Source organism: Centroberyx affinis, unplaced genomic scaffold (assembly GCF_046629955.1).
Source record: "Centroberyx affinis isolate AG114_WGS23_722 - 3 ecotype Tasmania unplaced genomic scaffold, CSIRO-AGI_Caff_v1 ptg002219l_1, whole genome shotgun sequence".
NCBI classification, from domain to species: Eukaryota; Metazoa; Chordata; class Actinopteri; order Beryciformes; family Berycidae; genus Centroberyx; species Centroberyx affinis.
The window spans coordinates 141,720-212,956 of record NW_027280519.1 but is presented as its reverse complement, the minus strand read 5'-3'; the positions used below and the strand labels follow the sequence as shown (position 1 = coordinate 212,956).

The following is a 71,237-nucleotide window of genomic DNA, read 5'->3' as shown; positions in this document are numbered from 1 at the left end:
TCTCACCACAGCCTCCCATGTATTTTCACAACATGCTAACTTGATAATATCCAAGGGAAGCATCAGGTTGCAGGATTTCTGGTCTTTTTAAGCGCAACACTGCTGCTGTGCCGCTGTGTATTGGAGCCTGGAAGTCCATAACCTGCCTGTGTGAGCCTCGGATGCTTTTTGGCATCAACTGAGGGTCATCTGGTTGGCTAGATTTCGAAAATATGCATGTCAGTAGGTGGATTTGTTTATTCAAAGCACCTTATAGCACGGGTGCATCAATTTTTACCAGCTGTCGCCCATACTCTCTGCTCCATTTCAGCTCATGTCTCATCCGCGCCAGTGATGTGATACTAATGAAGTCCATCCCAGGCCAGCAGGTTTTGCGTTTCCTTTCAAGTCATTCAGCTGGCGCCATCTCCTGGACGGACCAGCCAGCTATTCTAACAGGTATGATTATAACCCAGTCATTACAATGGAGAGAGAGATCGAGTCTGACAAAGTCCTGCCTGCTCTATTGCTCTACCAAATCCATCCATATGACACCATACAAGTGCATCGTGGTAACCATTACACTCTTTATCTATTCTTTGCAGAACCGCTCATCACTCACTACTTTTTCTTCATCCTCTCCCTCATCACTTCCACTTACAGCCTTACAGCCCTATTGTCAGTTTAGGTTAAGATGGTCTACATATTCTATTCTATTCTGTGCTGTGCTATGCTGTGCTGTGCTGTGCTGTTCTGTTCTGTTCCATGGAGCACAAGAGGTTCCTGTGTTTCTCTGTAACAAGTGGTCCTCATTTGAAACAGTATAGGGCTGCGTTTTCCAATAACGATCGTTCTTAGTAGTTACGAAGGTTTCCTACGAGCAATTTTAAGAAGGATCTAGATTTTTACACGCGTTGCCCAAAACAGCACTTAAGCTAAGAGCGTCTAACCTTAAGTGCGTCTTTGGTCGTGTGCCATTACTTTACGCTTCACCCTGCGTTGTGCAGCTGATAACCAATCATAGCACAGAGAAGGAAGGTCTTTTGGAGGATTTGAATGACGGAGAGAGCGCACACTGGGCTCTGGAAACTGCTACTTTTGACAGGTAAATGTAGGCTACAGTTAGTCGCGCTGTCCAGTTTTGAAATGCATAGTTGTTTATGGTTGATTGTAGGCTTACTGCATTAATTTCCACACAAATAGGCCTTTTGTCAAAACCTTGAAAATACACAAAACATTTTGTGCTGCTTAGGATACGTTACATTTAAAAAATAAAGGCAATGGCACAGAAACAGAAGAGATGGTGATGTGACAATATTGTACCAGGTAAAACACAAGTAGTAAGCCTGGGACTGTGAAGTGTTGTCACTGTATTGTTTTTATTAAGTGCCAAGTGTCGCCAAGTTATTCAACGTTTCTTTTAAACAGCCCCCAACACACACACACACACACACACATAGCCACAAATCACCCATTTTGTATTTTATTTAACTTTTTCCCCACTTCCCCCAATTGCTGAAGTTCATTAAATCAACAATGAAAATCCTGAGTATACCCTGAAAGCCTGTATTTCACGTAGCCTAGTTTTTAAATAATTGCAGTTGGTGTTTTTCACTCTACTAAATATTTTATCGTGGTTATAAACATTGTGTGCATATTCTACTGTAGACTGCAATCATCATTGGCAGTCAAAATAAGCTGCCTCATGATATTTCCTTCCTTAGCGTTCTACGAGTGGTCAGACGCACACGAGTTTTTAAGAGCATCGTTAGTTAAGAAGCTTTTGGGAAACCCACCGTAACCTTAAGATGCTTCTTACGATGTACTTTACCAACATGTTAGGCTTACGATGCTTTTGGGAAACGCAGCCCAGAATGATTAAGGTTGACGGGCTGTAAGTGATCAGTATGATCCCATAGTGTTTCCCTATGCAGCACGTGTAATTGAAATTTGAGAGGCACATTGGTGTCTAACACACACCGGCTGGCTCGTGGCCTTGGTGACGGCGACTTGTCATCCATCCTCCATCCATCCTTAAGCTGTGACATAATTGGATGCTTACTCTGCTTGAGAGGCCATGCAGGAAAAAGAAGGAAGGAGAGAAACAGTGCGTGTGTGTGTGTGTGTGTGTGTGTGTGTGCGCTTTGGGGAGGGAGGGGGGGGGATTTTAAGGCGCGCGTAAGCAAAGTTAATTAGCGGTTATTAACAGCCCGCATAATGAGAGCGCGAGGGAGTCAATTTAATGACTTTGTTAGCGCGAGTTCAGAACGACAGGCGATGATCGGAACAACAAAGGCAATCGCGCACGCAGCCATCATCCGTAATTTCCAGCGGTAATGCGGTCTGATCAGAAACAAAGGGTTCTAATTTCGTTCAACTGACTCGATAATTTGGCCTTATGTAAGGAAAATAATTAATGACTTAATGCTTCAACCGAAGTAGCTTTCTTTGGGGAGGATTTCGGGGGGCCTCGTTTGCTCGAGAAGGTCGCAAGGAAAGCAATTTCCAGGCCTATAATTATTTACATCATGAATTTAAAACGTGGACATTTGCCTTTGCACCCAGTTGTGAAAGAGTAACATTCACGCAAAGTGCGCAGACAACTGAGATATTAGGAAAAGAGAGCAGGAGTCGTTGTCTCCAAATATTCTCTCAAACAAATAGGACGACTAATAGGCTGGTATAAATGGACATGAGCACTCACTTTAGCCTAAGCGAGTCCAAATTCAATCTGCAAAGATAATGCAAAAGTCGCCAGAAATCTACTTGAAAGCCATATCTAAAATTTAAAAAAAAATCACATCAAAGGACCAATGTTATGTCCAAGCTTTGTGCATTTGGTGACGTCTAATAATTGATCATATTGACCAAATGATAATATCTTGTTGTCGGTCATCATTCAGTCTTCCACTTGTCCTCAATTCATGTAGCAGATATACGCGGTTCTGGAAGTTTTGGTGGCAAATGACTCTAGATGCAGGGACTTGGGCATAGGCTTTACTGAACTGACGCCCCTGATGCCTATCTGTTCCTGAGAGTGTACTGGGTTATAGCGGCTATTGCGTTGGGAAATTATCCGAGGCGTGCGCGTATTTACGCATGATTTCACCATTCCACAGATGGGTTGAGTTGGAGGAAAGATGTGAGCGCTATTATCGATTGGGGGAACATGAGCCGCCTGTGAGGCCACTCTTAGATTCATTGCAGGTGGATAGGTCACCAAGCCGAGAGCGGCAATTTCACGGCCCCCATTGTCTCCCCTGATTACTGCTTTGATCACATGAATCAAGAGCTGGAGACTCTCGTAAGCCTACTGCCGAGTCCCAGAGCGCGTGTGGTGAAGAGGTACATCATCCTCATCATCACCATCAACAGCAGCATCACCATCATCGGCAGCATCATCACCATCACTATCATCGCATGCATAACCATCATCACCACTCCTCCTCCTCCTCTTCTTCCTCATCATCATCGTCATAACCATCATCATCATCATCATCTTCTTCTTCTTCGCTGGTTGACCATATAAGCCTGGGGTGCCTTGTGTTTTCATAGCCGCGTTGCCCTTTTATTGATTGCGTGCCTTCATTTTAATTCGATTGCGCGAGTGTCATAAATTCCGCAAGAATCATCCTGGTAATGAGATAATCAAAGTAATATATGCAAATCAGTTATCTTGCCAGCTTATCAAAACCGGAGTGCCCCCCCTTGAGTCTGAAGAAGTCCATTTATTCAGTTAGTGGCAATACCTTGCGCAAATGGCGCGATGCAAATGACAGTTGATTAGACTAAATTAAGAACCTCGTTTCTCCCTGACCTTGTCTGAGTTTTATGTAAATTCTTTTTTTTCTTGCTTTAATGTGATAAAAATGCATTTTAGACCTTGGCCTTTATTAATCAGAACAATATTTTCCATGAGAGCAACAGTGGTCATCCTCAAATAACAACTTACTCTGTTTCTGTGTCTCTCTCTGCCCCACTCTCTCTCTCTGCCCCACTCTCTCTCTCTCTCTCTCTCTCTCTCTCTCTCTCACTCTCTCTCTCACTCTCTCTCTCTCTCTCTCTCTCTCTCTCTCTCTCTCTCTCTCTCTCTCTCTCACTCTCTCTCTCACTCTCTCTCTCTCTCTCTCTCTCTTTCTATCTCTCTCTCTTTACCCCTTGCTCTCTCAGTCTAAATCCCAGTATATCTTGACCCTGGTGCAACCCCCACAGGGACAGAAAGTGTGCTGTTATAACTTCCTTGCTGTGGGGGAGTGTGCCCTGAAGATAGACTAGGTGTGTGTGTGTGTGTGTGTGTGCGTGTGTGTGTGTGTGTGTGTGCCTGTGCGTGTGCATGTGTGTGTGTGTTCAGTGTGTGGTCGCTGCATGTGTGTGCCCGTGTGAGTTTACACGATTATGTGTACTCATGTGTGTACCATAACATATTGTCTTAGGGGACAGAGAGAGTGCAGTTGAGACTTCCTCTCTGTGGGGTGTGTGGGGCCTGTAGATGGGAAAGGAATAAATCCAATATAGATTGCAGGGCTGCGCTGCCCCCCGCTGGGGACCCTCAGACTTGCAGGCCAGGATCGAAGTGCTTTTCTCCCCCTAAATTGGCCTGAGAGGCCGCGGGAGCAGCCGAGCTACACCCCCAACACTGGGACTGCCTACGACCTAATGACGGTGCTGGGGACAGACACACACATACACACACATACACTGAGACTCACGAGATATGTGTGCGCGCACACGCACACACAAACTCACACACAATCACTCACAGATTGATATAACATTAGTCACACACAATTGCAGTCACACACTTGTGCGGAGCGCGGTCAAACACACAGACATAAACACACCCTCTTCGTTCTCTGGTGCTGAACACACTCATTCCTTGTCCAAAGACCATTCACCTCAAGTTTCCCTCTTCACATCTCGCACCACCCCTCCAAACTACCTACCTAAACTACAGATTTAGAGGCATCCTCTCCATCGGTCTTCTCGCTCTAGTGGGAGGGGGGAATAGAATAACTGGCACCACACTAAGTTTCTGGACTGATACACAACCCTGCCCCTCGGTTCCCCTACGAGGAAAACACTACTAGCACCGATGCCATTACGCTTCCCTCCAAAACACCCAGCCACCGTCATTTTGGTCCTGACCGGGGAGCTAATTCTATTTGTGATGAGGTGTCTGATGAGTTGCTGGGTAGGATCCAGAGCCAGCGTGAGAGTATATCCTATAGGCGGACATTTTGGCTCGACTTGCCTCATACCAGCTCACAGGGCCAGTTCAGCTCGTCTCCAGAGGGTAACAGGTTGCAGAGGTGAATACGAAGATATATTAGACAGCCATGCGAACATATATACAAGCTGTTCCTTTGTCAAATTGACAGCTTGAAAATGGTTTTCAGGTGCTTACATGGTTTGAGTGGTATATTATTTTAACAGTGCTAGTGATACAGCTGCTATAGCTTTGCAACGCTACTACCATCCAATAGCCTATATCTCCTCCTATGTTTACATACATACATACATATAAATACAGTTACATAAACTACTTTTGAAAACCATTCTAGAGCAATTTTCTCCCTCCAGGAGGAGGGAGCGTCTCCCTTCGAAGCAGATTCTATTATTTTCAATATTAGCGAGGAAATTGAGTGACCTACAGCACTCCAAACATCCTTTCTGTTCACATCTGTGTCCTCTGTTACAGGTGTCCTCCTGCTCTCTCCAGCCTGCAGAGCCACGTCTCATCACGCAGTATTGTTGTTGTACATCTGCAGCTCTTCTCAGGCACTCATCGCCCTCTATACTTCCTGCTCCTTCCTTGTCTGCTGAGACTTCACTTACCTTCGCTGCGCCATCTCACTCACATCCCCGGTCTCCTTCTTTCTGTCTTCTCTACTATTTTCCACTTTGCCTTTTCTCCCTTTCATCTTTGTCACGCCTCTCCTGTCTCTTGAGGCTGATACACCCTTCACCTTGTTGTCTTCAGTCCTGCTCCTCCATCTGTGCTACAGTGTATCTCTTATGTTTTCCTTACATCATCTAGACTGTTGATAGCTGTTTTCATGTCTTGTTTTGCTTAATATCTTATCTGTGGCTGCACATAAAGCTCACTCACTCTCATTTGGAGATGGTAATATACCTGTTGCTATTCATGTGCATATGCTCCACCATTATTCAACACATACAAACAACAGCAGAGAAATACATAGTAATTATCAAAGACAAACACATACATACACATAGGCCGCAAACAGACACACAATAAAATCCCTTTTGACATCAATAATTGGTAAATCCTCTGATTAACTTGTGAGAATTGTCCTTAGAGTGCTTAAGTAATTGTGTTTGTGTGTGTCCTTTTTTTATTGCATGCACCCCCCTCTCTTTAAAGCACATCTTTATAACCAAGCAATTCCAAAGCAATTTTCTCTGTGGGAGGAGAGTGTAATTTTCTATTCTGTGACACTGTGATGTGTAAGAAACTGGGAGCCGGCGCTAAAAGGCGTCTGCAGTGTGTGTCTTGGTGTGGGTGTGAACCGCTTTAATGGCCAACGCGGGGCGGGTGGCGGCGGTGGTGAGCGGGTGCATGTCAGGAAGGCCATCATTTAACGACTCCCAAATAGTGCCCTCCTCGTTAGAGCTATCGTCGTGGAAACGCGAGGCTGTGAACCAGGAGAGCACCACACGCTGCAACAGTCTTTTATCTTCATATTAAACCATTTGCATAACATTACCACGATAGATAGGATTCAGGAGATACTCAACTTACTCAGGGGGAGAGAGAGAGAGAGAGAGAAAGAGAGCGAGAGAGAGTCACAGCAGACACAGAGAGGGTATACTACATGTCCTTGCAAATCTAATCAGCGTTAAATGGAGCTGTCAAATGTGTGTGTGTGTGTGCTTCTGTGTGTGTGTGTAACTGTGTGTGTGGTACTGGATAGCTTATGTCAGGAGTCATTTAACATTAAACTGCAACAGTGTGTAACAGGGCTGTAATTACAAAATCCAAGCTATCCGTTGTGTTAGATTTGACACCAAAATACAGCGGTTATCTATTATTGATACACAAGATGAGGCCAGGTGGGAAAACTTCAGAAGTCCGGTACACTTCTGCCCTTCAAAATAAGTTCACAGTTAAGTTTCAGTGTTTTTTCTGTGTTACCTGCGTGTGTTTACCAAACTATACATAGCTGTAACTGACTGCAAAATACAAATAATAATAAAAAAAAAACATTGCTATATACCAACAGGTTAACAAAAACACAAAATCCACACTTAGTTCAGTTCAACATCAACCTCTAATCTATAATGTACTGTTTTGCTTTGCTTTGCTTTGCTTTGCGTCTAAAATAGTGTCTGATGTCTGCTTTTTCCCTGCCAAATGCTCCGTCCAGCAGTCTGTATCAATATAAACTGTACACAGACAAAAGGATTACTCATTACTGTGGGAAAATAGATGGCAGGAAAGTGTGTAAATTCCTGCTAATTTGTTGCTGCCACTATTCAACTATTCTGTGTTGTTGTTTTTTTAATCAAAATGACACTTGATTTTCATATAAATTCTAATGTGGGTATATGTAGCTTCTGTGACAAATAGGCAAATATACACGAATGCTCAGCTAACACTAGACACTGCCTTATTCAATTTAAAGTTATTCACAGACTACACTATACCAAGGCAAGGCTTCACAAAATGTTTTCAGATGTTTCCCCTCTGTGCGATAAATGTCTTATTGAGGAAGCCACTCTTCTCCACAGCTATGTACTATGTTCTAAACTGGCCCCTTTCTGGACTAACGTATTTAGAAGCTTATCAGATATGCTACAAGTAGTGTTGAAACCTGACCCACTTTTGATTGTGCTCGGGGTATCTGCTGACCTGTCCACTCTGCCGAGGTGCCAACACCAACTGTTGTCTTATGCCCTGATTATAGCAATGAAATTGGTTTTAAAGTTTTGGAAAAGAAAGGAGGTCCCATCTGCTAAAATGTGGCTGGAAGAAATGACAAGACTTTCTCACTTTGAAAGACTAAGATTTGCTCTGGCAGAGAGACTTGGTCAGTTTCATAAGATTTGGCACCCCCTTCTCCATTATCTTGACACCACAACTTGACCTGACTTGTATGGGGGGGGGGGGGGGGGGGGGTGTTGTTTTGTTTTCCATGTTCGGGCCTGCGTGCTCGTTTCTGTTTTTTGTTCATGTGAACATTTGAACTAGACAAATAGGCAAATATAAACCCTTGATCTGTCTCAGGTGAAAGCCTTCTTTGCCCACTATAACTCCAAGTATTTGGCCAGATATTTCCTTTAAGGGTTGATCAATCTCTTACAATCCCTGGATGAATTATGAACCATAACTGTTTCGACTGGCTGTGGTGTATGTATAAATCATATCAGGTGTTCAGTCCATCTCAATGTGCTTTTTAGCCACAGCCCAGGATACTCTGGTAGAGTGTGTAATACATTTTTGGCTTAGCTAATGACTCATGACAAGCCAAAACAAGCTAATCATAAACTATATCACTCTCTTGCTGAGCTGCTTCATATTGTTCAGTAGCTACTACATGGGTCCTGCAGTAGTGTGTTCTCACTGAGCTAATCTTCCTATTGATTTCAGTGAAAGTTTTAGCATTGCAAATGCAGATGAATTATGCATTATCTATGTGAAGTATATTGGCAGTGCGAAGACCGGTAATTTTGGGCTCCTGGGTTTTTGCTTGGAGCCTCAACATTGAGTTAATCAGTGTGAAGTAAAATTGTGCCATTGATGTTCATATGAAAACGTCATGTGAGCTGTATAGAACCAATGAGATTATTTCTGTCTCCAGAGCAGCTCTGACATGTATAATAATGTATGTCCTCAGCCTTGGTACCATCATATAGGTCAGGCCAAAGGTCAGGCTAAAAAAAAATAGAGGAAAAGGGGTGAAAAATGAATATCTTGAGTGTGTGTGCCTGCATGTGTGCGTATGTGCCAGTGTGTGTGCGCGTGGGTGTGTCTCCATCTGTGTTTAAAGGCTAAATGATGTCATCACATCACAGAATGATAGGTGTGTAAGTGTGTGTGTGTGTATGTGTGTGTGATTGCTTGTTTATGCATATATATGGGGATAGATTGTGTGCCAGGTGAGTTTAAGAATACCATTTACCATCAAGCCATTGAGTCCAGCAGGCATCTAATAACAAAGCATTTATGGCCCACTCACGCATGCATAGATATAACTGTCGGTAGGCAATAGTCTCCTTTCTCCCATCTACAGCTATTTCTCTCCGTCTTAAAACACACAGGCCCCATCCGGATAGGAACCAAATACTCTAGAATTCTATGATCAAACTCGGGGACGAAATTAAAATCGCTCATTTTCTTTCTCCATACAAGGAGCAGATCAATTTCCGGAGACTGGGACGTGATATTTTCCTGCCATTGGGCTTTCTCGTCTTTGGCACAGCACCCTGACTGCCTGCCAGCGGGGGGCCCGGGCCTGACTGCACGCCTCGCCGGAGAACAGTTACTTCTGCCGCGCCGAGTTTATTTGCGCCTCGCTATGAGAATTGCCATCATTTACCCTTTCCCAACACCTCCCAAAAAGAAAAGAAATAGACAAGAGGGGAATCGAGGCAAGAATGAGAAAGGGGAAATTGATTCTTTTTGATACATGCTGCATGGGGGACATTAGGTACCCCTAGTTTGACCATCTATTTCGAAAAATGAACTGAATAAATTTTGCGTAGGGTAATGCGGGCCTTTTGGAGGCCTCGCTGTTGTTCATATCAAAAATCAATTGCTTGCTGGCCCGTATAGTGCCGCATTCAGAGGACATCCAATGAATAATGTTGGTTTTAAGAGAAATCAATTAATTATGCAGCTACATGAATGATAACTCCCTCCAAATAAAATGGTAACTCAGCACGTGTTAAGCATGACAAAATTAAAGACAGCTTGATGACCTCAAAGCATAAAATCCAAAGGGGAATGTAGCCTGGACTAATGGACGCTGCTTTCATCAAGAGGACAAATAAGGCTCAGATAAAGATTTCACTTTCAGAATAAAAACCGTGTAATCTAAAAAAAAGGGTAAGTATTAAATTGTGCAGATTTATTCATTGGGCTGTGTGAGAGAAATAGACCTAGATGTCATGGGTTCGTTTGTTTTGCAGTAACTCGGGACGTGAGGATGTGCATGAAGGCACTTCTGTTTGCACTAGCAGTCACCGGCATAGTCAACACTTGACCTTAATGAAAGATCACTGTAATATTCATACAACATTCCTATAGGGACTTATGGTGTGTCTGTGGTACTCAAGAGTGAATTTATAGTGACAATATTTATATATATTTTTATTTCCGATAGTAGATCATCACTATAATATTCCAATAGGGACCTTAAGTGTGTCTGTTGTAGGTCTAATCAATAGTGAATTTATGGTGACCTTATTGTACGTAATGGTATCACTATAATATTCCTATGATATTCCTATAGGCACTGATCTGTGCGCTGTTCTAAAATAGGACTAGGTCTACTAGGCTATAGTTCTTTTTCGCAACCTGTGAAGCTGTGGCCTTTTCTGTCCTATTTGCTCCCTGTATCATTGTACCCAGAGTTTTAAACTGTAGTCTTGTGTCTTGTTTGTCTTGGCAGCTACACTGGCCCTTGTTTGCGCACATTATGGCCATCCGACCCGTCCTTTCCCCTTTCCAAGAGACCCCACGGTTGCGTCACGGACTATGTCTAGGCTTAATTAAAGCCATATTGGGAAAGAGTATAAATCCTACCCCCTTTTCCACTCACTTCATAACGGAATGCAAGCGTCGTGCAGTGGATGCTGGTCGAAGAGCACAAGTTAAGAGTCAGACGAGGAAATAAGTTAATTTTTAACCAGCAACTTACAGGACACTGAAGTACTTTTACAACTGCGAGAAAAGTTACTACAGACAGCACAATGGCTGGACTTAAGGTAAGGCAGCATTTCCACTGTCAGAATTACTTACGAGTCCTTCAGCTTTGCCTCTCCCTACTGCCCAAAAAGTTTCAAATTAAGAATAATGTGGCATGGTGAATGAAAGTGCAACCTAGCTGTAATGCCCTAATAGTTAAAGAACAAAGGAAAAGAGCAACTGATCTGTAGATATACAGCTTTTCTGCACCGGTGGAAGGTAAAGCCCAATATTGGACCATCATATCTGTAACAGCAGGCAGACCGGCTTACTAAAGGGCGGTGTTCCCCTCAGACCAATCAGAGCGCTGTATTCAGCAGCTGCCCAGATGTGCTCTAGCGCTGCATGCGAGGTTTAAAGGAGGCTGAAATTGCAATGCAAAACATCCGAAAAACTTGTTACGTTACTTTCGTCTAGTATTGGCCGTGTGTAGATTATTTCATTTGTTCCCAACGCAAATCATCTTTTGTCAAGAATATTCTTGAATCAAAGCGTCATTTTCTTGACATTAGCTACTTGAATTATCTGTACTATTGTTCTGCCTTGTTTCAAAATACTGACACTTATAGGCTACCTAGAAAATCCCTGAAACACGTGAAACCGCATTGGAAACAAGTGAAATTATCTCACCCCATTGGCAGAATATTTGACTTTAAGAAACGTGGGATTTTAAGAATGAACGTGAGACTAAGTGACTGGTTACAACGGACAGTTGTTGCAGTGTAAAAGTTGCGCCAAATATTGGACTTTGTGTTTTGTTGCCTGCCATTTTTCTGCCACTCTAACACGAAATCAACACCTAAGTTAAATGAAATCCTACTTTACATAACCACCTGTCAGTGGAATCTCCCAAACTTTTACGCACGCACTCTGGAAGCACTGTGTAGACACATGAACGCGCACATATGGGAGTCATACCCTGTGTTTTGCAGACCAGCAATGACTCAGCACGATTCTTTTAGTTTGCGTTATGTGCCAAGTTCATGATGTTCTATGGCAGGGGAGAAGTCAGGGCTGGAGTGCAATTCAGTGCCTTGTCTTAGGCAGCGTAAAAATCCTATTATAATTGAAATATTAGATCAAAAAGTACTGTGGAGGTGGGGGGTATTTACAATTTGCTCAAAGGTAATTAGTCTGTTTCTCTGCCACAATAACAAAAAATATTGGATGGCTGAGAGGGGGAAATTGGGCATAACTACAGTTTGTTTTATCATAGATCTAATATTTGAATCAATATGACAACAATTAACAGAAAGACAAGCCTTAATGACAAGCCTTCAAATTTAATTATAACCAGCATGAACACATTTATCCTGCATTAGAATGAAGCTGCATGGTGTATCCATGATTTCTTTTTTTTTCTTTTTTTTCTTTTTTTTCAATTTAAAGTTGCTGTTAACTTGATTGTTAAGTGTCTGTCTGTCTTCTCCAGTACATGAGCGGTTTTGGCAATGAGTTATCTTCTGAAGACCCTCGCTGTCCGGGATCTTTACCCGAGGGACAGGTAACACACACACACACACACACACACACACAATCTCTCTCTCTCTCTCTCTCTCTATCATGCTTGCATGTTCACATTCACACTTGCAGAAGCACACACACACCAACACATCATGGGTTGCTTGATTTGTTCCATTTCTTTAATTTTGTCCTCAAGAAGATTACATTAAATACTTAGTAAAAAGACTCTTCCACATGTTTCACAGAGGAATAACAAATCTGACCTCCACTTTTGAGCTGCCATTCCCATTCCCTCACTGCAGCCACAATTTAGTCCTCACATCATGACTAATTGCCCTCTGTGTCCCATGTGATTGCAAGAAACGCAATCAAATAAAGCTCATAGGCACACACAAGACAAAGCCCACCAAATCCCTAATTTTGGACCCTGCCCTGTATCATGATTAGTTGCAGAAATACAAAATCTATTTACCTTTAGACAGACATCTCCCACACTGACACATCGCTATAACAAATTGAAACCAAGGGAGGAGAAAGGTCTGGCTATGAGTAATTGAGTGAAAACAAAATATACACACAACATTCACATCGTGTCTGAACTCCCACACTGTGCTGTGTCTCCACAGAACAATCCTCAGGTGTGTCCGTACGGCCTCTATGCTGAGCAGCTCTCCGGCTCTGCCTTCACCTGCCCACGGCCAGCCAACAAGAGGAGGTATCCATCCCTCTCTGGCACTTTAATGAGCCCGGTTTCCACTACAAGACCAAACAGAGCTTACCCATTCTGTATCTGTGTGTGGTGTATGTGTGTGGTTGATTCTTTTTGTCGCTTTTGCCAGCTTTCAAATGAACTAATAGGTTTTGGATCCAGTGCTGTTTTCATTTGCCCCAAACCCCATAGTGGAAAAAAATACAGTTGTTCAATATTTTTTAAAGTAATGTTGCAGCCGTTACATGTGTGCTTGGTGCTTTTTCTCGTCTCCAGCTGGCTCTACCGCATCCTGCCATCCGTCAAACACAAGCCCTTCACCCCAGTGCCTTGTGGACACCTAACAGAGAACTGGAATGAAGTGGAGCCTGATCCTAACCAGGTACAGACATAGATAGATAGATAGATAGATAGATAGATAGATCCTATAAATATTGTACTTGGTGAATAAAGTGATTTTGACTCTGAGGTTTCTCCCACAGATGCGATGGCTGCCCTTCACCGTTCCTAAATCCTCAGAGAAAAAAGTGGACTTTGTGTCTGTAAGTGTGAAACAGCGGTTTCTTTCTTTCGTACGGACTGCCTTATTTTGAGGTTCCTTGTTCACTGATTGGGATTGTCTGTATCTCGCAGGGACTCCACACTCTCTGCGGGGCTGGGGATGCCAAATCTCGCAATGGGATTGGCATTCACGTGTACGCCTGCAACACCTCCATGGTAGACAGGTGTGTGTTTGTGTGTGTGTGTGTGTGTGCATTCACATCCAGTTGAAAATGTGTCCCATCATGTAACAAACAGATATACTTTAATATTTAAACTGGCTATAAAACCTTGGGGTCTATGTTACACTTTGATTTTCTTTTCTCTTCTGTTTTTTCTTGTTTCAGGTGTTTCAACAACTCAGATGGAGACTTTCTGATTGGTGAGGAAAATAACTGCGGATGTTTCTGCTGAGACGATCGTAAGAGCGATGATGGCTCAACCCTCACTCCTCTATCTCACTCAAATTCTCTTTCTCTCTCTCTCTCTCTCTCTCTCTTTCTCTCTCTCCAGTTCCCCAGCAGGGTGAGATCCTGATCACCACAGAGTTTGGAAAGATGATGGTTGAGCCCAACGAGATCTGTGTCGTCCAGGTGAAGTCTACTTTTTTCCTCTGTCCTGTTTTCACAGAACTATACGATCATTTCTGTGCCTGTCCCCTTCCTTTCTAAGCAACTTTCTAATTACTTGGGATGTCCCGTATTTGATACATGACCGCACTACATTTCTTCTCACCACCACTCTTCTTGTGTGCGCTCCAGCAAGGGATGCGGTTCAGTGTGGATGTGTTTGGAGCAACCAGAGGCTACATACTGGAGGTGTATGGAGCCCATTTCGAACTCCCTGACCTGGGACCCATAGGTGCGTACAGGTGTTGTGTGTATGTCCATCCTTCCTCAAAATCTGTACACCAACCTTTTCACTTCAGTTTCTTGTAATAGCCTCTTGTTTTCTTAATTGGTTCACGCCTTGCTCCCCAAATCTAATGGATTTGATAATGATTTATTTTTTCAGTTGGACAGTCAATGATATTTGTTGTGTGTGTGTGTGTGTGTGTGTGTGTGTGTGTGTATTGCAGGAGCTAATGGCCTTGCTAACCCTCGGGACTTCCTGAGTCCAGTTGCGTGGTACGAGGATCGCAAAGTGGCCACAGGTTACACCGTCATCAACAAGTACCAAGGGAAGCTCTTCGCCTGCCAACAGGTGGCTCCCTGACCTTTCAGTTTGTGTGTGTGTATCTATCAGTACACTTACATCTAGGTGTGTTACTCCTTTGTGCATTTTGAACCTACTACACCACAGGATGTATGACAGGGGCGTACACATATGGGATACTCGCCCTATTTGTTTGCTGCAAAAGACACCATCCAACTGCAACAATGACTAACAAGAAACTGTCCATGCGAAGCTTATGAGCCATTAGCTGCTCCTGCCGACTGAATTGCCATCCCTGATGATTTAATATGGAATCGTTAGCTGTTCTCCATTCAGCAGGCTTCCGCCTCGACTCCCTTATGAGTCTTAATCACTCATAATTAGTTAACGCATTCTGGAGTTACAGACAGCGTACCTTTGTAGCTTTGCATGGTAGGAAAAACCTTTCCCGAGTTAAGCATTAATTTCAGCATATTTCACTCGGAGAATGATTTTCCCCCACTGAAACGTCCTGTCGGGCGCGTAATTGGATCGACTCATAATGGCTGACAGGAGTTTTTTTTTTCTTTTTTTTTTTCTTTTTTTTTACAGAGACAGGGAGGAGGTGGGAGGAGAGGTTGTCGGGGGTGGGGGGAGGCGGGTGGGTGGAGGTAACCGTGGAAACCATGTCAGGCCACACTGTCATTATTCATCATCGGAAATACACAAGGGCAGGATACCGTCTTTTTGTAGCAAAACAAACACTTTTTCCTTGCTCTCTGCCCTCTGCCTCGATATTTTCTCCCCCCCCCCCATCCCCATTCCTCCTTTTATCTGTTGGGGGTCAGAGTTGGAGGCTGGTGGCTGCACCTGACACTCTCTTCCTGGTGTCCACCCCACCCCGAGCCTGGAGGGTGGGGCTACTGGGGTAACATGGAAGAAAATAAGGGGGGACGCGGGCCTCATCTCAGGGAAGATGCTGCTGCCGTCTTGTCCTGCTGTTCGGTTCCCCCGCAGAGCGCTGAAATTGCTCAAATTAACTTATTATTTGCTTGACTGGGCCAATATGTTTGTATTTTGTGTGCGTGTGTGTGGTGTGTGTGCAAGTGCTGCCCCCCCCCCCCCCTCCCAAATCTCTCCCTTCATTTTAATCGAGTGTAGTGGAGTTATCACAACTGAATGTCCAAGAGATTACTGCGTTGGGTTCCTCAAAACACCTTTGTGTACAGCAAATACTTTGTTTGTGTGTGTGTGTGTGTGTGTGTGTGGTGTGTGTGTGTGTGTGTGTGTGTGGTGTGTGTGTGTGTAAGCGTTTGTGGGTGTATATTGGTTATATAATGTGTGTGATTGTACTTATGCACGTGCGTATCCCTGCTTGTGTGTGTGTGGTTTTATTGTGAGGGTGTATTAGGCGTGTAGTGTGTGTTTTGTGTGTGTGTGAGCGTACATGGGTGTGTGTGTGTCTGCGTACATGTGTGTGTGTAAGGTGCATATAGGTCACTCTGGAGGCTGCTTGAGTTGTAATGAACTATATTGATTTTAGAGCTGCTGTTGAATGTCTCTTTCACAGTGACATTATCAGAACAGAGAAGCTATATAAAATTGCTGTGGTTTTAACAATCAAGATAAAGAAATATCTCTACACGCACTGTAACTGCTGCTCCCTCCCCATCGCTGCGCTGCTGTGTGCGTCAAAATGCTCAAAGTTTGGGAAAGTTTGATTGTGAAGCCAATTACTCCGTAATGCCTGGAGCCTTGTATCACAAAGAACAGGGGGAATGAAAGAGAAAAAAAGAATGAAAGAAAGCACACCCTCTTTCACAATCAACCCTTTTCATTACGACCAGGGTTTTTTTTTCTCTTTATGTCATGAAGTACTCTGTCTGGGAATTTAAGATTACAAAGACATTATTCATTGTTCCCTTTTTCCCCCTGAAAAGCTCAATTTAAACTCCTTTGTGTTTGTTGCTTGGTAGACTAGTCTTATTTGTGTTGTTTTGTGTGTGTAGGATTTCTCTCCCTTTAATGTTGTAGCCTGGCATGGGAACTACACGCCGTACAAATACAACCTGGAGAACTTCATGGTCATCAACTGTGTGGCCTTCGACCATGCGGTGAGAGTCATGGCATACTTAAACACACTGACAAACACACATTCACGAAATTGTCGAATGTACACACATACACATACGTATAGTCTACAACGTAAATATACATAAGCTTGGGTTCAATACACTTACGATTCAGTCACTTCAGATGGTGGATTGGAATGTTTTCTTCAAAATGACAATACTGAAAAACCCAGAATGCCTTGAAAAACTTATTGAGCTGATTGAATAAGTGAGCAAATTCATCTGTCTTAATACACAAACACGCCCTTCACAAATCACATATTGTCCTACTTACAATCCTGCAGGATCCCTCCATCTTTACTGTGCTGACTGCCAAATCCACACGGCCGGGTGTGGCCATTGCCGACTTCGTCATCTTCCCCCCGCGCTGGGGCGTGGCCGACCACACCTTCCGTCCGCCATACTATCACCGTAAGACCGCAATAACACACACTTTGCTTTAACTTGAAAGTGTTCTTTGCTTACTTGTTGCAGGAGGCGAGTGGTAGACTGTCAGGTGGAAACAAGCATTGTTAAGAACAAGCTCGGTGGGGTTATTTGGCTGCCATTTCCATCAGACCCAGATCAAATTCTGTCTAGTGAGGGCAATTTTGCTCAACTCCAGAATGAAAACAACCAACCATGAGCAAGGGGACACTAAAATTTCCATTCTTGCATGTTTCTGGCCACTGGGCATACTGCAATGTCACCCATCAAGCGTCAAAGACAGTAGCTCATATCAATCAACCTGCTATACTTTTCAACTGAGGCACTACCGCACCGCCTCAACACCTTTTGTCTGTTTTCACCATAGACCTTTATGGCCATCTAGTGGATATTGGTGTTGCACATGCTCCCTCTCAGCTTGTGTCAAAAGCACGTTGTACAGTGCTGCATCACAGCTCCCCCTGTTTGTGACTCTAGGGAACTGCATGAGTGAATTCATGGGTCTGATCAAAGGCCACTACGAGGCCAAAGAGGAGGGCTTCCAGCCGGGAGGGGGAAGTCTCCACAGCATGATGACCCCACACGGCCCCGACGCCGGCTGCTTCGAGAAGAGCACCGCTGCCAGTCTCAAACCAGAGAGGGTGGCTGAGGGAACCATGGTAAAATAAATTAAGTTCCAGGGTCGACAGAAGTAGCATAACTCATACAGCATAAGCATTTTGATTTCAACACTTTCCAGAGCCGATCAGCTTCAAATCGATTCACATTCCAACCCAAAGGTGAAGACCTGCTGAACACCAGAACAGTTTGTAACCTGTAATTTTCTTTCCCTCAGGCTTTCATGTTTGAGTCGTCCTTCAGTATGGCAGTGACCAAGTGGGGTCTAGAAACGTGCCAGAGGCTGGACAAGAGCTACTACCAGTGCTGGGAGCCTCTCCGCAGTCACTTTAACCCCAACTGGAAACCCAGCAAACAGTAGACAGACAGGATATCAACAGACAAACTGGAGAGGAGGTCATTCCTATATGCAAACAGTAAAGTGACACAGATGATGTTTGGATCAAGTAACCACATACAGTTGTTATATCAAGATAAAAAACCCTCATTTTACTTTATTAAATGAAATTCCATCATGTGTCTTTGAACTTTGCTTTATTCATGTCATTTCAGTTGGTCTGTTTATTAAACTACGCCAAGATAAAAGTGATTAATTCTATGCAGACCTTTAAGGTTGGACTTGCACAAGAACAAAAAATCTGATCGAACTTGTGTGACCGAGATCTGTTGTTTCCCCATGTTCGAAATAAAAAAAATCATATGTAGGTTACATGATTAATTTTCTTTTTATAACCTTTATTGATCCAGGAAGATCTGCTTGGGAAAATCCTGCTTCACTCGTACAGTGACACACCACCAGTCTCCTACCATTGAATAACTACACTGGAACAGTTTGGTAGTCTCATTCACTTTACCTGTCCAGATTTTCATAGCTGTGGCCAGGGCTTTGAGCTGGTAATGTTACTGTCACCAGCATCCTTCTCTAACACTTAGGCTACCCTGGCCTCCAAAAGTTAAAGGGCTTCCTGTTTCTGTGTAAATCCACTCAAAGTCTGTTTCAGAGTTAAACCTCACTGCCACAAAGCCTGCAGGTCAATATGCAGGTCTATCTTATGGTTCCTGTGCAGTAAATTGTGAATGCATTTCACAATTTCATGTGCTTTTTTCCACCATTCACTATTTTGTAATAGCAATCAAAGCCACTTCATTGGTTTTTGACAACATTATTTTATTCGGTCAATAATAATTATACACACTGGCATTATCACTAGAACATATAGGTGGTCTGTATAGATTAGAGCTCATGATGACAAACTCAACTTGCGCTCGAGGGTCCCAGCCTTGATCTTCTCCTCCTTCTTATCCTGGAAACAGATGACAAAGAGACAATTTAGTACAGTTGCCATAGCAACAAAGTTATATCACCTACACCCTCTTCACCCTTCTAGACATTTTCTCGACTGAATGTTTTATAAATGAGCATTTTATGATTTCCGTGGCTTTTTTCCTCCCAATGGAGAGAGAGTCGAACATGATAGCCCAGCAGTCTGACAATTGCACCAAAGTCTCGCTGACATTTCTATTGGTAAGGATTTAGAGGGTGAATCTCCATGACAATAGGGGAGAAAATGAAGGCAGGCAGCATTTCAGATGAAACATTCACTTCTAATGTGAATGGAATGGTGGAAAAGAACAAGACCATATCAACTGAGCGACTACAGTCCTCAACTTTATAGCTTTTCAGAGGTCTAAGAGACCCATGCATAACCCAGTATCAAATTTTCATGGTAAGATCATCTTGCAAAAATATCCCTGTAAATGGCATTATCAAGGTATCAACATTAGCTGTGAAAACTGCTATTAGAGCCAAAACATGGTAAAGCTCCCTCACCGGTTCTCACTGCAAAACATTTTTGTTACTTTTCTTTTTAAATCTTCACATTTGTACATTGCACACTGCCAACTGCCCTCTGCAATGGTCAGTTTTCACCATTACTGATAAGCTTACTTTTTGCAAGCATTAGACATTCAGTACGTTCATTAGATGGACGAGAGGCTATGCAAAATAAAATGTCTCATGACAACAGCAGCACCGTGCTCCACTGTATTCATGTCACAGTTTGAAAAGTTAGCAATCATGGTAGTCACAGTAAAAGAAATTTGATGGTAGTGTCACGTTTGTAAAGCATTTGCATTATATAGTGAAATGTGTATAACGACTCAACTTAACTTAGGAGTGATTGATAAGTTTAAATTATTAAGACAAGACAAATCACTGATGTTTTGACAACTAATTCTCATCTCGGCACTGAAGTCTAGTCTAGTTTATTTATATAGCCCTTTATCACAAGCATGTCTCAAAGGGCTTCACATAGCATCATATACAGTACATGTCATATACATACTACACCATATATGTACACTGAACAGTTGCCAAGTAGAGAAGACGACAGTAGTTAGGACACATGAGAGAAAGCTCTGGTAGGTGGCAGCCAGTGGTTACTAAGATTAACTTCATGGTCTTTTTTCTTTCTTTTGTCTCTTTTTTGTATTCCTTGGTTCTGGTTATAAACACAGGATTTGCTATTGACCTCCATAGAATTTTATATATATGCTTTTTGCCAAGAGATGGTGTAGTTTGCTTCTGGAGCCACAGTTACATTCACTGGCTGAGAATAAAAACTCGTTAGAACCTGTGTCTCACCCACTTTGATGCAATCTAAGCTTTCCTACTATACAAATAAGCAGGAAAATACCTCAAAAATGATATGTATGGCTTGGTCAAAGTCAAGCTTTCTGTCCTAGATTGTAAATGGTGAGAAATGAACGACCCCAGATATGTCCAGAAAGGAGAGAGTGCAGTGCGTCTTGTCTCATACCCTGTCTGTCTTGAAGGTGTAGTAGAGGGCAAAGAGAGGTACAACTCCAAACAGAACACCCAACAGAGATGTCTTGTTTGTGGGCCTGAAGTGGGGATAGGGGTTGGTGCGCGCATATACCCAGCGTGTCAGGGCAGGGTCTTCCTGTAACGACAAAACAAACAGATGAAACTTCACTGATCCCCCCTGGAGAAACTGAGTCATTGCACCAGCAAAGAAAAAATATAATAAAGATATGAACAGAACAAATACAAAGTATTTAAGATAATACAACACATTACTACAATTAAAAGAGCAGACTGAGGATAATATAATAAAAATCAGGCTGATACAGAACTCCTTGGATCAATCACTATGTTGACAACAGCAAATTGACAAGTCAATAGCAGTTAAATTTTGGTGTTAGAATATAAGACAGTGTTACCATCTGAAGACGAATTGTTACAACTTTTGTGTGTGTGTGTGTGTAGGGGGGAGCTGGGTTTCAGGCCTTTACACTGGAGGTGACAGCTGATAGCAGGACAGCTAACGTTAGAGACTAACCTCTTCTGAAATCCCATGGTGCTGGTAACTGTCACTAGTGCTGCTTCTACTACCAATAAGTTACCGGTTTCAAACTACCCTACTCACTGGGCTATTCACAATTCAAGAGCACCTACAACTTTGCTACCATCCATCCAATTATGTCAGTGTGAACGTTAACACATAGCTTAAATACCGATAAAACATGGGCATTGAACTCTAAAACTAGTTATTTTATATAATTATGCTGGGTCTAGTAGTCAATTTTAATGTGTTCTGACTCGCTGCCCTTAGCATTCCCGCAAACAGCCTGAGCCATCTTGAACGGGGCTCTGACATTGCCACTTACAATGAGCTCTTTTCTATGCGGGTTATTGAGCTGCATCTGGTATTGCCTCTTCAGATTCGCTCGAAGTGCTGCCCTGTCCTCTTCGGCACGTCGCTGGTCCGGCGAAAGGTTGAAATATTCATTTGGATCCAATGTTTTTGGCCGAGTGGCCAAGGGCGCCTCTTGATAGTCCGCCATGATTGTTTGATGACGGGCAGACAAACGTGAACTCGAAGAATCTCGCGTTGAACGTCTGACAACGGTAGTAGCAGCAGCAGCAGCGGAAGCCGTCTGGTATCCATAGCAACATCAAACTTTTTGTCGCTACACCAGTATCAACTGAGCGCTAACCCCAAATAATGACCACAACATCCAAAAAACAAGAAGCAGATTCATTTTATCATGAGCCTGTGATGATTCCGGCGGACGCTGATGATGAGTTTCAGTATGAGGAAGTGGTTATAGAAGACGACTGGAGCTTGACAGAGGGAGAGGAAGACTTGGAGGCAACGGTGAGAGCTATCCAGGACCGGGCAGAGGCCAGCGCCCCTGCTGCCGCCAGACTGGACTCAAAGCCCCCTACCTCAGACCAGCCTGGAGCGGTGGACGACTTCTTACGCAACTTTCTCCACAAAATGGACATGGCAAACACATTGGATTGTTTTCAAACTGAGTGGAACGAGATGGTGCAGAAAGGGCTAATAAATACAGAGCGGGTCGGCTTGGTGCCAGCTGTGTACATCCAGAGCCAGCGTCTGGACAGCGAGTTGAAAAACGCGCAGCGGGAGAGGAAGGAGTACCAGCTGGCAGCCTCGGCCGCAGCAGAAACACTGCTCAAGGTCCAGAAAGCCAGGGATTTCCACCGCCTGCAGCATAAGCGAGTGGTTCAGGAGAAGAACAGACTCATCGAGGAGATGAGAAAGCTGAAGGTGCAATGCGCCAGCCACGAACCAGCAATAAAGCAGATGAATGAAAAATACCAGACTGTTTTGAGGCAGACGATGCTGGTGAGTTTGGAGCGTGACAAGGCGTTAGGCCAAGCGACCCGCCTGCAGGCAACTGTCCCTCCTCCCTCACACATGTCCTCCTGTATGAGTACAGGTGAAGAAGGTCAAAGCCTCAAACAAGACAGGGGAGTCAGGTGTGAGAGAGACAACCCATCCAAAGAGCCAGCCAAGATCTCCAAACACTCCAAGGATTCAGATGCTAATGTTCCCACCAAGGCCAAGACAGTTTCCCCCACAGCAACACACTCAAAGGAATATCTTCAACCTGATGCGACCTACTAAGGTTAGCCATATTCTGCTAGATATAATTGTCTTATTATGAATTAGTTATCTCAAAGCTTCCTCAAGTGGTGACCAACTGTAGAAGCGTTGGGAAATACCAGAGGGAGATCTGATTGCTGCAGGGACGGTCCCACCGAGAGACAGGAGCCTCTGTATCTGGGACGTCTGCCTGAGCCAGCACCACTCAGTGGATACTCATTTTATTTTAAGGTTTTGTTTTTATTCTCTGCACTCTAAAGCCACTGTGATGTGTGCTCTTTTAACTTTCCTCTGAATTTTGACACATTTGGCACAGATATGAATATGTAGGTTATAGCAGCCGGATGGTTCCTCTTTCCTGTCTGTGTATATTTAGGTGTGGGACCTTCAGAGTGAGCGGTGCCTCTCTATCCTGCATGGACACAACGGCTCAGTGTACAGCATGGATTTCCTGTCTTCCTCCAAGACCAAAGACCCAGTTGGATGTGGGATAGACAATTTTTTGAAGAAGATTCCTGTCCAGATGGTTGGATCCCCTTCAGCAGACCTCCCTCAGAATAAACAATAGTATTCCATCCAATGTTTCAGAGCTTGATTGTATTATCTCTAAAGTAGCGTTACTGTATTTTTTTAAAGCTTCCAATAAAAATGAAAAGGTACTTTGATGGTGAAGCTGTCATTGTAGTGTTGTTGAGGTTTAGAGACAGATCTAGAGATGTAAGATATAACCACAAGAGGGCGATCTCAGTCAGGTTTTGGTTACTGCTGAATGAATATCAAAGGTATCTGAACAGAGGACAGGGATCAGTAACATTAGGAGCCATGAGCTGAAGAACACTCTAAGACAAACCCATGTATTTTAAAGTACCAGTCCCATTCCTGTTCATAAGATAGTTCATGTTTTATAATATTCAATTATACACACTGCAATACATACTGTATTTTTAACATAATCTTTTTAAGGTGAGGATTCAGACGATAGAAATACATAATGGCAAATATATTGAAAATTGAGTCTGTTTACAAAAAGATGAAAACAAAATGTATTTATTTACAAAAGGTAACCTAAAACTAATCATGCATGTACACTCAAATCCTAACATTTCCACCCTCAACCATCGGAAGACACTGCTATTAGGCAGCAATGTCACCAGGGAGAGTTTTGGGTGGGAATGTGCCACTATCAAAGGCGGGCAGCAACTTAATGGAACAAATTTCAGCTAGGTAAGAAGCCATTTTATTCATGAAATTTTTGGGGTATAATATTTTCCTGTTGGTGGTTAGAGCAAAAACACTGGGTGAGTTTAATAGGCAGAGGAAATCCTGATATTGGCAAAGTGTACAGAAATGCAGTATTGCTTTCCTTCACTCTAACAAGGCTAGTTCAACTGGTAAGACCATTTGATTGTTTTTTTTACTCAGCTGGAGTGATGGAGTTTGGCTGTTTATCTGTCATTTAGATGCTAACAACCAGACGGTTCAGTAAGGCCAAACTGTCATAAATCCTGTTCACAGAGCTGTCAGCGTGTCAACTGGATTATGTGATATGGATGCAGCTTCTCTCTCTCTGTCTCTCTGTCTGTCTCGCTCTCTCTCTCTCTCTCTCTCTCTCTCTCTCTCTCACTCACTTCATTCTTCAGCTATAGAGAGCTCTTTGATCAGGTCCAGCTACAGTATGTGTGACCAGATGATTTATTGTCCTCTCCGGACCCCTAAAGCACCACCCGCTCTGCAGTTTTGAAACAGCCATTTACGACTTCAAAATTCAATGTGAGACCACACTCTCTGGCCCACAAGCTTCTCTCTCCATAATGTTCAGTAAGAGATTTAGCTTTGAATGAAATATTAATGTGTTTCCGCCCTGGCTGGCACCTGTTAGACCTTGTGGACTTGGAGCTGAACTTGAGAAAGGCTCTGTGCTATGGGCACAGGAGCCATAAAAAGTAGTTTTCTTCTCTTAAACTTTCTTTCCTTATAACCTAGTTCTTTCACTGTCAACTCCTGCTCCCCCATCCGTTTATGTCTATCCATCCACAGAACATTTGACATTTTGTTCTTTATCACACATCAATGATGCTGAGTGACGTTTATTGTGACGCACTCACTATGCAAACCCTTTGACAGTGGTGTGCGCAGATAACGGGAGGATTAGGATGTGATGGAGATACAGAGGCAGGCGCAGACAGAGAGATAGAGAGGGAATGAAAAGGGGATGGAGAACTTCTGTTAACAGTCTGTGCTACCTTTTTAAGACTTCAAACCCCCTAATCATTGCCAGTAATCAGAAGTCATTTTTTGCTGTTTTTAATCTCCCAAAATGACTTCTACTTTTGTGTCTGTCTTGGAAAGTGGAAGCAGGTCCCATTTCCTAATGTAAGCTAAAAGGCTCCTTGTTTTTTGCAACAATACCTCTAAGTTTATGTGGTTTGTAGACTTAGTGACAATGAACTAAGGTGTCATGCTGCTTCTTGAAGATTCCATTACCTTGCTGCCTGAGAAGATTGTAATTCAGGAATTTCATGTTTCTTCCCACCCTTGTTTTAACCTAATTGCGTCCTGTATAATGCCTTTACAGTTCAATTTTCACAAACGTCTACAAAGCTAATGAGGCGGTGGGTGGAGGCAGGAAGTTTGGCATTTCCAGCCAACACTTTTATACCACCCAAGCCCACATTACCTTCACCATGGTCTGAGGAGCCATGCAGCTCTCTAAAGCCCTGGGCTGATTAGGATTCCTCCCCTGCCTGCCTGGCTCCCTGCGCTGCCCTCTCAGCTCCTCTCTCCTCTCTCTCTGACAGGCCTGTCCACTTCACAGCCCGCAGCGACCTTGGCGTCGCAGCAAAGAGAAAGAAGAAGGAAGGAGAGAAAACTCGCATGCCATCACTCTTGGCTCGGGCCTGAGCAGTACTCTCTCTGCATCCTTCCATCTGTCTATCTCTGATGGTTTCTCTCTCTCTCTGTGCCTCTGCATCTGTATCCATCTCTCTCTCTCTGTTTCTCTATTTCTCAGTCTTTCTCCCTGTTTACCTGATAACCTTCCACTCAAAAGTAAACAGTGATTTTCCTCGGTCTTTGAATTCTGAGTGTAACACCACAATATGTGCATGTACGATTCAGAGAGAGTTACCACACATATCTGTCAGCCATCTTATGTGATGGCTTGGCTCTTTCTCTGAGACATATTTTTCAAGAAATGCTGCTCTCTCAATTCTCCATCAATTCTCTCAGCCATCTTATTCTAATCTATAGCTATGAAATTGATTCACGCTGTCTGGGAGTATTCCCTTCTTAATAAATCAGTTTTCTGTGGACCCATATAAGTGGGCAGCAGGTCAAACTCAGCAGTATTTTCTGCTTTAATGTACTGAGCAGGGCAGAGATTGGCCCATAGCAGTGACTCAGCAGGCATCCATCATCTTCAAGGAGAGCCACGCAGATGAATTCTCCAGAAATGGAATTGACCGAACGCTGTATCTGCCTTTAGCCATGCTCATCTCAGGGCTTGCCGTTTACGTCAATCTTCAAAATGTTTGTGGTAATATTCTGCATTTCACTTCAAGCAGCTGGAGCGTTTATTGCTGTGGGATTACGAGACTGATATTGAAGGTTATGCAGACTCCTGGTGGGTGTGTCCAAGGGGACCTGCACCTAATATTTTGCTGTTGGCATGTGAAAACCCTGCAATTTTGCTAATATACTTGATGTAGCTTCCACTAGGGGTTGAGAAAATTCTACGACCCTTGGGCTTATGAAACCCTTTCAAATCCCATTGGATAAACTGAAAAATACATGGTGGTCTAGCTGAACTGAAAACTTGACATTTTGGAGATAAAAAGAGTTTCATCCAACAGCAAAAATTGGCAACAACATCATAGCAGCCTATAATCTATGTAATGTATACAATATTAAGTATGAGGCACTATAGCATCAACATGTGCACAATAAACTCTAGACACTATGAGTGAATGTGAATGTGTTTCATGCTCCTGATTACATTTTTGTTAAAGCAGATTTTTTTCAATGAGGCTATTTCAGAAACATGGCTACAGATTTATCCTAAATTATGCTTAAGGTAGTGTCAGTGTTGTGACATTATTAGACTTTTGTCACAAAATGGAGGTGTTGCAGGTGGCAGACTGTCACAGGATGTGCAGACCAAGGCTTTATTTATAATAAGAGCCTGACAGTGCCAAGAAAAGTCAATGAATTCTGTGTAGGCCTATAAATAAGCCTCACTCCTTCATACACGTTAAAAGGTCAGCAGGCTGATATATTGCGCTCACATCACAACATCGTTACTCAGGAGGTACACACATCACACATGTGTGCATCCAGGCATATACTCTTTCTTTCTGTCTCTCTCTCTCTCTTTTCTTCGTTAGGGCTTGAGCGATGTGACAGGCCGGGGCCGCTGTGACAGGAGTTAGAGGAAGTTTTGACAGGAGGGTTAGGGAGGCTGTTTGGTGGAGGTGATGTCAGGCCGGAGAGGAGCGACACGAGGCGAGGGAAGACAGCCAACGCCCTGTATCTGATCTGATAGGAAATGGCAGGAGATGAAGAGAGGGGGCCAAATTCAGCCTGACGGTGTGACCACAGTCTGAGGTCAGGGGAACAGAGTATAGACGAGGGGAGCCACTGCAGGAATACTGAGCAGGGAATATCTCGCTTCACCTGTCATTCAAAAATATATGATATCTCACCTTAGAGAAAGTCCTTCAGTGACTGTAGGACTTGACTTTAAGATTTCCGAGGCCCAATTTAATCAAGTCAAATGAATGGCATTGCAATACATATTGTGGTCAAAATAAAGGAGACAATACAAAGTCCTTTGACATTGAATGGCTCTGAAAAGGTTTGGGGTGCGTTTGCTATGATGGAGTCAATCCAATCATCCTTGAAGGGCCTGGGAAAATTCTAACCAGTGCTAACATAATTCTTTCTGACTGCCTTCATCCCATAATGCATCTTTTTCTTAATGGAAGCTGTGTTCTTCGGGATGAGAATGCCCCAGTCAACAAGACATGAGTAGTTCCACAGTGGTTTCAAGTGCATGGCAATGATGTTGAGTGCATGCCAAAGCCTTCTCAATAACATCTAAACCCGACCGAGCATTTATAGGAAATCCTACAATGGCATCGCACACATCGTTTCCTACCACAATCATATAGATGGGGGTTTCGAGATCATTTTGTTAGTAGTGATTAGCATCAACTTCTGCTCTCAAGGGGATGAGTGAACCAAAGCGTCCCAGAAATAGTGCTACACCCAGCCGCAATCACTGGAAGAAGTCTATAAGTGTTCCCTTCATCTTGACCATACATTGCAAGTGCCAGATGTCCAGATTGTTTCAAGACTGAAGCTTAATTTCACATTAAACATCACCATAGGAAATGGCTTTGCCTGTTGAGTACAAATACAATCTGTAGTTCACCCAGTGTGATTACAGTGTGTTCATGCTGTTCCAGGTGGACTCTGGACATCTGCAATGTTTAATGTAGCTGTGAAATGAACACACAGCTTTGTACGTGGGAGTGTGGTGCATACATGTGTGTATGTAATTTTGCTGTTTGGGATGGATCTGTTTGTGTGTGTGTGTGTGTGTGTCACTGATGCACACACACTGTGCCTTGTTCCATCAGGTCATTGACCAAGGAGATTTTCCCAGGATGCATTTGGCCCAAGGCTACAGTCAGTCAGTGATACCCTGCTGGCAACTGTCACAACAGCCTCAGTGTGTGTGTGTGTGTGTGTGTGTGTGTGTGTGTGTATGTGTGTGTGTTTTCTCAGCAGTAGAGATGATAGCAGGGGGGCCTGCTGAGGCTTCCTCTCTCTTGTTGCTCCTAAACAGGAATAATAGCATCTTGATCCTCATCAAAGCCTCATTGTTGCTTCAGAGAAATCTCAGCCTGATAGGAAAAACAGCATCCATATTGTCACAGTGAAGACAGCAAGACAACACACAAACACACACACACACACACACAGCTAAGTCTGGTTACCTGAAGACTGGCTCGCTGGCTCAGGACATTACACTTGTCTATATTCTTCCCATTCTCTCAGAGGGAGCTGTTAAAGCATATTTAGCATCAATTACACGCTTCAGGGAGAATGCCACGTGTGTGTGTATATATAACATGTCATTTTTTTTCCCTTCAAGTGTTTGTGTCTGTAAAGGCATAAAAATGGCACTATGAATACGTCATGAGCGGAAGGCTTTGATCACTGAATGGGTGGAGGATGAGTCATATCATCCTATTTAGATTGCTTTGCACTTTTACACAGGCTCATTTTCCTCATCGGATGGTCTCATCCCCCGTATTTTCTGGTGGCTTCAGTGCGGTTGGGCTTTGAAGGTACAATTGTAGATATGATTTAGGCTCTAGCACCTTTGTTTGTTTGTTTTTTACCCCAAATTCATCAGCCACAATACTGCACGAGTTCACCCAGAGCCTTACATATTAGTTGTGACACTGTGGAGATCTGTTTAATATCAGCCGACTCTAATAGAAGTAGAGTGTGCTAGGTAGAGGCCCATGTACGCTCAGTAAAAAGTGTCTCCTCCTCCTCCCTGCCCACAAAGACCTGATTTTGTGAAAGAGTTGACGTCAGCGCCCTGCAGAACTACTCAAACAAGCCTTCTGCCCCAGACCGTACTGTGAGTTTCCAGTTCTGGCCAAATTAATCCAAACTGACAGAAGATATTTAAATAGACAAAGTTTGACTCCTGAAACAGATGGTCTGGACTACATTTTGATTATTTTTTTTCTCTCCCACCAGCTATTTGTCCTTGGGGTAAATGGATTAGTGGGCCTCACTGCTGAAAGAGGTTCCTGCTGGTTTATCCTCCTGCCCTCTTTGCCAGCCAGGCGCTGGGAACTCACTATACCTGCAACACTTGCCATCAGTAATTGGGGACTCAGCGGTGTTTCCACCCCCTAATACTTAATTTTTGAATCAAGTGTTGGCAGTTTTGCAGACCCTTGCATGGGAAATGTAACGTGTTATTCTGGGAAAGAGAGAGGGAAAGACTGAGCTGCTACAAAAACTGTTATTCAATTTCTTAATGGAGCTCAGAGTGTAAAAACTGTTATCCAATATTATGGAAAGTGCTCAAAGAGAGTGCAAAGTGCTTAATGTTTAATGACTGAAGCCAAGACATTTCTACCATTTGTCTCAAATCACACTTTATTGAAACCTGATACAAAAACACTTTATAAAAGAAACATTTCTGCAAAAATATACCCCCAATCTTAAATCATGAAATCATAAAAGAGGAAAAAGAATCTCTGATTAAATACGTTACAACAAAATGGTCGACCCCAAGATATGGGATCTTTTGCAATGTGTTTTCATAACATGCAGGTATATATTAGAAACTTGAAATAGTATATTAAAAAGTATCAATATGTTTCCAGACTGACTTAAAAAAGTTAGCTAGCTTACAGTTGAAACAGTAAAGGTGGGCACACACAGCAAGATTTCTTCAAATAAACACCAAAATTGCCATTCCAAATGTGACATTTTCACACCAATCTTCAATTTGTTTGCCTGTCCTAATTTTGGCCAAATCTGGGCACAATCTTGTTGTGTACATGCCTTGTAAGGCTTTGCCAAAATAAAACAGAATGTTATTACGAACAAACATTTTTCTTTGCAGCTCTTTTCTTCTGTACACTCCTTTTAGGTCTGTCGTTCTGCCCCTCGCTCTGTGGATCCCCCTAGAGAATATTCAACATGTAAGTTAAATAATCAACAAATGTCTGACACTGAGGGTCCTAAGACTTTATAGGCTGGAACCCAAATGAGAAATTCAGCAACTTGTCCTGCTACCCAGGCTCACGAAAACAAATTGTTGTTCTTGTCATGTGGCAAAACTAGTATCGATAGTTTTTATTAAGAAGTTTGAGTGCAGGGTAACAAACACTAATACATTTGACTTCATGAGAGCAAAATCATTGGAGAAACTTCATGATGCCTCACCAGAATAGAGTATGCCCCTGAACGACCTGTCTTCCCCCTTTTGGCCGGCTCGTTCTTCAGCTGTCTACGTGCTCTAGTGACCTGGAAATATAATCGCACACAGCGTTCGTTAGCAGAATATTCGACTTTACATCTGTGAGATTTTCTGCAAGATTTTCATTACAGACTCACAGAGAGGTCAGTTGCACATGTAGCATACAGTGCATTATACGCTTTATTGGGGTGGATGCTTAAAGAAACTATGACGAATATTTTCCATCACAAGAAAACCACTGAATGGGCACAGCAAACACTTCCTTCCTAACAGATTGTGCCCGTAAGTGCACCAAACTGATCAAATAAAACCAAGTGAGGTGGCCTTATAACTCTGCTAGTGCATCCGGCCCCTTTGCCCCAGCTGCTCCTTTACTCTGGGGTTGCCATGGAGACTCACCTGTAGGGGGGCGGATGGGGTGTTGTTGCTAAGGAGGGAGAAGGAGCCGACACGGGATTTACGCTTGTTCTTTTTCTTATTCCCAGCTTGAGCCAGGTGTCTTCTGGCCCTGTCCGCCTGGAAGACCACAGACACAGGGGAGAGTGGACACATGGATACATATACAACAGCTTTGAATCCACTAAATTAAATCTGAATTTACAAAACACACACACACACACACACACACTGAGCATAGGACAGTCATGAAAGTTGCTGCATCAAGGTTCACTGCGATCATGTGCTAACACCTTATTCTCATATGGTCGTTTTTATTTATTATTATTTTTATTTTTCTCTCTAAATATCTGTTTCCCCACCATTTGTTTCTGCCCCTTTCTATTTGTCCATCTGCCTGTGTCCGCTCTTTAGTCTTTGTCTCCCTCTTTTCACTTTTCTATACAAAAGTCACCATCATAGATTTTGTGCATGCTTGTTGCACTGCTGAATTGTTCGGAAAATCGTGTAATACTAATCTAGGATTGATGCAACGTGGGGCTCAATAATGATACATAGCACTCACATGGTTCATTTATTCATTTCAATTAGCACTATAATGTTTCAGCCATACGTGGTCTCTGTCAAATCTAACGAAAGGTACCATGTGAGCGTATAGAGTATGGGTTGTTTTTGGATTTTCCTTCAGCCCGGCACCTATGGGTGATGTGCGTATGACTAAAACATCACCGGACCTTGCATGTAAGTCTTTCCCCTCCCCTCTCCTACCCCTGCCCCCTCTGACTCTTGTGTGTGTGGCTGACTGTTTTACCTGGATGAGAGTGTTAGGGAAGCCCTTGACAGAGACGGCCCCGGGCAGGCTGGGGTGACTCAGGTGGGTGGGCCACCTCCGCTCCAACTGTCTCTTACGTCTGACCATAAGCTGCAGGATGAGACATTCACAACCACACAATGAAACAACATGCAACGAAATGTAATTACTAACTCCTGCATGTCTCTCTATGTGATGAATTAGTCATCTATGCATCATTCAGCCTATTTGGGATACTTTGCTTATTCAACACTGTTGTGAGTTTGTTTTGTTTTCCATGTGCCGTTTCCACAGGCCGTTTGATTAGGGAGGAGATTCCAGAGATTTCTTGCTTTGCCTCATGATTTTTTTCCCCCAAAAGAAAGTGGATACAGAGGTGAGACACATTCTCGTTGATTTTGTTCTGTTCTGTTCTGTTCTGTTCTGTCCTCTTCTCTTCTCTTCTCTTCTCTTCTCTTCTCTTCTCTTCTCTTCTCTTCTCTTCTCTTTTCTTCTCTTCTCTTCTGTCCTGTCCTGTCCTGTCCTGTTCTGTTTCTGTTCTGTCCTGTTCTGTTTGGGTCTCATTTGTTCTTTTGGCTGTGTATTTGTGTTCTTTTTGGCAACATAAGCATTAGGAAGAGGAAACCGCAAAGCTGTTATTGTTGGTAGCCCAGCCATGTCATGCATTTCTCATCGATCTAGACATAAATGGAGGATTGTTATTGATCCTCTCTAGTCTTTCCTAATGAATGAACTGTCACTTCGAGTAAGAATGGACTTCAGATTGCCAATTAGGACATTGTGGTAAATTTATAATGCTACTCTATGGGCCTTGACTCTATCAATGCTTTTTTTCAAGTTACGTAACTGAGAAACTAAAGTTTGTTACCCTTAATGTAGAGACACTTCCTATCCCTTTGTTCTGCTGAAAACAAAGAGAACAACACTGGCTAAAACAGAGCTGTTTTAGACTTGTTTGTGATGCCATTTGAAGTGCCTACTATGGTTGCTATTGTCCTACATTTTGAAGAACATTTTCAATCCACAGCATTGTTGTGGGATGTGTGTTGTTATGTATTTTAGAATTGGCTGTGGCACAATTGATGTACCATTTGGGGTTGAGGGACAAGTTCAACATGCATGTGTTATTTATTGCATGTTTCTCACTTCTGAATATAAGTGTAGCTGCAGGCGTAGACTGCTCATCTGTGTGCAGTGGACAAATGAAGGACAACTATACAGTACACCCTCAGCAATAGCTTTGCAGGTTTCAATTTAAAGCTGTAGCTTTGGTCCACTATAATGGAAATTGTATATAGTGTATATTGTATATTGAGTATATCATAGAGTGTTTATCATGCTACATTGGTGTCAATGTCCTCTTATAGCCACTTCAAAACCTACCAGATGCTTTCTGTGGCTATAATGTTTTAGTTCTGCTGACAAATAGCTTTGTCACACTAATTTAATTATCTAGTTATTCAGTTAGTATGGATGAACATAATTATGTTGTTTGTTATATCAGAAAGAAAGACCTATCTCTCTGAAATACCCACCCCCCTTTTTGCACCATGTCATTTTCCCCTGTTGTTTGTCTCTGTCTCCTCTCTCTGGTCCCACCCTGCCTCCTCATTTGGCTTGTCTGCTCACTCATCTCATGCCTCCTGTGGAGCTCTGATCACACTTTCATGTGTGATCCATGGTCCAAACCTCTGTGAGAGGTGAGCCTGGTGCAGGCTGGAGGATGCCCTTGTGCAGGGTGAGGGTAAGTGGTGCTACATACCAGTGTTTGTTTCCTGGCGGTGCTGACTGAGGGCAACGCCCTCTGCTGCTTCACATCATCATACTGAGGAGAGGAAGAGGAGAGGGCCAAAGAGTCAACAATGATGCTGGAAATGTCTCAGTACAAGTGGATTTAGACTACAGTACAATTTATATTACCCTATCAAATTATGATTCCATGAAGAATATTCTCCTACTACAACAAAATTCAACACATTATTCTCTTACTGGTCACAGCGCTGGTCAAGCAGTGGCCAGTGTCAGTGATTACAGTGAAAAGCTGACCAGTACTTTGCTGCAGCTGCATTGTGCTGGCTCAGATATTGCACAGTTCCACTGCAGTCCACTCAAATACTGTATAGTGCTAAATTGTATCCATATTCCATTGGCCCAGACAAATCTGGCCATATTGTCCCCTCTAACAAAATGCCACAATGAGTGATGTATACTGTATAAGTGACTATTGGAAAAAAAAATATTTCCTCTGCACTGAGGTCGCCAACATGGCAACATTATGGGTATAAACTAGCTGTGCTCTTTTGGGTCTTGATTCCTTCATTACATTGAGTTATGTTTTTTTTTTTTTCATTAGGCTATTATGCACAATACAGCCCTCATCAAAACTTGCCACAGTCCATTTAGTTTTTCTGCTGTTGCAGGCATTATGTGTTGACGAGTCCCATAAATTACTCACTTAATGTATTCTGCTCCATTATAAAGCAAGTGACCTTGGTGGGAAAAGGCACATACAAATAAGAATTGAACTAAACCAAACGCAGCAAATGAGGACTCTGAGAAGACACTGCCCCGGGTATCAGTTAGCTCCCGCCACATCTGAAGTTTATAATTGCGCATGCTGTAATTATGTTACAAATAACTGTAGCAGGAAAACACATATGTGGCACAAAGCCTCCCAAACTACCTCAGATGGAACAGAATTCCCAACCAAAACTCTTTCATGTGTGAGTGAAAATCCTCCTCTCGACTCCTGCAGCTGTTGAATCCGTTGTCCAGATGAGGATGATTACTTTGGACAGAACATGAGGACTGTCCACAGAAAAATGTTGACCACAAGTATAAAGTATAACAGCCGGTAGCCACATGAAGAGCCAAAAGGGAGCTGAAGGATTTTGTTCCACAGAGGGTATATTTTTGGTGTGGTGGCATTATGGCTGCAAAACCCATTACAATGAGACTTTGTTTCTGTCAGACTCAAATGACACGTCTCCAGGTCTAAAGGTTAAGGAAAACTTAGACTACATACATCCTAAAACACATCTGACCACTGTTATCGTCACAGCACCCTCTCTGGAAGGAGTCACAGCACTCTTACATTCCATGTGAGTTACTGACCTCCCCTGCTTGGGCTACTGTATAAACACTAACCACATTGTTTGAGCTATGAACTATGAAGAACTATGAGTATGCTACTTGTAATACTCACTGAGGTGTCCCACAAAATATGTGGGACACCTCAGTGTCTCCATCAGTGTTCTTTTCATTAAGAACACTGATGGGAAGTTACTCCACGTAAAGGCCATTATCCCTTATTGATTTCCCTTATTAAATCTATACCAATCACAAAGGAGGAGATGTAGATAAAGAGAAGCAGACGAGTTAGAGAAGGATTGTTAAGCTTTGAGATGTGGATTGTGCAAAAGGGGCTCAACTGAATATCAGGAAAATGTTCCTAATATTTTGTATATTCAGTTACATTTTTTATGATCAAACACACTATTTCCTTAAAATAAAAATAAAATTGACCTTCACATTGAACTCCAACGCCAGCACTATTATCAGCACTACTGTGCCAAATGGATGACAGCAAAGTCGTATCACTACAGATGTAGTCCCACTTTCTACTGCCAGCTTGCATTACAGAAAGTACTTGTACTCTGTAGCTTCCTTGTTGGAGACAATTCAGGTAATTCAAATTCGGTTCACCTTCAGTTCCCAAGAGGAGTAATGTGGCAGCCTTTTTAACCCTAACCCTTTTGAGAGAGGTGAGCGGTATGTAACAATATGCCTACATTACATTCAAATAAGAATTGGCTGCTGTTGTAGTATAAAAACAGGGCACATGAAGGATCGGTGCATAATGAGCACCTTTGGTTACCACTGTACCTCACTACCATTAGAACCACCACATCCATTACAAGGCCTTTTTTAAAGTGCACCTCTTACCTGTCCATCTGCGAGCGGTCCGCTGACACAGCGCTCCCCCTGGGTTGCTCCTGAGCAGTCGAGGGCGTGTGACAGCAGGCTCGCCTGCAGGCAGAGCACGCACAGCCAGATAGTAAGCCCCATGATCCAGGCAGGAACTGCAGTGGTCCCAGCCCCTGTCAGCTCCCTGCTTTATACTCTCGGCTCTGCTAATGGGGAACAGATGCAGGGGAACGGGAGGCCAGGCCAGCTTCACGCAGACAAACAGCCCACCACAAGCCTGCGCTCTGCGCCAGCCAGCGGCCTGCGGTCCTGCAGAAACATGTCAGACATCTGAGGGGCCTCCCCCAAAAACCGCCTCCCCCACCCCCACCACCCCCACCCCGATCCAGAATGGAGTATGAAGGCCATTTTCCACTTATGCCTGCACTGTAACTGCTGCCAAAGTGTGTGTGTGTGTGCATGCGTGTTTGAGTGTGTGTGTATGAGAGAGAGAGAGACAGAGACTGAGGACAGTGAGGGAAACTTCTGTTGTCAAACCTCTGTTGACAACAAATTGGCAAGAATTGGTGGTTTCATTTCCTTAATATCTTGAAGAAATGTCGCATTATGCAGTTCATTTGTCTCTTGGTTCGATGCAGCCGAAGCTGCTGCTTTGTGCTTTTTAAACACACTGCGCCTGTTTACGCGTCCCTTCTTCACTGATCCAAACACGTCAGTAAGCCTTTTAGAATAACAGTAATTACTCCTCAGTAGACTCCTCAGTAGAATATACAGCAGCTATCAACACTGTCAAGTCACTTTTCAGCCTGCAGATTGAGTGAGCAGTGGCACAGTAGCTTAACTTTAAACTTGCATTTTCAGATGTGGACTACTCTAACAAAATACAGGCACACAGTGGGTTTGTTTGTTGTGTGGGAACTTCTAAAGAAACTGCTGGTGATTGTTTTGGGAGAAATAAATATTTTTAAGAGTGCTTCTTTGGGTTAAATTCTGTTTGTTTAAATTATTTGGCAAGCATGTTGGTGGGTCCAGATACAGTTAATATGCCTATGTAGGAGTTTATGTTGCCTGTAAAACGTAGCATGCAGCATGAAGAATGTATCTCCTGATGGGGGAAGTTGTCCATGAATAGGCACCCTGTCTTAAGGTGTATTACTGGATGGAAAGAGTGAGTGAGTGAGTGCGAGGGAGAGAGAGAGAGAGAGCGAGAGAGAGGAGAGTAAAGTAAAGTCTAATGTCTTCAAGCCTCAGGCTGTTGGCCACAGAGGAATTGTCTCCCACTACGATTGGAAACATGTGCGGCTGTGAAAATGTGAAAATTGTGCAAATTAAATATGTTTTTCGTTTCCGGTCCAAGGCAACCCCATATCATTTTACTGTTCCATGCCATGCAAGTGAAAGATGGTGCTTCTTGAATTAATTTGACAAATTATAAAAAAAAGAGCAACAGAGGATCAGAGGATGTAATGTCTCAGACAATTTCCTTGTGAGTCACCGTTTTTCGTGGGGAGAATAAAAGATGGTTATTCATCTTTGATGGTGAGAATCATCCCCCCCCCTCCTCTGATTTTCTAGAGATGTGTTCATTGCTGTGAAGGAACTGTTGTTGAAAATGCCTCCCTGGAGGTTCAGTGAGACCACTGGCTAGACAGCAGTAGGCCAGAGATTTGAATTGATGGAGGGAATTTTTATCAACAGCTTCAGGAGACAAGGAAGAGTGAAAAAAATGACTGCAAAACAGCAAGCCTTGCTTTGCTTGGCAGGAAATCCAAGTGGACTGAAGTCTACAAATGGACAAACATGTCGGCCATTTTATTGGACAAACAGGGACATTCCTCTTGAGAGTCTCTGTCTTTGCTCAAACACTGACTTCGATCTATTAGTTTAACAAATCACTGGATGCATTCTTGTAAAAGACGTGTTGAAATCATGTTACCATAGATACAAGTTTACATGAACCTTACACAAACCTAAATGGGACCATGTAAGCAGACACAGTAATGACATTGAGGGTGAGTGATTTTGTATTTCAAATGTCTGTTATTCACTCTTGCCTTTCAAGTTTGGTGTAACTTTTTGAAGCATCGCAATAAGCTAACTATGTAAAATTGCTATGCAGAGCCATCCTCAACGTTGGCCCTCTCCTGCCTCCCTATTGGATGTGTCAGTCATCGGCGGCTCTGCTTTGAGATGCTGTCACTGTGTCTGAGGCTGATGCTGTGTGGCAGGCAGCTGTTGACCTTGTGAAAAAAGACCTTTTTCCCTTCTAACAGCACACTGTCTGCTCTGACCAGAGATGTTGTCGCACATATCACGCTTGACGAGAAGACAGGTAATTTGTGACGCATAAATGCATGTCTGTGCGTGTGTGTGTGTGTGTGTGTGTGTGTGTGTGTGAGTGAGTGAATGTAAGCAACAAGGCTCAGCGTTATGGATGAGAGAAAACAGGGAATATTACCCTTAGGAATAGCATCTGGATTTATGACACGATGACTACATGACTCATAAAATGATGGATGTTTTGGATGATAAAAATTAGACATTGACTCTCTGACTGACTCATTGGTTAATTGATCTATATGGTTAAGTGAAGTGTGTCCCCAAGGCACATATGTACTTGATATCTTTGATTGGAGCTGAACCAGTTCTGCTCTGGTTTATCATTTCAAAGGGAATCACTGAGCAAAACAATCTCCTTTTTGGGCAAGCATGCGTTCTCCCCCAGCCCAAATTAAATGGGTGGTGGTGGGCATGAGCTCAGTGGCTATGGCAGGAAGCGGTTTACAGTGCAATCTGACCGTAAATAGAAAACAAGTGGATATAAATCTATCACTTTATGGGCTGGTTTGAGTCTTGTGTGTGTTTTTGCATACATGTGCGTGCGTATGCTTAAGCACATAACAGCCGATGTGTATTTGCTTTGCCCTTTGAGGCCATGAGAGGCTTCCTAATGAAATGAACTGGCATCGCAACAGTCAGTGAGCCTCCTGGTGCGTCGAGGTGAATTTTTTCCCATTCAGCCCTCCATTTGGCACACCGAACTCAGCCATCCATCTGCTTTCCTCTGAATAGCACTTTCCATTCGTGTCTGCGTGTGTTTGTATGTGTATACTGCGTGTGTGTGTGTGTGTGTGTGTGTGTGTGTGAGAGAGAGAGAGCCCATGTGTAGGGAGGGTATGGCATAAACAGTGTGTGTGCTGTGTGCCGGGGTCATGTAGATAATAACCCCTGGCTGAGAAATCAGAGACTGAAACACGAATGCCTCCCCCCCGTTGCTCCGACGCCTCCATGTACAACCAGACGGGCTTGCGGGTCTGATTCCAAATCAATACTCCTCTAAAGCGCTTTGTCACTTTTTTTTTCCAAGCGACTGCTTTGGTAACGGCTTCTCGAAGGGCGTGAGGGAGAGACGAGCAGCAGGGCTTTCAACCCTCTCAGGTGGAAACAATGGAGGAATCCAAGGACGAGGCCGAGGGAAAAGCAGAACGGCAGAGCTGCAATTTGTGAGTTTGTCATTGGACAAAGAGAGATTATTGTCTGGCCTCTTCCATTTCACTTTCCTTTTACGCGTCCTTGCCTGTTTGAGCATTAGTATGCTCAGACGGAGGGAGCGCTCATCAGACTCAGAGTGAATCTTAAATATATCATCAGTTCCCAACGTCATTCGTCTTTAATCTAGTGTCTGCACCCTCCCTGCCCCCCCAGAGGATTTCCCAGAATCAAAGGCCCTCAGCAATCACAACACCAGACAGATGAAATAAGGCTTAATTCCTAATGCAGTGCTTTTGATGGAACTACAAATTATGTCTCAATTTAGTCATGAATGCTCTTGTCAAGACAAAACATTAGTTCAGTAGATTATCAATGAAATCATGCTGGGGGCTCCGTGGAGACCGTGATGATGTCAACTCTCAGACGACTCAAAACATGGAGCCGTAAATCATGAAGACTCTGACACACACACACACACACATGCACAATATCTCACCATAATAATAACAATTACCTACCTCAAGACCGCGGTAGTTTGAAAATGGTGATGCAAACCTCCTATCTTACTTACCTTACAATCCATAATAACAGTATGGCACATTGCTGAAACGCTGTTGCCCTGCTGGCTTTGTTTACATTGGGATTTGCTGGATTAAAGCTGTTTTTACTTTGAAATTTATTGTCTGAGCTTTGGATACAAGGACTGACAGGATGTGACAGTTAAACATGAGTTTCTAGACCATAATGCAATGCAACCATAAGACACGTTGCATCAATTATCTCCCAAACTCTTCTACTGGAAAGACTCTCTGTTGCTCTTACAATTGTTGTCGCTATTCACTATTGTTCTGTCCTCCTACATGAAAACCCCAAAGGTATTCTGGGAAATGTAGGAAATCACTAACTGAAGTAGAAGTAGGTTGAGGGAAAGTGGGTACACCAAAAACTAAAGTACAACACTTCATCACAAAAAAACTCCTGGAACACATTGAACATCACAGATCAATGACAAATAGCAGTGTTAGAACATCTGAGGGGGGATTTTTCCTTTAAACATGTACAAGTCAATCTCTTCAAGAAGATATGAATACAGCCATAATATAGATGCTCAAATAAATCATATTGCATTGTATCTTTAAGCAGGCAATGATAGAAGCCGGAAAGTGGTTATTAAACCTAACTTGTCCATTCGATATCACCTAAACACACTGGTCATTGTTCATTCAGCCAGACTACTGAACATGATTGCATGAGAGAGTGGCAGGCGTAGTGCGGGTCATGCCCTCTTATATCTCTCATTTATAACCCATCCTCTCTCTGCTCTGGTTACCATGGCAGCAAGGAGTTGAAGGCAAACAATGCCATTGAGGGTTGAAGCCTTTGACGAGGAGAGAGAGAGAGAGAGAGAGAGCCAGCCGTATCTGTGTCTGGGCGAGACAAGGTGCGGACGGGCTCATTCTCACGCGGACGCTTTTGTAACGCTCTCTATTGCGCAACATGTTCAGCAGCAGCACCGAAAACATCTCTTTTAATCAGAACATGGGCACAAACAGAGCTGTTTCTCCCCATGTGTGTGTTTGAGTTGGCTGAGAGGCAGACAGGAATCGGAATTGCCTTATTGTCTTCGGGGATGTGTGGGATGAATTGAATCTGAAATATTGTAGAATTTCACAGGAGAGAGGCTTTTCCCCTCTCAGAAAACTGATTGTGTGTGTGAATGTATGTGTCCCATGCCACATGTCAGCTGTCTTTGTGCTCAAGCTGAGACTTGTTGCTCCGCCTGTTACTTTGTCCGCATATTAAACACTCTTCCGCTCCCCGCAATGCACATCTCACTGTCCTTGGTAATCAACAGCAAACCGACTGATTCCTCTAGACATTCATCAGTGGGAGGACAATGACGTTACCAGAGCTGCTGTAGGTCAAAATCGCTGCAAATGTTTCTTGGCATTTGTTTTAATCTGCTTGCAACAGCACCAGATTAGTTGGGTTTATTGTATATGTATATGTATTATCAATAATTCAGTGTCAGGAAAGTTTTCGATCACAGAAAAACATACTAAATTGTCTTTCAAATACCTTCCTGTGTGTTTTCTAAACTTTATGGCATCCATTGTATTGTTTTATGTGGAAATCCTCACTCATCTGGCAATTAAGATGCTAAAACAACACATAAAACACTGTTTGCAAATAGTATTTGGCCCACATCTAACTGCTATCAGCATGACTGACATGGGTTGCATCATGCAGAACTTTATATTGCATACAGAGGCATTCATTTTGTAAGGATTATTTTCATTTGTGGCATTTTGCATCACCAGTGGAAAGAATGCAAATGCATAAAATGTATAAAAAATGAATATTTTTTCTGTTTTCCAATTAATGAATTCCAGTTAATTCAGATGGACTGGCACTTGCATTTACGTGTCTCCACCTCTTTGGCTCAGCATATGAACATCTGTTTGATGACTACTGAAAAAACAGGATAACAGATTCAGAGAAAAAACACCAGACAGCTGGCGTAGATGATGACACAAACCTGTTCAATATTCTTCAACACTCCTTCGTCTGAAGCTTGAGAAGGCTTCATTTTTGGAGCTAGCTCTCATGGTAATTTGTGGTTGTCTATCTTTGGACTGCAAGATGAAATTTTGTAATGTTTTTCTATGAAGCCATCCATTCTCTTCATATTTCCACGCAACCGAAACGCTCCCAGCGACGGCAGTCTGGGCTGGTAGGTGGTAAAAACAAAGCATTGCTAAATCTCAGAGCCATTATTGAAATGTCGTATAGAGTAGTGTGGGCAGCAACACAAACACCTCCTTTGCAAACAGCTGTGGGAAGAGTTGGCTGGAGAAACTATTGGCAAGCGAAATGGGAAGTGGAGTGGTTGGCAAATTTACTCTCACTCATCCACATTTGTGAAATAAACACAGGAAAGGAGGAAGGTTCGCAGGGTGCTGTGCTGTGTGACTAATATAGTCTGGAAGGAGATCGACTAGACTGTCAATATGTTGTGGTTTCTAAACACTGCTAGGGAGAAGAATTAGTAGGGGCTGCACAAGGCTCAAGGGATACTGCCTGTATTTATCAAACATCTAGAAAGCTTTGCCTCATAAGTTTCCATGAAAAACACAGTCAAATGGGACCTGGTCAGGGATTGTAGAGCAGCATTCCTATTCTGAGAAGCTTTAAAGCTACAAGCCAGTATTCCACACAGGAAATTTTGACCGCCTGATGTCCAGACAGTAAGAATTTCGCCAAGACCAATGAGTGGCTCTTTGTTCATTTTTGTGCATTTGACTTACTTGTGCTCAATATGCAAATCAGTCTTAACAAACATCTGGAATGAAGGTATTTTGGAAGCGTTGAGAACGCTGGCTCCACCTTTCTTCTGTGCCTGCATCATCCATATATTTAACAGCCACCGTTGAGCTGTGTATGTGCTGTAGCGTGACCAGGAGGCAAAAGACAGTTGTTTGCCATTATGAGTGTGATTTTCCTCAGCTCCTGCTTTAACTCATTACCCAACCCAGAGGACTATTAGCGTTTGTTTACTAGCTTTAACAGGGGAAATGCTTCCTCACTCCTTTCCACCACTGGAGTCCCATCCACCCCAGGGGTTTTCTGAAAATACAAATGCCACATGTGAAATCTATCTACCTGTTTATCAAACCTAAAAACTTCAAATGTGAAACAGGTTTTCTCTCTTTTCTCTCGCTCTTTTTCTTTACTTTTTCTCTCTCTCACTCCCTGCTGTAAAGGACAACACAATGCATGGAGTGACTCACTATGTTTGTTTGCTGTTTGTTGATGCTTTATTTCCGACAGTGGCATGGCCACTCATGGGCAATTAGTCATGCTGAGTAGGCAGAAGGCTTCACCTCCACCTCCTCCGTCACAAACACAAGGAAGTGTATTTAAATTATATAAACAGAGCATGAGCAGACTGGGCAAGTAGACAGTAGTGTGGGAGAGATGTGCTGCTCGTCTTGGCATTGGGAGACAGACAGCAGGGTGTTTAATACACACATTATAGTGGGCTTAAGAGGAGGACTACTAATCCAAAATCAATATACTCTGACTCAGAGGTCTGTAGTATCTCAAACTTTCAATATTTTGATACATGAAGCAATTACGGCAAATCATGTATTTTGCTAATTGTAAACTAATGATGTTGGAGACATAACAACAGCAACTGCTCAGTAAAAATGTGTAGCAGGCTTGTTAAACATTTGACTCATTGCAGTATAAATCCACTTGCGGTTTACAGGGTTAATCCTGGTTGATTCTACTCAATAGAGGTCAGTCTTTCACTGCTATGAAAAGACACTGTACACACACTGCTGCTTTTCAATATGCACACATCTGCATGCTCTCCCTCGCTCTTTCTTTCTCTCCCTCTCTGTCACATGAACACACACAGGCACACGCATCCACACATATACGCACATGACCATACACATGCAAGTGCGCACACATACACACAACTACAGTACACATATGCGCACGGACACACACACACACTGAAAAGAGTACAAAACAGTTTCAAAGGTCAGAGTCTTGTGCCATCGGTCTTGATTTGAATCAAGAATCGAGAAGCTACTTCACCGCCAACGTCACTGACACAAGCTGACAGAGATCCACACAGTCACTCTTTTAAACTACATTGTTGGTCTAAGTCAATTCACAGGACTTTGTAAAACAGGTCTGATGCTTCATATCAGCTGTCAAGTGGTCTGTCTCTTCAAGCGTAGACAGCTAGTTCCAGGCTTTGTTTTCCTCTTTCCACCGGTGAGTATAGCTGCTGGCTAGAAATGCCTTGCAGCATAAACATCCTGGTCTGTCATGATAGAAACCATTGGGACCAAATCTCTGATGAGTAAAGGTTTGTTCAAATCATAGGCAGGAATGTGGGCACAGCTGGACATTTCCACAAGACTTTTTATGAGCGTTTTTATAGATAATTTTATCATCTACATGTGCTGATGTCGCCAAGAGACTGTAGGCTTTTCATTAGGTCCTTGTTGAACTGCCATGTCTGAAATGCATGTATAAACTTTATAAGCCAGCTGATGGCACTTAAGTTACAGCTCCTTGTATGGATATTTTTCAATTGTACAGGAAGATTGTGTTTTCCATTTCACATTTCTCTACATTTCAGATTGCTCATGGAAGCGTTTTGGTAGATTCATTCCAAGTTCCCTCATTTCCGATGAGGTCCCACTGAGCAAAAGACGTGATTTCAACGTTGCGTCTATGCTTTAGCTCTCATATAGCCCAGGATCATTACGGCTATGTATAGACCTATTTTAGACCAAGCAGTAAATACATTATTACAATGAATAAACATCTGTAAATACCAAAAATATGCACCAGAGAAGTCCTGTAGACTAGCCTACAAGATAATTATCTGAGCACAAGAAGTAATTTCAACATTGCGTCTATGCGTAGCTCTCATATAGTCCAGGATAATATTGTCTATGTAACATCTAATAAACTTTCACTTTTCAACCCCATTTAAACTTAATTTAGCCTAGACGGCTATGGCCATTTAGACGTGTTTTAAACGTCTAATCAACGTAAAATTGCTCAGTGGGGTAAGTCGTGTCATTTTACAACATTAGGTTGTTTGATTAAGGTTTTGCATATTGTTTGTTGCACTTCTTTGTTGTAGGTGGGTTTAATTGTTGTTGAGGATGTGATGTTACTGTAGTAGATCCTCCTAAGTGTATGTTAGCAGTAGTTGTGAGCTGTTACTGGAGATTTGATTTTTCATTGTTATATTTTCAGGTTGCTTTTCAAAACTTGGAAATGTGGTGACTTTTTGTGTGGTTTTGTCTGAAAGTGCTCAGCTTTGTTACCGTCAGCTGTAGCTGGTCACCATGTTTACATTGTTTGCCCAGACGCTGACAGCTTGCATGTTTTCTAGCTAAGCTAGTTTTCACTTGTCATATTACACAGTGGCACAGCAGCTGCTGTGAGTCACGGTGAACCAAACGTAGAAAAGTATAATTTCTGCCGTACCATTTTCTCTCCTCAAATTGCTATGATTCATTCACAGATGAACATCAAAGCACCCTGACCAGAGCAAATGAAACTTTCATGATCATCACTTTGATTTGGTAAAGGACGGTGGTGGTAATGAAAAGTGCTACAGCACAGCCGGTTCTCATTAGACTATATTCCAGCTAAATTTAAAAACAGCCCACTGCCAACAGTATCAGATCTTTAACATGCACAAAATCACCTGTAGTGTGTTCCATTCGAATAGGGAGATTATATTCTGTGATTTAAATATTCTTACCTTATCCAGAATGTTTTCTGTGCAGTCCTGAAGATCTGACTGATAGACAGATAAATACAGAGAGAGGGAGAGAGAGAGAGAGAGAGAGAGAGAGGGAGAGGGAGAGGGAGAGGTTATCTTACGATTGCTCAGTGGCAAGAATCTGTCAGGAGTGATTATACGCCCACTACCTCAACCACCTACTTTTCAGAGGAAGTGGTCCGGCCTGGAAAGTCTTCCCCCTGAGAATCAGTGGAAAGGGGAAAGCAAACAGGAGCAGGATATTACCAGCGTTACCAGCTGGACGCAGAGGCAGGCCTGTGTGGGTCATCATGGATCATGGATCACTGGAGAGTGACTGAGTGGTGAGTGCCGCAGGTGCAAAAGCCGTCCCTCTACAGTAAATCCATCTGATGCACCTGCTGCCTCACAGTGAACACAGAGAGCACAGTCAGCGTGACTCAAAAACATGAATGTGCACTCTGGACCATCACGAGTCAGCATGATCACAGTGACAGATTTGATATTTATTTTTTTTATATATACTTTTTAATTCCATTATTCACTAGTAACTATGGAAGGAAAAAGCAGTAGCCAATTATTAAAGGAAAAATTCATTCTAAAACACAAAACAAAAATAAAGCCATTGGCAATGTACCATGCCTTCCTGGGCCCATGTTGTTGTTTGGTGGTGTATTTTCCTTATTTCCGCAGATAACTGGCCAAACATAGACAAGGTTCTTATGGTAAACTAAAACTAAAACTAAGAAAAACAGTAGTTAAAATACACTGTTGTGAACTGATACCAACAAAAACTAGACTATGAAAAAACTAAACCTGAACTAAAACTCTAAAAAATCCTGTAATCTACTTGTATAAACTAACTAAAATAAGTTAGTTGAGGATGTATTGAAAAAATAATGTATTTAAATTTAAAAAGAATCTATGATTTATTGTTTTACACACTACCTGTTCTGAGCATCTATCATTATAGCTTTAAACAAGACAACAGTAAACATGTCCTCCACCACGAATGATGCAGTCTCCGTCTGGAACCAATACGTATGTCTCCTTGTTTTGACCTGTAATAGTAGCACCCCCCTTGGGCCAATCTGTTTTTGAAACTTTGTGAAAATCCAATTACTGGCGTTCAAGATATTGTGCAGACAATTATACAAACATTATAGCGCCCCCCTAAGGCCAATAAGTGCCATTTTAAAAATGCTGGAAAGGAGCAATGACACGCATCATTCCCTGAGGTTTCGTCAAAATCCAGTAAGTGGCGCTCAACATATTGTAAGAGAAGAGTATCCAAACATGTAATTTTTCTTTAAAAAATACATTAATAATCCACTCAATACCACTGCATCTCAGTTACAACATAATTAGCTCCTCTAAATGTGTCCCGGCACATAAAATTTGACTTGAAAGTTTGACCCATAACTGGAAGAATGCCCCTGTTCTAACAAGGATTAGCTAGTTCTTGAATATGATGTTTAAAACATATTGACTGTAGGGAATTATTAATTAATTAATTGTTGACTGTTTACTGTATTGTGCCTGCGTTGTTACTACCATCTAAAAAAAAAAAACATATTAAGTGTGCTCTGTGAGCTTAATGGTACAAATTATTTGCTGTCAAGAAGAATAAGTTACAAATATCCCTGACAAAGGTTCATGAATTCACTCTCACTTGCTGTTAACATAGTTGTGATTCATTGACCAATTACATAGGTTTGAAGTGTGACATTTGGATGAAGAAAGAGTTCACACAGCGTGCAGTGAAGCCCTCAGAAAAAGGGACCCTCAAATGCCAACATTCAGGCTGTGGAGCTAATCTATCCCCAAACACACAAGAGTTCTGAATGTCGCAGCGTGCACACTTGTACACACACACACACACACACATATACACTCACACACACGTACACACACACACAAGAACACTGTAACTCCTGCTATGGGCAGCATGTGACAGGGATAGATGGATCAGAATGCTTTGCTCTCTTTAGTCAGTCTAATAATCCCACTTTAGCAATCACAGTTCCCCAGCAGGCTTTGAGGACTCCCATGCTGGGAAAATCAGGTATTGTAGATACATTATAAGGCATGACATGCTGACCCGCTGATAGCAGTTTCACACGGCGGCTACTGTGGGTGACTGCAAGAATATTCCCTCTGTTCCAACCTGCTGGCTTGATGGGATTATAAAATTGTACAAATGCACTAGCACATATTCCTCCAGCCAGGTTGAAATGTAAGAAATGGCCATGATATCCAGCCGATTTCAAATAGGAAACGGTTGGCGAAGTGTTAAGCTACACCATGTTGTTTCTCTGTGAAGTTAATTTGTATCCAGGAAACGCGCCAGACTATGAAGACAACATCCGCCCCCTTGTATGCACACGCACGCACGCACACACACACACAAACACACACACACGCGCAGCAGCAAAATTGAGAGATCATATTCTTATCCACCTCGGAGCTGCGGATCTGGATGCAGGGTCATACTGCAAGTGACTCAGCACAGCATAAAGCATAAACAGCAACGCCACTGGAGCATAAAGCTTTTAATAAGCTTTACTCAAACATATAAGGGGGCCGGTGGCAGCCTAAAGGTTGCAGAAGTGCTCTTGTGACCAGAGGATTGCTGATCTGAATCCCTAGAGTGGCCCCTCCCTGCCCGAGTAGTTCCAGTGGAGCAACTCACTGGCCCACAGTAGAAAACTGTGGTTCTACTGGGCAGCTCCCAGGTGTTAGTGTGTGTGACTATATGAGTGTGAAGCAGGGCGATGATGAAAAATAGAAAGTCCCTTCCCTGTATAACAAAGATGAAAAAAGGATTATTATTTGTTAGATTATATTCATATTGCATGTTATATTATCATAGAATATTGATGCATGGCCCAGACATCATGGTTAACTTCTACCTTGCCTTTGTTGTTGTCGTGTACAGCAGCCCATGTGGTGTAGCCAGTATTTTACAAGTTAAACTGCAGTTTAATAGGCCAGACATGTGTTATTTAAATCTCCATGCTAATGTAAGCACTGAACCATAATAAGCGCACTCTTTTTAATGTGCACCACTGAACATCTGCTATGCAGCCATATTTGCTGAAGTTAAAGATTTGAATAATCCTTGACATTACAAGATTGTGACCTTCCAGCAATAACTGCCAATATGCCGTATATTCCTACATTCTACAATAGGCTGAATCTAACCATTAAGGAATTATTTTCTGCATAGTATTTTCCATCACATGGTACACAGACAGCAGGCCGTCATATACAGTGCATGTAGACAGTGCAAGACATACAATAGGCAGTAGATTATATATACATATCACTCAGTACATTCAGCATTTGGTGTATGCTTCAGGCAACATGGCATCCAGCTTTGAGCTCCAGGTTGTTGGCAGCACACCACGATGTGAGATGATCCACCTCTCTCCTCTACACTCATGAGGCTCATCAGGGTGGCGTCATCTGCAAACTTCAGCAGTTTGACGGACAGGTGGCAGAAAGTAGAGTCATTGGTGTACAGGGAGTAAAAGGAGGGAACGGTAAGAGGAGATCATGGCAGGTTTGGGGGAAGGGAGTCTTGGACAGTGCTTCATGTAGTGAGTAAAAGATGTGACTGTGTAGGCCTACTGTGCAAACTGTTTGCAAACGATTCATTAATTCGTCCACCACTACTGTTGGGCCACAGTCTGTGGAAGTAGTGGTCATAGTGTAGGTTGGGGGAGGGGTTTGGGGCAACCAGGATGGCTGCTCAGGACATTGAGTCCATTTAAAATAATCACTGTTCTCATAAGAGAAAATAGGGTCCATAGCATACAGTTTGTTCCTGGGAATATATGCAGTAAATGGTCCCTGCACAGTTGACAGCAGTTGGCTGAGCTATATAAGGAATATAAATCAGAGCTTACTGTACCTTAATTAGACTGAAGGCACAGAAAATATCAGCCCACTCTGATTCGTAATCTTTGTGAAGTAGCCGTCTGGTGCTATCTGCTGTGAGATGAGTTCTTTATCTTACTGCCTTCTCTGCCAAGCACCACAACAGCACAGCACCACAATCAAAAGTGCTTTGTTGTATTCTTGCCATTTGCCTCCATCAGCATTTTTCCTGAAAGCTAGGCGCCGATAAAGAGAACAAACGGTGAGATCTTCTGCCCAGCCTGCAGCTGTAATCTACATTAGCCCTGGTGCTCTGCCAGACCACAACTAAGGAAGCCAGTGGTACTCAGGCTCTCCTGCAAAACACATCCTGTAGTGGTAATGTAATGGTGAGAGGAAATCAATGTTATTCTATTCTATTCTATTCTATTCTAGCTCAGGTGTCCTGGATGTTGTCAATATCTAGTAGGTTTGAATTTACAATTCCAAACTTGGCTTCACCTCAATGTCCTTATAAAACCCCCCCCACTATAATATCCCTATGGCTAATATTACAGGGACTTTAAGTTTGTCTGTGTGAGTTTATAGTGATAGGGCTTAATGATTAAAATATTCCTCTAATATTCTTTTTTGGTGTGTATTTGCGTTGCATCCTTTGAAAATTTATATAACTAGTTGATTTTCTTGGGTAGGGACAATGAAAGTCAATCAGTGTAATGGCGGCATAATGGAGCTGTTTGATACTGCAGACAGAGAGAGTGTGAGGGATACATGCTGGATCAATTGGGATGTTTTCATCTCTCCCTTAGGTTAATTGCGCTGTGAATGGCTTTGTGAATGGAGTAGGCAGCCAACACAGTGCCTCCTCCAGGAGAGCAGCAGTGCCAATTTGGAGCGCAGGATGCCCAGGTGCCGGCAGAAAAATGGGTTCAGAAATCAGATCGGAAAGCACCGCAATAGGCTCAGCTAGCTCTGGTCTCCAACCCCGCAGTCTCTCGTATAGCTTCATCCCCGAGTATTAGGCTGTACGGTGTCACCAAAACACAGGAGGAACCGAGGCTGGGTGTTAATTCCTCACCTCGCTCGCCGCGCGCCCTCCGTCCCTCCCTCCCTTCTTGTAATACAAACCTCGTGATCACCCATTCAATGGTGCCTGCGTCTGCTGCTTTGGGGAAAAATAAGCCGAAGACAGGGGAGGCAAAAGTATCTGGGAGACAGACAGGTGTCACGGAAGTTTACACTTGAAGAGGCGCATCACTCCACGTCGTTTTGTCTTTATTATCTGGGATAGCGTTATTGCAAGAGACTGTAACTGGCGGTCATCCGGTGTCCGCTGATCCTGTGTAAGTGATTCTCCAAATCAACTTATTACTGTTTCCCTATCTGTGAAGGCTAGATACTGTAGATGAATGGTATTACAGTGACCAAGAATGAAGATTAAAATGGCAAATACAGCTTGTTGATCATATTACAGGAATGCCAGGTGTCTGCCCGATAGTGTTTTGACAGATTCAGATGTCTGATTGCATGCTTTGCATACCCTAACATGAAAATGCTGCACGTTTCACGTTTTTTTTGGTCAACTCTTTCCAGCCGTTTGCCAAGCAGGCTGACATTGCGCAGTTCACTATCAACAGCCTAGATGTGCAAGCTGACATTTGTGACCGCAGGATTTCTCACTGATGTTATCATACAGTCACTGCTAACGTGGCAGTCTGAATTAAATGGATACAGCTTTTGATCTCAGGAAAATGCGGCATTTTAGGGGGAGTGTGAGGTAAAAAAAAAAAAAAATCAGGTGAATCTTCAAAGTAGATACAATATTGAAAAGAACACTAATCAGATTCAGGAGGTGCAGTGACTCATCTTTTGGCATTGCATGAATAAAAACAAGAGTCATTAACACTTGTCTTCAGACTATTGACTTAATTATTGCTGTAGTAGAAGCCATTAAAAATCATTTGATGTTGGTCTCAGAGCCATGGTTGTTAACATGCAGGAGAATGCCAGATAAAGCCTTAACCCACGGGAATGCAAGCTGCAAATCTTTATTTGGCAGCTGCTCTTAGTGTGTGTGTAGGTAGATGAACTGTTAGCTTAGTGCAATTTATTCAGTCACCAGGATGCATGTAAATCCTGCTTGATGGTGTGTAGCTGGTTTGCTGTGGTAATGACAAGTCAGGGAAATTGAATTTTTGGACACCTGTTGATAATCAAAGATTTTCTGTACTCTTTCAACTGAGAAGCATTTTATTTTATATCTGAAGGAGAAAGTAGGAATACATTCACACACAAGATCTGTGACAATTTCAGTCCCTAACTTTGCTATCCAAGAATAAGTGAAAATTTGGTGGCTTTTGCAAACTACAGCAACTCCACAATAGATTACTAAATCTACTATTGCTTACTGTTCATTTGAGTAAAATGGAGATCATTCACCCAGAATTATGGCCCATTCTTAGTGTTTGTATTAGACAGTAGTTCTCAGCACAGTCACATGCACAATGACTCAGAAGTGTATTCAATTAGCGTCTGTTTTGATGTAACACTTCAGGTCAAAATATGTGTGTGTGTGTGTGTGTCTTTTCACAGATCAGCTGCAGCATTCTCACCTTGCCAGCCTCCCCCTATGCTCTATATAGAGTGGTAATTGGCTTGGGTAGTGCTGGATGTGACACAGGAGGTAGACGTCAAACACTGACAAATGATCAAGGGCTCTGCCTTATACTGTGCCTCCAGTGGGGATTTTACTGTCCCCAGAGTCACATATTGGGGTACAATACATGCAGTGAGAATATTCACCAATGTAACTATGATTTTATTCATACTAGGTAAGTAAAAAGTTCCATTGCCTTATTTCTTTTTTTCAGTTTAAACTTTATTTGACTAAGTTAGGTAAATTAAGAACATATTCTCATTTACAGTGGTGGCTTGGCAAAAGGCCATGCCCCACTACCAGACTTCTGTGATGTTTCTGACTCCTTATCTTCTCTTCCTTGCAAGATGGCAAAGTGGACAGAGTAGATATTTGACTTAAGGATGCTTGGTGTGAATGAGTTTCCTTGGTCGACTGGTTTTAATAAATTCATGACTAGGGGCGGGCCAATGCATCAACATGAGTTGTGTTTCTTTATTCTCTTAAGTCAGATCTTCAACTAAAACAAGATAGTCATAGATAGGCATCAAGCGGATGGGGGAAAGCATGAATATTAAGTTATGAGTTTACATGTCATGGACTTGAGCGTGCATATTTGTGCCCTGAACTACTGAACTGCAAACTGTCCCATGGTCCATAATTCTTGTCACCTCTCCATAGTTATTTTCCCTGATGGCTCCTCTTGACAGATAGTGGTCATATCCTGGGTTGCAAGAGATTTCTGGAATACCTATCTGCTGTCATGTGGGTGTAGGAAGACAAATGATCAGATGGACACAAAGAAAGGCAATCGCACATGAAAAGGGAGCTCTGTTTTTAAGGGATTTGTCTTGGGCTATTTCCAAATTTTTTTCCAAGCACAACTTAGGACAGTCTCCATCCATTTGCTCCTAGGGTGCGATTATTCTAGGTGACAGAGCTATTACGGCTGGGCAGCATTTATGATCTATGCGTTTAGTTTTTCTGCGTCCAATCGGCTATCCAGCCTCAAAGCACTGACTTACCGCCGGTCAATGCGTCTCACACGCTCTACTACCATGTGGCATGAATGGCTGCAGGTGTGGATCTATAAATGAATTCCCTGTATTCATAGGATTCACCTTCAAATCCAAATAGTATTTTCAGCGAAGTCGTTCTCAATCTCCTTCCCTCTGGCTGTGACGAAACGCTGATCCAATGGAGAGTGTCTAAAACAAGCAGCTCATTTAGCGCTTGGCTGCTCCTGCCCTTTGAGCTCTCCAACAGGGCCTTGTCCTCAGCTCTCCCAGCCTCCACCGACTCTCTTAGGTGACAGACAGCCGCAGAGGCAAATACTATGTGACATGGTATAGGATGTACTATATATGCGTTTGTATCAGTGTGTGTGCATTTTCATAAGAGACGTGGTTGATTGATGCACATGGTGTGTCCTTTGGGGAGAAAACAGGTCCCTGTGACATTCTCCTGAGAGATGCATCAACGTGACCTATTTTCAGTCTCCAGCCATCCTCTCTCTCTCAGCACTGAGACTTTGTCATTCTGAACATGTTGCTTTTGTAATCTGACAACATTACACCGGAACACCTCATTGTGTTGCCAGTCACAATGTGACAGTAATGTCCAAAGTTGTATTTATATCTTGTAACAGTTGTGGGCGTTATGGGTGAAAAATAAGCTTTTACCAATATTTCTACCACTGTCTAATTAATGAATTTACATGTATAGTTTGAGTAGGGTCAAATGCTTAGGACTGGTAAATTGGTTAAAGCCTGCAAAATAAGGTTTTGACTAGATTCAGTTCCAATCATCAGGCTGATTTGATCTTAGTTCTTAGGCTGTAGATTCATTATGCAAATCAAAATCACTTTAATTACCAAATGTCTACTTGGGCTAGGATGGACTAGGACTGGAGCTTGTAAGATAACATGAAACTCTAATGATGAATAATCCCTGTAGGGAAATTAAGTTGTTGCAGCAGCAACTAGTAATAGGATACAGCAAATAAAAACAGAATATTAAATAGAATATAGCAAATAGGGGTTATATAAACATATGAAGCCGACAATTTCAACAGTAGAACCATGTTAAATAGAATGAATGAATGAATGTATGAATGAAAAGTATGAGAAAGTATTGATTTCAGCATAGTTAAATGGTAAAAATAACACAAGACAAGAAAAATGAGTAAGTGTCTAGGGTTGTATGCATCCATTGCAAAAGACTTTCCACCATATCAATATATTACATTTAAAGGTGTACATAATAATGTGCTGATTTGGATATGTGCATTGCTAGCTGTCGTCAGTGTGCAAAGTGCATGTGCATTATTGTCTGTTCTCAGTGTCTCTATCATTAGAGTTTGAGTTTCTGTGTGCACAGAAAAAAGTGTCCGAGATAAATGTTGACATGTGAAGAAAATATACTTAAATATGTACAGATCAGATCATTTGCAAGCTAATATGATATAGATCAGTCCAGAGCATGGGGAGGTGAAAAGCAGACCAGGCTAGTTTGTATGGGCAATGCAGCAGCTGACTGAGGCTGGGACTGTTTGGGCAGGAGGCACAGAAGAAGGAGGAGGAGGATGAGGGGGATGAGGTGGAGGATGAAGGTGCTATGGAGCTGCATCAGCTCACCAAGAGTTCAGTTTAGCCAACATCATCTCTCTGCCACTAAACCTGGAACAGGTGGACATAAATAGACCTGTTACCTCATATAAGCACACAATTTAAAGTAATATGCATCACACTGTAGGTCGTAGATTATGCCTAATAATCTCTATATGGATTTAGTAGGTGTATTTTGAACAGGGGGATATAGAATTCTCTATATATGACGTTGCCCAGCTACATTAGTTACCCAGTGGCTTTTAAGAGGAGTGGATGACGAAGCATCGGATCCGATCTGACGTTATTGCCTGGCAATAAAAGCTTCTTTAGTGAGAAGACTCAGCAGTCTGTGAAGCGCTGAACCATTGAGGCAATCTCCAATCAGTGTCAGTTGAGGACGGCTTTTGTGTTTGTGTAGTCCACACACTCTTCTCTGCTGTGGACAGAGTGATAGCTCATGTACGCTATTGTGTTAGCTACAGTTGTGGGTGTGTTGTTGACGCTGTGTCGAGTGCATGTGGTGACATTGGTCCATAGAGGGAGCACAGATTTGGGACATTGTGTGTATGTGTGTGCGTGTACATGTATGTGGGTATCTTGTTGGAAATAAATCAAAAGTGAAAATGCATGTGCTGTGTGAGCAGTAGCTGCTGCTGCCCCTAAATCTCTGTGTCACTGAGCGTGTCTTGCTTCAGAGGCAGACACACTCACAGGCGTAAATGATGCCCCATCCCTGTCCTTGACACCACTCGCTATAAAAAGAAGGCCTGAATAATTACCTTCCCTTGTGGCCGTACAGTAATGGTGCATTTACCTCATCTATACATTAGGACAGTAACAGGGACTGAACCAAAGGCAAACATGTCAGACTTAAGCAGCCGCTGTATTATGTTTCCTCACAGAAAAGGTCAGCGTGATTTGCCAGCTGCTAGTGTTAGTTTCTGTCTGGACTGTGAATGAGCTGAGATGACAACAAGAAGTCGTGGCTTCTTCTCTTGTCAAGAACATTATGTCATTATACTGCCAGGTTAGTTTTAGTCACTGGCTGGACTATCAGGGAGGTGAGACGTGAACAAGGAGTTGTTAAGACAACAAGAAAGTGTAGTAATGCAGGCACAACTCCAACATAATAACACGTTTTACTTGCTTTTCAATAAAGAAGTAACAAATTACAAGCACTTATATCACCAGCAACATGTGGATGGAAGGTAGGATAGCGGGCAAAAGACAGTGTATAGTCAAATATCGTATGAGGATATTGGGTTTTTACATTAAGTAATTTGCCTTTTAGATACAATAAAATCACTGATGTTAGATGACAGAGACGTCCATGCTGCAACTGTAAAGAGTCATTATAACACTCTTCTTCAGCAATTCTGAGCATGATGACGTGTGAGAATGGCTACTAGACAAATCCCTTGCTGGTGGTATGTAGGGCCAAGTGGTAAAGCTAGAGGTAGGACCACATCAGAGTAGGAAATTAGAGGGGGCAATAAAGCCTCTTTGGGACAATACCAGTAAAATTATACACTGACGTTGGGGGCAACAAATCTTTGATGAAAAGTTACTTTCCTACTGTGGACCGCACCACTACACTCTTCGACAAAATGTGTCATTGCGAGGTCTATTTTTATATTAACAGAGGAGACGGGATGTGTCTATGCTAGAAGTGCCTTGCAGCCATAGTGTGTGTTTGGTATGTGTGTGGGCGTGCACGGTGGTTAAAATGAAGAGTATATTTTAACATTCTGTGTGTGCAATCAGATTCTGTCAGACTGGATTGCCTATCTGGAGGGGAAGGGCAAGGTCTCTTATCACAGTGGCTGAATGAAGAGCCTTTGTGAATGGCGTTGCGACAGCATGCATTTACGCTGTGTGATAGCAGATTACTGGGACTGCAAGAGATTTCACAGCTTTTCCCTGCAATAGCTGAGAATGTGACAAAAGCTCTTTCTCTCTCTCTTTGTTTGTGTGTTTGTGTGTGTGTGTGTGTGTGTGTGTGTGTGTGTGTGTGTGTGTTTGCGTTTGGCCTAGTGGGTTAGGTATTATATACCTTCTGAAACAAACGACTCAGAAAAGCACCTGACAGAGATATATGTAAGAAGAAGTACAAAAAATAACTTATAACAATATTCATCTGGTTTCTCTTAAGCTTTCTGCAAAATGATAACAACTCTTCCATTTAAAACAAATGAACCAAAGTTTATTTTAGTGCTTAGATGCTCCTGGATGCTCCTGCAAATACTAAAAAGGTGCTTTTTGACTAAATGGAGCTGAATCTCTCTGTAGCTTATTGCGCTGAGCTGTGAAATGTTAATGTATAATATTATTTTACAACTTTCAAGAAATCACTTTATAAAAAAATGACTGCATACGTGAAATAGGTGCTTTGCCTGTTGGTTTGTGTAATCCCCAGCTTCTCAATTTGTGAAAACGATGCTGTTTTGTGATTTATTTGACACTTAAATTTTACAAAGCTGAACACGAGTCTATTGTGAGCCAAATCCTGAGCGGAACTGGAGGAATGAGTGATCCGCTGAAAGAGAGGAGAGGCACTCTGTCGAAGCAGCTATTTGCCCAATAATAGAATAGACATAATTGTCTGGCCTTGTGAGTCATCATTGCTCTCTCCACCGCCAATGCACTCCCATCTTGTTTAGACACCGCAGTTAATGGACCTTCTCCCTCTGTCCTTCTTCCCGTCTGTCTCTTTTTCCCCTCTCCCCATCTCTCTTCCTCCTGCCATCCCTCTTGTTTCTCTACATGCACCGTCTTTCTCACCACTCTCTTCTCTTGATCTCCCCTCTCCATCATCCCGTCTGCACTTCCTCCTCTGCTTGACTTTGCTCATGCATCCTGCCACCTTGTCCCCCCCCCCCCACGCCCCACCCCTCCCTTTGTCTTTCCTGAAGCCTCCCACCCACAACACGCATCAGACTTGTTTTTTAGTTAGTTCATTCACAAGCCCAAGTCAGGTCTCCAGCCTCTGAGTATGACCCCATTTACACCTGGTGTTACAACTGTGATCTGTATCTGGATATCTAATCTTGATAAGTAAAACTGTGTTAATGCAAGGTGTAGATGCATCTGATCAGATCTGATGGCGATCAGATCTGCCATCAGATCTCAGCCAGAGTCAGCCAGGTAAATGCAACCCATACAGTGTGTTTGCATTAGTGAGAGAGTATCCACCTACTAGAGAGTAGAGTGGTAGAAGCTGACTCCTTCTGCAGCAAAGGAAAAGTAAGTTGAGGCTGTACAGTACCATGACCTCTGATGACCCTACAGCTGCCATGTTTGTTTTTGTTGACAGCTGACAGACTTGCCACCCCCCCCCCCCTACTTCACTGCTTTGCATATTACACACGAAATGAGATTCCATCACAGTCCAGACAGAATACAGATAACGACAGCACATACAAAAACCAGGCGTAAATGCAAAGGTGTGATCCGATTGTTCATGATCCAAACAGCATATACAGATGCAGGTCGCATTTTAAAGGTGCATTAAGTAAGATTTTTACTGTCCCATAGCACAAAAGCAGCCATAATATATCTGCAGAGAGTTGATAGGGTTGTTGATCATTTCCAATGACGCAACGCTTACTTCACCTTTCTTTCTTTCAAAACCCACTTTCCAGTCTGTACTCTCTGTTCTGGAAACACACCCCCACCCACTTATATCTTCAACTGGTGCTAGAAGCGAGCGACTGGTGTCACAACACACTTCATTCTCAAGCAAATGACAAAGCAGTATTATCGTGCATCTTGATATATTACTTCTTCACTAGATCTTTCTGTTGGATCTCTGTCCTAATTAGCTAGCTTACTAATTCTATTGTGAAAATGTGACTTTTATATTTCTGTCTGTTACAGGCTGCCGTAAGCTGTGCCAGGACCTGTCGATGTCCGGTCGATTGTAATTCTTTGGCCGATAGAGGTCCATAAAAATCATAAATTACTAAATGTTCCTTTAATAATAGATGTGAAAGAGGTGTATGAGACGTTGAGAAGTTGAGTGTCAAGTCACTGCCAGGGAAGTCCAAGCCTTGGCTCGATTCTGAGTCTTCCTCACTTCCTCTCTCCTTCTCTCTTCAGGGTTGTCCCAGCCTCGGCCCCCAGAGCAGCAGCGCCCGCACCTCTCCTCCTCCTCCTCTCTTGGACCAGCAGCAGAGCGCCGTGGCGAGGCCAGGAGCGATGGGCCGGAAGCTGGACCTGTCGGGCCTGACGGACGACGAGGCGGAGCACGTCCTGAAGGTGGTGCAGCGGGACATGAAGCTGAGGAAGAAGGAGGAGGAGAGGCTAAGGTGAGATGGGAACCCCTCACCCGCAGATTGTTTTTTGGTCTTTTTACATGTCTTAGATGGCACACAGAGGGTGATTTGAGGAGAGCTGATAAGGAAGGATGACATTCCCCTTGTTAGCAGAAATGACCAGATGTTGGGGCTATGGTGTTTACCATGTACAGGGTTCAAATCTAGCCTGCGATGTTTGTACCCCGCTCCCTCACACATTCATACACATTCCCACCTTTACGGTCACTTTACTGTGAACAAAATAGCCTAATAAAGCAGAAATGCCTTAAAAAGATAAAAACCTAATGAGATGCAGTCTCATGTTAACCACAGATTTTAAGGAAACTCTGAAAATAACAGTACAACTGCCTGCCATCTGTCTTGTTAATTTTGAACAAATCATCCACTGTTGAGATAGGACAGCTCCACCTGCAGATGATTTATTTTATACATTTTAATCCACTAGTCTGGCCAACAAACAATCATCATTGCTAATATTTTCTCTTGTCAGTCATGTATTCATGTCAGCAAGCCTAACAATCCACATCATCACATCTGTCATTTGCACATTTGTTTGCAATAATCTAACTCATTCCATCTATGTATTAGAGGTTATACTTGAAGCATGCCATTGGGAGTTTTTGCAGCAGAATGCAAGACAGCGTGGTTGTGGAAAAATCTGCCAATTATGTAGTTTTAAGAAAAGAGGAGATGCTGCACTTATATATATGACAGGATATGTGATAGCACGGTTTACGAAAGCCAAGTTTTAAGAAAGAAGATGCTGCATATACCTCAGCATTGTCTTGTGTTTTTCTGCTCATGGGTTGCCAGGTCTGTAGGGGTCAGTAGGGCAGGGCCTCGGGGCTCTGCTCGGGTGTCACCGCGCTCCGTCACAACCCCTGATAGACAGCTTCTTACTTAAGATGCGACAAGTGCTGGCCCATTCCTCCTCCTCACCTCCTCTCCTCCTCTCCCTCCCTGTGACAGCCTGTAGTCGGGGGGATTGAGTTCGGCTGTGACAGGCCCCCATGGGGGTTTGGCCATCAGATGTGCGGTCAGATCAGTGCGTCTGCTTTCTGATGTTTCAGCAAGACTATGGGGGTAAATGTCATTAGGAAAGGCTGAATGTCTCACAACAAAATGCGAAATATGCCTTTCTGGTGGGTTTTCAAGTCCGATAGTACCCTGTAATTTTGTAAACGTAATTATGTTCCCCGATTTTGACTGAGAGCCCAGGAAGATTCCTCTGCTATTCTGGTGTGGAAATTTAGTCTCTTGCTTGAGATTTGAACGGTGATCCTCAGCGGTTTCATGTTCTTGAGTGGATGCCACGAGTGATTAGGCTGCTTTTCTCAGAGCACTAAAGCATCTTAGCTGTACTCTGAGAAGCATAACAAAGTTGCGGTCTGCACTGTTTGGGAGTCAACTTATTTTTCCCAAATCGTTCTCAGGGCAAAGATAGTGTATTCCCAAATGACTGGGCTGTAAAACGTTCTCTCTGCAAACTGTCGTGAACGATCAAAAATAAATTATAGGCCTCACATCATTATTACCGCTGTTTACTGTGAAAAGATGAATGGATTGATGTTCATGTAAAAACAGGCAGATTTTCATTTGGCAGCAGTGCCTCATAATAGAAATCAGGCTCTCATTTGTAGCCTTGTTGAATTAATTACTACTTGAGATCTTTTAAAAGCACAAGGGCCCACAAAATAGATATTAGATGCAAACAGCCAGTCAAGTTTGCTTGTTTTAGCTGCTAAAATCATGTATGTGTTACACAATTACCCATTTGAAGTACAGACTTTTTTCCTTTTTTTCTTTTTAATTTGCGTTTTTTGCTGTTAGCTGTTGTTTATTGCTTCAGGCGATGCCTCCTGACAGCCCCTTTGGTTTCTTGGCTCTCCCAACATGCATGTATTTGTCTCACTTCCCTGTTGTCTTTTTGTAATTTATTAATGAGTAAAATAATGTGAAAAAAATGTATTCTGTAGGCCTACAATATATGACCACTCATCAGATTGTTCCTGCAGTCCTCTCTACAGCCGAATCAACCGACTATACAGTATGTTCAGAAATCAATCTTTCCCAGTTGAAGAACATATAGTATATGCCTGTTCCATCTCTGGCATCATAACCCGTTTAGCTTCACTGCCGACCTGAGGGATCAGTAGTGTTACAATTTCAAGTGAATGAGAAGAAAAAAGCCTTTCATTACTCATCTGCACTGCTCTGTCCTCACCCCCTGGGTCCAATTTGACACAGTAACTCACTCCATATCGTCTCAAGAACTCAGGCTGTGATGACCACCACCCGTGTGGAGGGTTTTTTGAACTGGTCTTATGTGAACTGCACTGTTAGATAAGTATTTTGCATTAGAATCACTTTGGATAAAAGGAAGTGTATTTGTGTGTGTGCCCTTGTGTCCTTGTGTGGCTTCATGAGTGTATTCAGTCACTCAGTTTTGTACAGTACATTTCTTTAAGAGAGATCAAAATAGTATTTCATACTTGATGAAAGCCATGAGGAACATGGGATAGCGGCACTCCAAATATCCAGAAAACAGCAAGACCTGGTCTCAGTTTACCTTTTTGTTTTTTATTTTGGCTTCATCATTTTGGCTCTGATGAAGGCTTCATCCTGAAACGTGTCAAACATTATAAAAAAGTGGTGAACTGAGACCAGGGGCCAGCTGATAGACCTAGTCTTAGACTTAAATCTTAAGTCCTTAAAGGGAAACAGCACCGATTTTCAACCAGCATTGTATCATTACAATAAAGGTAGTATATGCAAATGAACAATGTTTAACTTCCCTCCATGTTGCCTGCACCTAGAGCCAAGAGCTCCCCGCTCATTTGCTGGTAAAAGTCCGCCGGGTGACGCAAAACGCGTCATCTGGCAGACTTTGGAGATCGGCCGGGCGTTTTCACACCTGTAGTTTGTTTGCTCTGGTCCGAATCAGTTGATGAGTTTGTAAACTTGGAGCGTTTTCCCCTTGGTTCGGATTCTTTTCACACAGAGAAAAATCCAAGCGAACCAAAATGCATCACTACAAACCACGTGAGAACGCTCCGCTTATTGGTCAGATCTGTCTGGGGCGGGAGCAAGAAAGTAAATACAGGAATAAGGTCCTGTGTTCTGGACTAGTGCACATTGCTATGCAACATGGAGCAACGGCAGAGTTGGCATTTGCTCATAACTGTTGTAATTATCTGGGCAATATACCAGGCAAAACTGTACCAGCAGAATGCCGAATGCAGAGATGTTGACTGTTACAACTTATGAGGCCGAATATAGTGCTGCGGATTCAGACAAAACAGAGTGTGGAGGAGAGGGCGACCACGGGAGCTGGAACAGCGTCAGCCGAGAGAGACGCGCCTGCAGCCGGGGAGGCTGAACACCTGTGAACGCCCGGTGATGATCGTCAGGGGGGCAGACAGAAAACTTGTTTTCTGACAGAATATTTTATCGGACTTTGCCAACCCTGAATACAGAACAACAGCGAACAGCGACTGTGTTAACTTTACCTGTAAGATCCTCTGAAAACGGGTGCGATTTATCCAGACTCGATGAGGAAAAACGTTTTCTAAGTGAAAATAAGCGATAAGAGATATAATGCTACTTTGTCTCTGTTAACTTTGTCTTTGGTGCTACACTGACCGTGATTGTGACCATGGTCATAGGGCTCCAATTTAAAAAATAATTGCACATTTCTACTACATGGGTGACCTAGTTTTAATAAATCATCATATTCACAGCAGTGAAATAGGCCTTTAAGTCAAACCTGCTATAGACACTTACATTTACTACTTCTTGATTGTTGTAGATCTCTAATGGCTTGTTTCTGTTCCGTCTAAAGACTCTCTCTCTTCTTCAGGCTCTTTCCAGAAACCAAAAATTTCCCATCTTGTATGAAATAGAGTATTTAAGCTTCCCACTCTGACAGTTAGGCCGACTCGTTGCCGTAGCAACAAAGTTCTTAGTCCAAGCTTAGCCAGGGGTGAAGGTTGCTAACTGTTCTACCTCAAAATAAGTCAGTCTTAATTTATTAAGACTTATATTATTTTAAAATAATATATTGTAATATTAATTTAAGCAACAGACAGTCTTAATTAGCCTAGTCTAACCTGAGAATCTAAGACTAGTGCAAGGCTTAGACTAGTCTTACACTAACTTTATGCAACTGGCCCCAGGTCATGCTGTTTTCTGGATTTTTGGAGCTCATGTTTTAGTGATAGCAGAGCGCCGAGCCAAAAGGGCAACAGGAGGAACCTGCTGTACATTTCTAGCATTTCATACTCAGTGTTGCTGCAACCCATCAGGTTGCACAGAGAAAGACAGAGCCCTTTTTTTTTATTATTTCTATATGACATGGGTATGTTCTGCAGTTTCTATCTGATTAGGAATAGGAACATGTCACCTTGTTCTTGTTCAGCAGATGGTGGATGGTGGTTGAGTGCTCCAGCAGGTAGCTCTCTCTTCCCTGTGGGTTTTCTCCTCCATACATGGCTGACATTTGTTTTTCTTCCTTCAATGAAACCAGCCCTGCAGAGTTGTAAATTACCCTGTTGAAGGATTCATGGGATACTTTATAAGTCTCAGCTGGCACTTTAAATGCTCCATTTTAATTTTCCCCCGTGCTGCATAATAAGAATTGTTGAAACACTTAATTGATATTACCTTCTGTCGCATAAATACTGAGCTGTAATAAATATGTAAATAAAATGATCCACATGTACGGCTGGTTGAGAGCAATCACTGTTTTCTAGTTTAACTAAAGTTTTGCTGATGACAACTACAGGTAGTTTATCATTTTATCAAGCACTTTAATGCTTTTTATCACTGTGTGAGCTAGTTTTTATTATTATGATGTTATTTATTATTGCTACAATCTCCTTACTGGCCTCTGTGCGTGATAGTTGCAGTCCACCAAATGGTAAACTCTGAATAAAACATGAAGTTAATTATTCACGCTGTCAGTAAGGCCTCCAGAAGAGGCCTCACTGACTACAATATTTGGAAGATCCATATTTCTCCGTGACAACATGGCTTCATTAATATTTAAACGCCGGCTCTAGTGTGATGTTTTTACTGAAATTGTTATCTTTGCCTGAACATGGACGAACCGCAGGGAATCAGATTTTTCCACGTTTAGATCTTGTGTTAAACAGATGAAAACAATGTGGTTTGAGCCGGCAGCGTAGTTGAAGTAAATCAAAGGAATGCGATGTGGACTTGGGCACATGGAAAAGGACTTTTATACTGCACTAAAATCCAAGGGAAAGAGGATCCTTGGACGAAGGTAGTGGACATGAGCGGGTGTCTTGTACAGCATTATGCACCTTGGGCTCCTTGCTCCGCTGCTGAAGGGTGAAAGTGTGATTCTGCCAATTATGGCGGGTGAGCAGCTCAACCTCTGGCCTCCTGCATCTCAGTGGCCATCCAGCTGGAGAGGCTCATTACGGCACAGCAGGACACGCAGGAGAGCACAGGCGTGGGTCTACTTAACAAACAGCACAAGCTCTCCCAAGGGAGAGAAAGACTGGGGGAATGATTATAGATAGATAGAAATAACTACCCGCCACTGTCTCTGTGAGCTGTGAGAAGACGGCTGGCTCTCCTGCTACCGGTGATTCTTGTGGGTAATTTGCTCTCGGAGACGGGAAGGATCCGCTTCAAACCTTCTGTCTGGCAAGTCCTTGTATGGATAGACAAATTGCTGTACTTATAATGCGCACTCTGAAGCTCATTTTAATTCCAGCTGTGACACGTATAGCTTTACCATTGACAGACAAGGCTATGTATTATTTCGGTGGGTCGTACAAGGTAAGAAATAGCTTGGTAATTGAACAGTGCTCCGCAGATAAGTCTCCATTATTTGTGAAGTTGTAGGCTGATGCACTCCAATAGTCGCTCTCTCTCAATCTTAATCTCTCTCCCTCTCTCTCCCCAGTAATTCCTGGCTCAAGTGTGCAGCCCCGTCTCCCGTAACAAATGTACCTGATTATCAGAGGGTGATATTTCGCAGCCCCGGTTTTAATTAGTCAAACTGGAGCGTGGATGTTTTTGAAATGAAGCGGAGATAAAATAGGTTGTGTTCAGACAAGTGTGAGGCTGAGCAGCCGCCACAGACAGGATCTTATTAGTGATCTTATTAATGTTCAACTTCTTGCCATTAATCAAACCACGTACAGCTTAAATGTATGTGTTGTTGGCCTGTTCAATGACTACTAATGTTGCTACAATAACTCAGTGCTAAGCATCATAATGTTTGATTTCATGTAGACTTTATTCTGGTCTTTAATATAGTGGTCTTTTTTTAATTTATTGTAGCTGATTTGGAGCGAAGGCGTAAGCTGTCTCATGCCTCTAAAGGCTTTGGCCTCCTCCTTTCTCTTTTTGTCAGCCGCTGCTTCTTTTCGGTCTGGTAAATGTGACAGGACGGTATAGGGAGCAGGAGTCACATTGGGAAGCCAAAACCTTGTCGACAGAAGGTGGCAGAGGATGTCATCCTGTCGGGGGCAGAACTGACCTCTATTTCCTCCTGTATTTATCCACTTGGCTCTCTCCCTAGAGACCACGCAGCCACACACACACACTGCACAGAGGAGGAATCCTTAAAAAAAAAAAAGCATATTCAAGTTGTTATTATTGAGCCAAGATAAAAGTCGGTCTGGTTGTTTGTCCCAAATGGCTCTCTATTGATGAGGATCGATAAATTGGTGTAATTGGATTTGAAAGCACATGCAGTCGGAGGATATTGCCCTCCGTTACAGGATGGTCCCTTTGGGCTGCACTGCCATCCCTTTTTATTAAAGCGGCAGTAAATAGGGACAGATTAACCTTCTGACTACTCAAGCCCGAGGTCATGTCCTTTCACAGCATCTGCTCAGATCTCATTTTAGGCCCAATGTTGACGAAGGCACAACTGCAAAATATGGAATTGTCCTATGTATTAGGTTGAAACTATTCTGTGGACAAGTTTTTGGTGTTTTTTTTTATTGTAGGCGGTTTCCCAGACTAGTGAACTAATGAACTTAACCTGTCTCCCTTAAAGGAAAATCCAGAAACCGTGTAACTAGTCCAGTGCAGCTTTGCGGGTGGCTGAATAGCACCATTGTGTTAAACAGACACGTATTATTCCTTTCTGTTCAATGTCAAAGGTGGTTATTCTGCGCCATAATCCCATGTTGGGTTCTATGTTAACATGTGACAGTCTTTCAAATGAAACAGCCCAAGCTGCGGCGGTGGGGTGTGTAACCACACGTTCACAGAAAAAACTCTTTTAACAACAACAGGTTTATGTGGCTAATCGCATCACGTCCCCCCATTTTTACAATTGATTTATTTTTATGCAACGGCCAGGAAACTGGCTCTGGATACAGATAATTTCAGTCTGCCTGTTGTTGCGTCAGTCATGTTCTCTTGTGGTGGGGATTAGCTGTGTTATGTTATTGGTGTGGGTTATTTGTCTGAGTCATGTTGATGTGGATTGTTTTTGAGTTGCGAGGGCTGTGCGTTTATGTATTCTCCTCAGGAGTGTGTGGGCGTGTGTGCGTGTGCGTGTGCGTGTGTGTGTGTGTGTGTGTGTGTGTGTGTGTGTATGTGTGTGTGTGTGTGTGTGTGTGTGCGCGATGAGCTGGTCAGACAAATCCTTCTGAGGGCTGACCTTTTTTTCTGTAGCCGTATTGGCAGGTGTATTGGTAATATAATTCTCTGACTCATCACATTTCACGCCCATGCCTGGCTAACATTTTAATCGACATACAGCACCCATTTGTGCCCATACTGACGATGTCAAGGTTTAACTTGTTTACACTAGGCTTACTTCACTTCACTTGTTCATTTTTTTTCCCTTTTTTAGATATTTTTTCAGTGCAGAAGAAAAAAACTTGGCCATGCAGTGAATGCAAATTTGTAGTAAGACTTTATTTATTTATATATAGCACTTTTTTGAAACAAGAGTTACAAAGTGCTTTACAGGAAAAAGGAAATAAAACAAAAGACAAGTTAAATACAAGTTTTTCAAGTGCAGACCATCTCTCCTTTTGAAAATGTTCATTCTGGCCACCAAAATGGTCTTTTAATTTTCATTTTAAAACAGGCAAACCCTCAGTTCTATCTACTTATCCACTGTCTTCATTCACTACTGGCAAACATTCAGCATCATAGTATTTTGAAATTTTCATTCAGACGGTTGTGGATGTAGTCCCAGCTGGCCTGTTTATTGTGGCTTGGGTTTTAATCAGTAGAAGTTTTAATAATGCCTCCTTTCCCAATGAGATGGGACTGAGTGTCCTGGGGGACAGAGGGGCTTTATACAAATTTACAGAGGTCAAAGTGTACATGACCAGCAAGATTAACTGTTTATTTCTAGTCCTCATCCCTCCATGACTTTATGCATGACACACTGAAATGGCAGTGTACAAAAAAAGCCTTTTAAATGGTCTCTTCCCCTTCTTGTTGTTTTGCATAGGAGAGACCTCTTCCACAGTGGAAAGCATAATATGAAAGTGGAGTGAGTTCAGCAAGTGACTTCTGATCAGCCTGGTTATGTTTTAATTTGCTTGCATGTGTTCAGGGCTGTTGAGGTGATCTGTACAGCTGCTGCAGACTCTGTGATTTCTAATTAGTCTTTAATATGGCCTAGTAGATGATATTTAATATCGTCAAAGTTTAATTAGCAGACAGAAATATAGCCCCCTGACCACGGCAATTATACATGGGCATGCAGACGCACACTGTATTCATTCTCTCTCCCTCCCTCCCTCCCTCCCTCTCTCTCATGCACACACTGCTTCAGACACAAGACACACACACACACACACACACACACACACACACACACACACACACACTGAAGCTCCTTGTAAGGTGCAGTACCTCACTATATCAGCACAATACAGTCCTTACAGGCCAGAGGAAAGCTGGACTCTGACTTCTAGATACTATAAGGGTCAAATATACTCTCCTCATCCATCATTTTTTTGGTATATGTTTCTTTGGAAAATGTAGCAGTGTAACATTTTAAAAAGTTAAGCTGGCCCTCTAGGGTGTTGGGATGACGTCTGATGAAATTGTTTATTTTTGTAGCGTTTCATCATCTGTGGATGCTGCTGCCAACTGAATTTCCACTTTATTACCCACATAATCAACTTCAACTCAAATTTGAACTAAATTAACATAAGTTATGCAGCATAACATGTGCATTGACTTACTTTAAAGTCTAGAATGACTAATGAACTCTAATGAACCTGGAGCAAGAATCCATACCCTACCTGCTCCAGGTGCTGCACTCTGATGCCTCCGCTAACATGCATATTCATATGGAGGATATGTCAAGTTACCCATTTGTGTGTAATTAAAACAGTTTGGTGCTCTAAATTCCTAAAGCGAAATGTGTGTGTTGCTGGTTGAGAAGACGAGAGAAGATTTTGTTTGTGTGTGTATGTTTGTGTGCATGTGTGTTGGCAGAGTTGTGTTGAGTGTCCTCAGCAGACGGTGGTTTACTGCATCTGATAGTGGATGCTGATTTCCCCCGAGTGTGACAAATCAGCAGCTGCACAGCGCTGCCGTCCTCTGGAGCTGCTGAGCCCACGGGATCGGCTGATGAGATACTGAAAAATAATCCACCCTGGCTACTTGTGGCACAGCACTGCTTTGGTTTCGTATTAAGGTGTTTCCGGCTGACTGAGTCGCAGGGTTTCTCCTCGATAACCTTGGCTGTGTGTGCGTGTGTGTGTCTGCATGTACATATGTGTTGGTGTTTGGTGCAGCTTCTTCTCTGGATATAGCTGACAGGGCCGGCTTCCTCGAGGTCATTTTGGAAAAGTATAACCCAATGGCTTTTTAGCCTTAGCTCATCTAGGGTGAATTGGAGGTGAGCAGATCACCGCTTAGCCTTGTCTTCCCCCAGATAAATGTAATAAATTTCTATACCTTTCCACTGAGGTCGGCCAAATAAGGCTAGGACTCCGACTCAGAGCGATAGTCTGAGCCGTTAGTGTTATCTTTATAACAGAGTGTCCAGGTCTGCTGTGATTACTTCTCCTGCTGGCCAAATGTCAAGTGCAGTTTCTGGTCTGAGGGCAAATAGTTGGTTGTAACTGGAAGATGGTGTTTTCTTTCTCCCTGTCTCTGTCTGTCTAACTATGTATCTATCTGTCTATCTATTTGCCTATCTACACTACCAGTCAAAAGTTTGGACACACCTGATTGAATGTACTATGTTTTTCAATATCTTAAAGCCATTTTGATCTAAAGGCTTATGCTTAAATGCTTGAAATTTGTTTTTTCAGACAAATACAAATAGTTGATGAAGTTGATGCCGATGTGTGAATTTCTTTTCAAAGCCTTTGCCTTCCCATCAAGGCAAAGGGTGACTACTTTAAAGAATCTAAAATATAAGATACTTCTGATTTAACACTTTTTTGGTCACTGCATGATTCCATTTGTGTTATTTCATAGTTTTGATGTCTTTACTATTATTCTAAAATGTGGAAAATAGTAAAAAATTTGAAAAATGTGGTGTCTAAACTCTTGACTGGTAGTGTGTATAAGTCTATCTATCTCTGTTTTTGTCCTATCTGTTCTATTTCACTCTCTACCCCTCTTTCTCTCTCTCTTTCTCCCTTGCCGTTTTCCGTTGAGTGGTCCCATCCCTCTCAATCCTCTGTCTGTTTCTCTCCCTCCCTCCCGCTCCTTTACCCCTGTAGATCCTCATTAGCAGTAGCTGTGTTTTGGGGAGTTGGAGGGTGGTGTTGGTGGCGGTGCTGAATGAGCTGCTGTTTGTTCCAGAGGGAGTGAGTGATGCTCGGGGAAGACGGCGGGCAGACATCCCCCTTGTCTGAGTAATGGCCGTGCTTTTCTCGCCGCAGTCCGGCCTTTCATTAAGCCCCGGCCAAGAGACAGAAGACTCATTTACCTAGCAGAAGCCGGTCATTCATGCCGGGGCCTTATCTCCTGCGCGATACTGAAGTGATTGAACTTACGCCAGCAGTGTTAATTACCAGGCCTTGTGCGATTTGCAGCGGTGTTAGACAGCACAGCAAAGTTCAAGTCCTAGGACACCGTCGATTACCCAGAGTTTTAGAGAGGGGCTTTTTGGAAGTTTTGGCTACTCAGCAGAATGAGCAAAAGTGAAGGATCCCCTTAAAATGTGCCTGATAGGTGAGGAGGGAGCGGGAGGGATACAGTACACTCTGTCCAAGGGGTATTATGGCTCACAAAAGAAAACAACTCCCACCCGTCCTTTTGTATAACCTGCGCACTGAGGCGTTCTCAAAGTCTGTCTGTATGCAGGTAATGTCCTGTCTGTTCCTCTGTTCAGATGTCTTGTTCTTCCTCTGAGGCGTGTTTTCTGCCATTACCCACCATAGGCATGTTAATATCCTCCCTGACGCCGGGCCAGAATGCTGAAGAGACAAATTCTTTTGCTAGGGAGGAGAAAATGGGAAGACATTTACATAGCAGCGTCTTGGTGTTTTCTGATTTTTGATCAGCATATCCTGTGAAACACTGTTTTCTGTTACTGTCTTTTATATTCCTCCCTCCCATCCTCTCACCTTTTCATCTTTAGCATGCAGTACAGCACTTATCCTTAGATTGAAAATTGATGTTTTTCAAAGGTAAAGAAAGTCAATGTCAACACTAATTAGTTTAGATTCAATAAGTGAAATAAATGAAATCAAATAAAAATGGTCTATTGTCATAATTTTACCCTTCAAAGTCAATGCATTAGCTTCTTAGTCAGGATCTTTTCATATATTGTAGAATCACACCACAATTTATTTGACCTTTCCAAGCAAATTAGCAATGCCTTGGAAATGTATGTCTCGCATAAGTGTGCCACAGAATTAAAAAAGATTAAGAAGCATTGTTCTGCTTTACAGGGCTTACTAGCATGCCTCGGTTTGTAGACCAAATCGTTAGTGGGTGCTTTATGCCCTGTGAAAGCTCTTGAACTAAGCAATGCATCAGCTGAGGGCCTTGTTAGCA

The 71,237-nt window shown here is 42.7% G+C and overlaps 4 protein-coding genes and 1 pseudogene across 5 annotated transcripts in view; 3 read left to right on the top strand and 2 right to left on the bottom strand.

Moving 5' to 3' along the window:
* Positions 1 to 10,787: 10,787 nt before the first annotated feature.
* On the top strand, positions 10,788 to 18,447 carry hgd (homogentisate 1,2-dioxygenase). Its single transcript, XM_071532590.1, has 14 exons — positions 10,788 to 10,929; positions 12,342 to 12,413; positions 13,000 to 13,088; positions 13,359 to 13,464; positions 13,565 to 13,624; positions 13,716 to 13,807; positions 13,970 to 14,004; positions 14,136 to 14,215; positions 14,384 to 14,483; positions 14,701 to 14,825; positions 16,766 to 16,870; positions 17,173 to 17,299; positions 17,792 to 17,973; positions 18,150 to 18,447. Exons 1-14 carry the CDS (start codon positions 10,915 to 10,917, stop codon positions 18,291 to 18,293), a joined length of 1,332 nt encoding a protein of 443 aa, XP_071388691.1. The 5' UTR covers positions 10,788 to 10,914; the 3' UTR covers positions 18,294 to 18,447.
* Positions 18,448 to 19,085: 638 nt separating this feature from the next.
* Positions 19,086 to 21,809, bottom strand: ndufb4 (NADH:ubiquinone oxidoreductase subunit B4). The gene is made up of 3 exons (XM_071532594.1): positions 21,623 to 21,809; positions 20,752 to 20,895; positions 19,086 to 19,236 (listed from the first exon to the last, which is right to left on the bottom strand). Exons 1-3 carry the CDS (start codon positions 21,797 to 21,799, stop codon positions 19,174 to 19,176), a joined length of 384 nt encoding a protein of 127 aa, XP_071388695.1. The 5' UTR covers positions 21,800 to 21,809; the 3' UTR covers positions 19,086 to 19,173.
* Positions 21,810 to 21,960: 151 nt separating this feature from the next.
* Positions 21,961 to 22,890, top strand: LOC139655242 (sperm-associated antigen 16 protein pseudogene; annotated as a pseudogene).
* Positions 22,891 to 30,047: 7,157 nt separating this feature from the next.
* Positions 30,048 to 36,189, bottom strand: LOC139655249 (uncharacterized). The gene is made up of 6 exons (XM_071532596.1): positions 36,036 to 36,189; positions 33,853 to 33,915; positions 32,091 to 32,201; positions 31,283 to 31,399; positions 30,850 to 30,930; positions 30,048 to 30,587 (listed from the first exon to the last, which is right to left on the bottom strand). Exons 1-6 carry the CDS (start codon positions 36,156 to 36,158, stop codon positions 30,501 to 30,503), a joined length of 582 nt encoding a protein of 193 aa, XP_071388697.1. The 5' UTR covers positions 36,159 to 36,189; the 3' UTR covers positions 30,048 to 30,500.
* Positions 36,190 to 59,097: 22,908 nt separating this feature from the next.
* myripb (myosin VIIA and Rab interacting protein b) overlaps positions 59,098 to 71,237 on the top strand; it is a 105,285-nt gene continuing 93,145 nt past the window's right edge. The window contains exon 1 of one of the 2 annotated variants that reach the window (XM_071532591.1): positions 59,098 to 59,249. In XM_071532591.1, coding sequence (XP_071388692.1) covers positions 59,140 to 59,249 — 110 coding nt within the window. In that variant the 5' untranslated portion in view covers positions 59,098 to 59,139. The remainder of the gene's footprint in view (positions 59,250 to 71,237) is intronic. The other variant, XM_071532592.1, reaches the window with a different exon arrangement.

What these genes read in the sequence shown, in the direction of transcription:
- hgd (XM_071532590.1), top strand. An exon ending in AACACCTCCATGGTAGACAG is followed by an intron (nt 13,808 to 13,969) that starts GTGTGTGTTTGT and finishes TTCTTGTTTCAG; the next exon opens with GTGTTTCAACAACTCAGATG. An exon ending in ACGAGATCTGTGTCGTCCAG is followed by an intron (nt 14,216 to 14,383) that starts GTGAAGTCTACT and finishes TGTGCGCTCCAG; the next exon opens with CAAGGGATGCGGTTCAGTGT.
- LOC139655249 (XM_071532596.1), bottom strand. Translation starts at nt 36,158, where the DNA reads ATGGGGCTTACTATCTGGCTGTGCGTGCTCTGCCTGCAGGCGAGCCTG. An exon ending in GACCGCTCGCAGATGGACAG is followed by an intron (nt 33,916 to 36,035) that starts GTAAGAGGTGCA and finishes TCCTCTCCTCAG; the next exon opens with TATGATGATGTGAAGCAGCA. An exon ending in CAGGGGCATACTCTATTCTG is followed by an intron (nt 30,588 to 30,849) that starts GTGAGGCATCAT and finishes AATATTCTCTAG; the next exon opens with GGGGATCCACAGAGCGAGGG.
- ndufb4 (XM_071532594.1), bottom strand. Translation starts at nt 21,799, where the DNA reads ATGGCGGACTATCAAGAGGCGCCCTTGGCCACTCGGCCAAAAACATTG. An exon ending in CGCATAGAAAAGAGCTCATT is followed by an intron (nt 20,896 to 21,622) that starts GTAAGTGGCAAT and finishes TTGTCGTTACAG; the next exon opens with GAAGACCCTGCCCTGACACG. An exon ending in ACACCTTCAAGACAGACAGG is followed by an intron (nt 19,237 to 20,751) that starts GTATGAGACAAG and finishes ATCTGTTTCCAG; the next exon opens with GATAAGAAGGAGGAGAAGAT.